At 38.8% G+C, this 56161-nt stretch overlaps 1 protein-coding gene across 1 annotated transcript; it reads right to left on the bottom strand.

Annotated features, from left to right (window-relative positions):
- Window positions 1-768: 768 nt before the first annotated feature.
- Window positions 769-29120, bottom strand: ATIC (5-aminoimidazole-4-carboxamide ribonucleotide formyltransferase/IMP cyclohydrolase). Its single transcript, XM_043577738.1, has 16 exons — window positions 28834-29120; window positions 28404-28530; window positions 25064-25140; window positions 24087-24153; window positions 20086-20174; window positions 19379-19530; window positions 18895-19051; window positions 14011-14136; window positions 12963-13070; window positions 12020-12105; window positions 10314-10403; window positions 9169-9297; window positions 4580-4672; window positions 3193-3375; window positions 1295-1450; window positions 769-1000 (listed from the first exon to the last, which is right to left on the bottom strand). Exons 1-16 carry the CDS (start codon window positions 28850-28852, stop codon window positions 881-883), a joined length of 1779 nt encoding a protein of 592 aa, XP_043433673.1. The 5' UTR covers window positions 28853-29120; the 3' UTR covers window positions 769-880.
- Between the last annotated feature and the right edge of the window lie 27041 nt (window positions 29121-56161).

Raw genomic sequence — 56161 nt, 5'->3', positions numbered from 1 at the left:
GCATGACTAGAAGGATGACCTTAAAAAACACAAAAGTTTCAGAACTTTCAATTTAGGGAGGAGGTAGATTAAAGACATAGAAAAAGAAGACCCCCTCCATTACGATGAAAAATCACAAAAGGTTTTAGTTGGCCACAGGTATCATATATATCAGCAGTCAGGGCCACCTGTGCAGGGCACATAAGGGCACCATTCTGTGATGTGGGGAGGCACTGCCACCCCACTGTGCTCTACTTTCAGTAGTAAGCCTGTACATGGAATGCTGGGTCAACTTTTGAACAGCAAACATTATGTTTCTACAGACCTCTAGAAGGGACACGAAGGGCTTGCTGATACTGCAGGTAACTTTTTATTTAACACGAAGGGAAGAGTATGGACTAGTATTACTCGTATATGTGGCCAATAGAAGACTTATTTATCCCCTTCTAAGGTTCTAGGCCCCACACTGCAAGGTGCTGTTTTTGTAGAAAGTGGAAAACCAAGCTTTTTAGAACTGTGGCTAAAAAAAAAGGCTGCATGAGTGAAATCCCTTATGAGGAAAGCAGTGAGGCTGCAGGCTGCTCATGTTATCTAACGCCAGTGTCTGCTCGGCTTCTCTGGCTTACTTGATGGTTTTTAATGTTTGGTGCAGGCAATGTTTGGGGAGGAGCTGAGTTCCAGGAGGCAGGGATATACCTGTATTTCTTACACACAAATATTTGTGGGTAATGTTTGTCACGCTAGAGAGCCTGTAACTTCAAGAAATTAAATACAACCAAAAGCTGTGGATCCAAGATAACTAAGACTTAATGTTTTATTTTTAAAAAAAGGCACCTGTCAAAAGGTCACATGCGATTTTTCACCTACACATGAGCAAACCATAAAATACTGTGCAACGAAATCAGTGATGAAAGAGCCGAAGATTCGTATGAGCGAGAATTATTCCCAGTTCATCACAAGCCTCTATCACAACTCTGTCGGCAGCAGAACCAGAAGGAGCAGCGATGTATGCCACGCCGCTCTGCGGGGAGAAGAGACATTGACTTTCAAGACACAAGTTCAGGTGAAGACACGCAAGAACCAACATCCTCCTCTACAAAGCATAAGCTAACAAGGGTTCACAATACAGACTGATTCGCTCGGCCAAAAGAGCAAAAGAACATCAAATGGAAAAGTAAAATACTTAAATATTACTGATCACACTGCCATAACTTGGCTATAAAACTCACAGAACTTAAACACCAAAAGCAGGGTTTCTGAAGTGGTTTTACATCATAATCAATTCTGTGCAAATGCACATCATTTCCACACTTACCCTTTTAGCTCTGTCTACGTTATCTCTGAAAGGAAAGAAGGCATCAGAGCTGATAGAAACTTCATTAAGTTTGTCAACCCATTCTTTCTTCTCTGCTTCAGTTAGCAGTTCAGGGACTTCCTCAAACAATGCCTTCCACTTTACCAAATCTTCATCCTATGAGAAGGGGGTGGAGAGGGGAAAGAAAGATTTTGGATACAATCTTTAATACTATCTGATGCAAATCAGAATGCCAGAAAGCACTTGGGCATTTGTCCCAGGATTTAATTATAAATAATGGCTCATTCCAATTTACATCTCCAGAATTTTTTTTGATGCTTTTAACATTTCATTAAGAAAAGTAATTCTAAGTGTACCAAATAAAGACTATACCATTTACTTTCAAAATCAGTTAATTCTAAATATATTTTGTTTCTTAATCTCTGCCTAAATTAAATCTACTATTTTATATCCCTGTATCAAAACAAGCAAACAGATGATGATGGATGTTCTAGAAGTATATTTACACAGCCTCAAGTCTACAGTCAGTCATACAGAGGAAATCAAGGTATGATTCACAGTATTCACATTTTTAAAAAGGTGCTTCCATTTTGGATGATTTGTTGGCTAAAACAACATACTTTTAACTCTTGTTCACATACATATAAAGATCCTTCCAGAACTACGAGCAAGATTTCACTAGTAATATTAAACAGGATAATACCAATATTAGAGTAAAAAAAGAAAGGCTTATGTTTTAAGTACTTTATGATTTTAAGGCACACTTATGTGACACTTATGATGTCATGGATTCCTGTCCCTGAACTTGTGGACAACGTAATGTGGTTAACTCACCTCCTCAGGAGACTATCGAGTATCCGATTACCAGACTTCTCTTTTGCTTTCCACATAGGATTTATCAACATTTGCTATGTCCAGATATAGGTTTAAATTCTAGATTTTTAGCAGGCTACTTGATAGTTGCAATTTTACTTATTTATTTATTTTTAACGTTTATTTATTTTTGACACAGTGCAAGGGGGGGATGTGCAAAGGGAAGGGGACATAGGATCCAAAGTGGGCTCTGCACTGGCAGTCTGACAGTGGCGAGCCCAATGTGGTGCTCGAACTCACGAACGGTGAGATCATGGTCTGCTCAACTGAGCTACCCACATACACCAACAGTTGTTATTTTAATGCACCCGTATGCTTTCTTCAAAATAGAAGACATTAAATATGTAATATAACAAAAATTGAGTTGTTAATGACTCTGGTAGAAAGTGTAGGGGAAAGGGGCACCTGGGTGGCTCAGTCCGTTAAGTGTCTGACCTCGGCCTGGGTCATTATCTCACGGTTTATGAGTTTAAGACCCACTTCAGCCTCTGTGCTGACAGCTCAGAGCCTGGAGCCTGCTTCCGATTCTGTGTCTCCCTCTCTCTCTGTCCCTCCCCCACGCACTCACGCTGTTTCTCTCTCTCTCTCAAAAACAAACATTAAAAAAAAGAAAAAAAAGAAAAGAAAGTGTAGGGGGAGAAGACACTGGTTACCCGCTATCAGGTAAGTTGTATTTCATGTTGAATACACACCTATCATGAAGAAGCATCATGCTTGGTTGGCACTGTGAAAGAAGCCTCAGGATAGGTGAAAAATAGTCCCTGCCATCAAAAGTTCAAAACCAACAGGGAAAGTACAAAGTTATAAAACTAAACCAATGGTTATAATTTTAAAAGACAAGGAAAGTCTGTGGTATCAGAAAGGGATTAACTATGAACAAAAAAATTAAAGACAGCAGACAATGGAGAATTGGTAAAAAGTTTAGAATTACAATTTTAGACAATGTAAAATTTTAAGAAAAATACCTGTTACAGAAAAGAGTGAGCACACCAGTATACTCCACTCACAAACCCAGTGACTTTTACCTCGCCAATGGTTCCAGTAACATACTGATCAATGGCATTGGAGATTTCTGCTCTCTTCACTCCAGTTTTAAACTTCATTGAAAGCACTTGTGGATGATGTCTAAGCCACCAGTAGTTCGCCTTATCCCCTGCAAGGCGTGTGCAGTGTATTCGAGACTGCTGTCCTGCTCCAATGCCAATAACCTGAAGAACATGAACATTAAGATGAATCTCTCTTTCAATATTTTTTTCAAACAGGTCTTTTGTGCACATTTCCTAAAATCTATCAATTCTGTGAAAAAAACAGTAGGCCAAAATACAAATAATTCTTAAGTTATTAAGGGTGAGAGTAGATGTCAGTAACTACTGTTAACACATTTTACCTCTTCGGTGACATTTGAAGTATGGCTATTAATACTCTGTAAGTTTCTAGAACTCCTGGACATCAGTAGTGAGGCACAGTCTTACTGGAACTTATTAGAACCTGACTCCAAGAACACCAGTAACCACAATCCCCCAAGTTTTCGTTAACAGAGACAAGCAGTCTTTTAACAGTTGACAATCACTAAAATTCTGAATTTCAAAGTCTTCCAGGTCACATGCTAATGAATATCCACACTTTCCCTCCCCCACTTATGGGACAAATAATTTAACAGGTGCCAAGAAGAGCTCAAGACACCGTGAGAAGGGCTCCCAACGCCGAGGAAGCTATGGCGAAAGCAGAACCAGTTCAGTCCAGAGTTAGAAGAGACCCCCAGGAGGAGCTGGCTCAGTGCTGCATTCTACGGCTCAGCCCACTAGGAAACAAGTGAAATATCTCGCTTGACGTCTATAAGAAACATTCAACACCTTGCTCGTGGTAGTGGTCATTCATCAAACTACATAATGTGGGCAAACTGCTCAAAATTCGACACTTAAAAAGAGTAAATTTTATTGTACGTAAATTATGTCTCAGTAAACCTGATTTTAAAAGATCACATTAACTTGCAGTCTACAGATTCTTGGTAAAATAACCTTAGAAATAACGCAAAAATATCCAACAAGATACAAAAATATGGAGTAATAGGTAGCAGTACTATTCTTGACTCTCTCTTCACTGGAAATATCACAGCCATCAGGAGGAGGGGAGTGAATAAACTAGTTTTATAGCGGCTATTACAGTCCCACTAACCCAAATGTGCCAACTCAGTCTGGGCAAGAAGTAATATGACCAATTTTAATGTCATTCTGAAGATACTCTGTGATCATCACTAGCTCTAATGGTCTACCACATTACTGAGTAGATACCAACAAACCCAGAAAAGAAAAACCTGGCCAATTTTCCTTTCCAAGCAGTCTATCACCTGAGGGACGAGTATCATTTTGAAAAACAACAGTCTGCCCGAAGTGGGTTTGAGAGTGTGGTTACCTGACCATTCTTGGCATAGCACACGGAGTTAGACTGCGTGTACTTCACAGCAATGGTGGCTACAATGAGGTCTCTGAGCGCAGACTCTGGCAACTGAAAAGACACAGGGCGGTCAACTATGGTGGAATTTGTAGCTCCAATGGAAAACGTTAAGCATCTTACAAGTCATTTTCTTATAGACCTATGATATAGTTTAGTTGTACCTTTCAAATGATAGAATGGAATTAACTGTTCATAGAAAACACTATTGTGTTTTACTGAAAAAGATCAACATTCAACATACTTGTTGTGGAACTCAGCAGTGCCTAATGCATCACGGACTCAAACTAATGCCATTTTGCAGCAACTCCGGCTTAAGTGTGTTTACATATCATGCTGTGAAGTACCATATCCATTCCTAAACCGACAAATAATACTTTCTCTACCACAGTGCCAAGGAACATATATGGAAACATGATAAAGTTTATGTTGAGAAAGAACATGGAGAATAATTTTCACAGATATCACAAACAACTGTGATGTCTACACAGAGCCACGGCTGTTGAGGAAAAATCAAATTATGATCATTTTCTGCTTTGTCTAGAATATTCTAAGTAGAAACTATTCAAAAATACTTGTGAACTACCAGTCCTAACAGAATAAAGCAATTGCTACAGCCAGAAATGTCACTATGTTTAAAATTTTTTTTAATGTTTGTTTATTTTTGACAGAGAGAGAGACAGACAGAGCATGAGCGGGGAGGGGGGCGCAGAGAGAGAGGAAGACACAGAATCTAAAACAGGCTCCAGGCTCCGAGCTGTCAGCACAGAGTCCGATGCGGGGCTCAAACCCACGGACAGTGAGATCATGACCCAAGCCAAAGTCGATGCTCAACTGACTGAGCCACCCAGGCGCCCCTGTCACTATATTTAATGTAAAGAGCAAATACAAACTGAAAAGAAGGATTATCTATGTGGACAAAGACTATAAGCAGCAGCTAACTGATCAATTAGCTAAGGGAAAAATCAGACTTCATCAAAATTAAAATCAGACTTCAAAATTAAAACTTCTGTTCTGCGAACTATATTAAGAGGATAAAAAGACAAAGTACAGGGGCGCCTGGGTGGCTCAGTCGGTTGGGCATTGAACTTTGGCTCAGGTCATGATCTCATGGTTCATAGGCTCAGGCCCCACGTCAGGCTCTGTGCTGACAGCTCAGAGCCTGGAACCTGCTTCGGATTCTGTGTCTCCCTCTACCTCTCCCTCTGCCCCTTCCCCACTCATGCTGTCTCTCTCAGAAATGAATAAACGTTAAAAAAAAAAAAAAAGTTAAAAAAAAACAGCACAAAGTACAGACAGGGAGAAAATATTTGCAAACCACATAACCAAAAAAGGACTACTATTTAAGTAAGTAAAGACCTCTCAAAACTCCGTGACAAAAACAATCTAATTAGAAGATGAGCAAAAGACACGAAGAAACATTTCACTAAAAAGGATACACAGATGGCAAAATAAATATGAAAAAACACCCATCATTAGCCATTAGAAAATGCTAATTAAAATCACAAGATACTGCTACACACCTAAAAAGGGCGACAACACTAAAAGCTAGTGAGGATGCAGAGAACTGGGTCACTCACATGTTGCTGGTGTAAAACACAAAATCACACAGGCTCTTTGGAACAGTTTGGCAATTAAAAAAACTAAATATGCAACTATGATACTACCCAGCAGCCACTGATGATACTCCTGGGCCTTTTATAACAGAGGAATGAGAACTTATGTTCACAGAAAAACTCACTCATAAATGTGCAATGAATGAAAATTATAAAAGGGGGAACAGATTAGATGTTATCCAAGGTTAAGGAGGGGGTGGAGGCAGGAAGGAAGGGAGTGTGATTGTAAGAGAGCAATATAAGGGATCCTTGTGGTCGTGGAAGCATTCTTTCTGTGCCTTAACTGTATCAATATCATTACCATGGTTGTGATATTGTACTGCAGTATTACAAGGCATTATATTACCATCAGGGGAAATGGGGCAAAGGGTACATGGGAATTCTTAACAGTGCCTGTAATCTATAATTCTCATTTTTATTTCAAAATTAAAAGCTCAATTAAAAGAATTTCTTAAGAATTTCTTATTCTAAGATAGTATTAACGTAGTATATCCTTTCCTGTCTGTATCTGTTTGAGTCGCCAACTATACATTTTATTCCTTTGGTTCTAAGAAAGATTAATAACATAAACCAGCTTTCCTACAGGTCTGCCCTGAAACGTAATCCTGGTATTCTGAGACAGGATCAAAAAATATGAGACAAGACATCTCAAGGGGGAGATGGTATGGGGATGGGAGTGAAGGAATCCAGTCATATATACATGGCATAAATAGTTAAAACAAATTAAAGCATTATTTAAGAAAAATGGAAGAGGAAATAATTCAACCATGTTCACTAATTTTTAATGCACAATCAATCCTTATGCTTCTCCCACTGTTCTACACCTCCAAGGATTTTGAGGCTGAAAAGTTAACGAAACACTGCTTTCAAAGGAGAGGGCAATACAAAGAAAGATAAAACCATCACTCTTATGCTTCACTTTCCAAATTTCTATTTAAAAATACATACGAAATAAGTAGAGAAGAATTTAGATAAAAGAGGCATTAAAACCATACTTCATTACGTGTAAAAAACATCTAAGTTAGTACAGTCAGAGGTACAAAATCTATCAAATACTGTTAAATTATTCATCTGTCCAATACCTACAAACCTATAAGGAAAACTTACAAAAGTAAGAGTCTCAATAGGCAGGCAGGGTTGTCAATAGAGGTACGATGGAATCTAGGTCAATACTGCTTCAGTATTTTAAAAAGACACATTAACCAGTCAGGTTAATAAAGTAAGAAGAAAAAGAGCCTCATATTACTATGTTATAATGTGAGCTGCCTACAGTCACAATGGTACAAAACCATGCTTCCATCTGGAAATCCCAGTACTTAATAGCCTTGACCAAAGGAGTAGATTGCAAAGGACTGAAAGCTATTTCTATATGAAATGCCTACCATGTTCCTTTACTTCAGGGCACCACTGATTTTTAAAAATAAAAATGGAAGAATAAAACAACAAAAATCATGTCTCAATCACCATATACTTATTAACAGATCAAATTATTCCAATAAAGGCTCGGAGGTTTACTTTCAGCAACTCTACTTAAAGCCTCAGGAGTCAGAGCTGGGAACAATTGCACCTCCTCATTTCTATTTCTGTTACAATGAATGACTTGTTACGAGACTAAACCTTTTCTAGGAACAAACACGCTCAACAGTGAGGTAGTAAAACAGCAAGTACTGAGAAGCAAAGATCCCAGAGATAAAGGAAGTAGGAAGAAACGAGTGTAGCTGTCTATGCTTTTTGCTTCAAGCATTTTCTAAGTTGAAAGGCAGTAAGCTAAAAGGTAAAGGAACTGAGCCCAAATTTTGGCAGTGTTACAGGAATAAGTGGCAAAAATGGAGTTTAGTACACCAGGGAAAAGTGATACTAGCAGACCCTTGATGCTTTCAGCAGAGCAGGGGTGAACCATAAACAGACTGCTCCTCACAAAGATTTAAGCCCAAATTCAAGTCAGCTTAATTCCTGCCAGGATAAAGATGGTCGGACTCCATATGATCTGCCCACCAAAAGGAGAAGTCAGCTCTTTCTGGAGGGAAGAAAAAAACACCATCCAGACCTTCAAAATAGCTCTATAGTTTTCTCACATTCAATGCCCAATCATTCAATCAAAAATACCAGACATACCAGCAGGTAAGACCACAAAACAGTGTAGTTACACATCTTAAGTACTTGGGCGGGGCGGGGGGGGGGGGGGGTAGGGGGCAAGTAGAGCTGTTAGAACCAGCAAAAATATCCTTCAAAATCGAATGTCCAATTAAGAGATTTCAGAAAAGAAATACCAGCTCATCCATTTCCATATTGTGCAACCTTGGACAAATTTCTTAACTGTACCTGACGTCACAATTTTGTGATCTTTACAATAGAGATGATCGGGTAGTCACCCTTCCCCAACCCCCACATAGAGTGCTATGCCTATTAAATGATAGGGTATATATAAATACTAGAAAAAAAATCACCACTATCATCCTAGGAATGTATCCTTCCTAACAGATGACAAACAGCACAAGAACAAAAACTTGACTATGTGAACACACTGATCACAGCACTGAAAATGGAAACAATCTAAGTATCTATCCTAGTACATCTATACATGGATCGCCATGTGGCCTTTTAGATGAAGATGTGGATCTACACTTACTGATATAGAAAGCATATTTGCAGCTTAGTGCATGGTAAAAAGGCAAGTTATGGAACAGAATCATAAAAGATACGATGCCATTTACGTAGAAATGAAGATAAATATCTCTATGTACATACACACATTAGCTTCTAATATCATAATTTATTCTTTTTTTAAGCTCTCAAACTTACTTGATAACTTAAAAATGAGCTAGACATTTGCACATCAACCATTTTTAAATATGAGTCTTTAAAAATGCATAAGCTTATAAATATTAAAAATACTCACTGAGTAGCATACAGTTCAGATATTTTCAAACTTACATCTTTATTCTTGGTCACAACATTGCTAAACAATGACTTGTCAATGACACCATTATTTCTCTTCTGACTTAAACGAAGACCAAAGAGAGTTCGAACTTCGTTTTCATCTGGACTATAAGACGGGTCCATCTAAAATACAAATTTAGAGTCAAAACCAACACATCTACAACCTTTAACATTTTTCATTTAACTTTACAAAAAAATCATTATAAGCAAGCTTATATTCGTTTTTTCTAATTTAAGCATGTGTAAGATCCTTTCACTATGGGTATAATAGAATGGCCAGGCATCAATATCGATCTTAGACTATGGGCTAATTTCCCTAATACCTAAGAGTGTGTAAAAATCAGTAAGGAAAAATCTCATCAATTAGAAAAATAGGCAAAGAATATAGTCAGATAATTTATAAAAAGGAATAAAAAATACTTTAAATATGAAAAGATGTTCACCACACACATAATGGGAAATTAAAGCTGCAATGAGATGCCATTTTTATCTCCTATTGATAAGAAGAAAAAGTTAAAGAACACAATGCTGGCAAAGCTATTAGGAAATCCCATTAAGACATAAAATTTGATGGGACAACCTCAAAGAGGAGCAGGACCTATCACAGACTGTGACCGGGTCCTAATTCACTGCAGAGCGTGTGTGGTGGCTAATGACTGGGTGACTGGCTACATAAGCTACACCCATACTGGGCAAACTTCAAAGATGGTCAGACTGTATGCATTTGTGTCAGGAGGAAAAAACAACAACAAAAAGAAAAAGAAATGCAAATATTTCCTAAAAAGTACCAACTATTTCAGAAAAGACAAGCAAGAAATTTAAAATATTACTTTTAAAGAGGTAACAGAGTGGCAAAAAGGAAGGATGGGGAGGCCTTTCATCAAATGATATTTAAATTTAACACCTTTTGAATAACTTTTTTTTTTAATTAGAATTTAAAACTAAGACTAAAGAAGCTACCCTCATCTTAAACCAAAAAATTAATAGTAAGAAAAAAAACCCTGTAGGATTAAGAATTAAAGAAATTTCAGTAAAGGGTAAATTCAAAGGTTGTCATCATAAAGAAAAGATTAAATATGGGGGAAAAGAAACATAAGAGAAGAAAACAAATTACTATTTCAAACATGAATTAAACTAACCTGAAGAACACAGTAGCTCCCGTTTTTCTTTTTAGAGAGTATTTTCAAAGCTTCATCTTCATATCCTGGGGCGACGATACCATCAGATACCTATAAATATATTAAACATTAATTTTTTTAAAGTTTTTATTTTGAGAGAGGGAGAGGGAGAGGTGGGGCGGGGGGGGGGGGGTGGCAGAGAGAGAGAGACAGAGAGGGAGAAAGAAATCCCAAGCAGGCTCCATGCTCAGCCCGGAGCCTAACACAGGGCTTGATGCTGGGTTGAGCCAAAATCCAGAGTTGTACCCTTAACCGACTGAGCCACCCAGGCGACCTTTAAACATTAATTTCTATTTTCAAAAATTAGGGAACATTTCCTAAGCAATCTAAACACAATTATCTGTCTTAATGCAGCAGCATTTTCTGGTTTCTTCTCCAGCAGATAATGCTAGTACCTATACCTGGAAAAGATAAGCCTATATTAGAACACAGAGTTCTACGGCTGACCTTATCTCACTTGCTCTCCTTTCAGGGTTTCGGGCTGTTTCAGTTTTAACTAAGAACAAACAAAGGAGTCACAGTAATACATGTACCTTAAGAAGAAGAACAATTTCTCACTATCCTGTTCATGAAGTGTTATGCACTAGAAAGAGCCTGCTCTAGTGCCCTCTCCAGTGCCCTCTCCGCCAGTACTAGCAAAATGACCTTCGGCAAAGCAAGTTCCACAAGAGCAGGGCATGGGGATCAGATTACATCTTTGCTAATAACCTTAGGCAAGGCAAGTACCTCAACAGCAAGACAAAGGGACCATATTTAACATCTTTGAAAGATAGCGAAGTCATACTACAAAGCCTTTTGCTAGAACATAAAACACAGCAGGTCAGCTCCACTGTGGATGGGGATGGTAGAGGGATGGTAATGGTCATGGGGAGAATCCCCAAAGCAACTAAATGTTGTCAACCTCATGTAGCCTTCATTTCTACCTATTTGTTTTCCCTCCAAGCTATCTTCTTTTTCTTTCAGTCTGTCTCCTTGCCCCAAAACCCACCTTTCCAGAAGGCTTGTTTGGTATTCAACTAATGGGGGTTAGTTTTTCAGAGTAGTTTATAATCTTCCCCTATACAACATCTTTCATTACAGATCTACAAAGCTTTACGGTAAGGCTCATTATTACATCATCCTCTGCTTTTTAGAAACATTAACTTTGGCATTAAGATAATGACTACTAGGGGCGCCTGGGTGGCGCAGTCGGTTAAGCGTCCGACTTCAGCCAGGTCACGATCTCGCGGTCCGGGAGTTCGAGCCCCGCATCAGGCTCTGGGCTGATGACTCAGAGCCTGGAGCCTGTTTCCTATTCTGTGTCTCCCTCTCTCTCTGCCCCTCCCCCGTTCATGCTCTGTCTCTCTCTGTCCCAAAAATAAATAAACATTGAAAAAAAAAAAATTTAAAAAAAAGATAATGACTACTAGAGAATGTAAAAAAACCTAAATATATAAATTAAAACTTTATCATAATAGCAAAATATTCATTTGAAACACTCACTAAATCTCAAAATTACAATTCAGTCAAGGATTCACGTTCTACATAAAATATGAACATTCTAAATGATAAACTTAATTTAGAAATGGTGTAAATAAATATGAGAAGTTATAGTTTCAATGAAAACTATGACCAAATAGAGCTTTACTCAGTTATGCCTGGATCAAGATACAGGAAAGTCCACTAACCTCTCTGGAGATAATTTTGGCAGTAGGGACATCACAAATATCAGATAATGCGATAAAGTCACCAAATGAAGACATCCTATCAGCCCCTATAAAAATAAAAATGAAGTGTTACAAATGGTCTCTGCATAGAAAAAGATGTTTAAAAAACCCCAATGTGATCATATAAAATCCATTTCTCTAAATTTAACTCTATTATTTATATAAGATCTAAATAACAGATTAATAAGCCACTTAACTGAAATGATCATAACAAAGTATTCTTTAATTTTAACTTCTAAGGCAGCATTTGGCAAACTTTTTCTGTGGAAGGCCTGATAGCAAATACTTTTTAAGCTTTGCAGGCACACTGTCTCTGTCACACCTACTCAGCGGTGCCATTGTAGAAATCAGTCCCATCAACGAAGGGACTTGGCCCTGCTTCAATCAAACTGTATTGACAAAAGTAGGTGGCAGGCTGGGTTTATTTCGCCCATGAGCCACAGTCTGCAACCCTGTTGTAGAAGGTGAACAGTGCTGTGAAGTTTCTCAATGATCTTCCATAAATGTTACAGTAATATTCACAGGTTATTAATCTCATGAATTAGATACTTCTGAAATACATAAAAAATAATTCTAACCAAATATAGTGTAGTTAAAACAACCATATAGTTTTAGTCATATATTAAACAATGTACTCAACAGCCTAATGTGAAATCAGATGCACCAAATTCTAATTATGTTTCCATTTATTACATTAAAATAGGAGCACACACTTTTATAAACAAATTTATTCTAAGGCACTCATAAAGTCATTCCTAAGTATTAATAAAAAACAAAAACAAAAACAAAGACAACTTGGAATCTTTTACTGAAAGAAAAGATATTACTACTTTATTCTACTTAGGATAAAACATTCTTTTCTCTTTTTCAAACAAAGAAATAAAAACCCTTTTACTGTTCCGACCTCTTGCTCTTGCATACGCAGTTGATATGGGTGTAAGTGTTTCATACAGATCATAGACCATGCAGACTCTGGCCTCATCTTCACTTAGTGGAATTCCAACAGCAGCACCTGGTATGGAAAACCATAAAATAAACCCCCACACGTTACTACTTAACCATCTCCTAAATCAAAACAATATATATACATATATACATATACATATATATATATATATTTTTTTTTTTTTTTTAAAGTAGACTTCGTGCTTAGCGCAGAACCCATTGCGGGGCTTGACTCAAAACCGTGAGATCAAGACCTAAGCTGAGATCAAGGGGCGGACGCTTAACAGGCTGAGACACCCAGGCGCCCCAAAGCAACTCTTCTTAACTTCTGGTCTATGCAGCATAATTTCTAGTGTCCATGCCAAATTACACAAAAATCTGGCCAGATAATTAAACAACAAAAATACAGTTTCAGAGGAGGGGGAGGAGGGGGGAATCTCTTCTCTCTGCCTTTTGAAAACAACCACTGGGTCTGCCAGCACCACACATCTACGAAGTTAGTTTGCTTCATTACTGACTCCCTCCACCCGGCTTGATACCCATACCATTTATTTCTTTCCTGTTTACATCACCTTAGTATCAAATAAGCTTCAAAGAATTATGTGTTAGATTGGACTTAGCCATAGAAGTAAAAATGTATCTTATACAGTGGCTATAAAAAGTTACAGAAAAGGTGCCCCTAGAACTTCTTTGTATCAGTTCTATTTCAACCTTGTGGAAAAATATTTAGCCATATTGCATTAAACCATTTTACTTTATTTTTTATGTTTCCACTATAAAAAAGCATTTTCCTGATCCTTATCTCACAGTAATGTTACAAAATTACATACACATAAATAACATCTATGTGTTAATTTACTACCAAATTTTGTCATGCTACCATATCAATATTGTTAACAGACTTGAAAAAAGTGGTTTGAGACTTCACATTAGAACATGTCAATTCTTTCTAAAATTAAAAAGTGAATTTTGAACAGTTCCAGAGCATTCAGAAAGCAGTGCTTTACCTGCTGGGCTGACATGTTTGAAAGAGGCAGCAGCAGGAAGGTCTAAAGCTTCTCTGAGTTCCTTCACCAGCTGCCAGGCATTCAAAGCATCACACAAGTTTATAAATCCAGGGGCTCCATTTAGAACTACATATGGAAACATACACAACATGTTACCAAGCAGGATCAATCAAGTCAGATATACAGTGCTGAAAACATAACCTATGTCAAAGCTGCACGAGTATGTTTTCAGAGAAGTATAATTAAGAGGCAAAGACATATACACAAATATAAAAGAACCTGATGAAAACAGAGACCAAAACACTAGAGCCTTAGCCTGCCTCACTGGCCCCCTGCCCAAAAAGAACATACAATACATACTCACATATGCCATATGCTATATGCTACTGAAGAAACCAAATCTAGCCAATCTAGAAATAAACCAACAGTGATTTCAGGAATAGGAGAACAAGACCAGTGATCGTCAGGGATCCACTTTAGTACAGAACTAAGAACAGTCATGGTAATTCTAGAGGTAGTACAAAATCTAATCCGTAAACTTTGTCAATACAAAAACATTACAAACTAATGCAAGAGCTGTGGATGGAGGAAAAATGCATTGGATTTTTCCTCTTTTATACCAGCCTCAGTAGGCTCTGCCTAAAATGCAGTTAAAAAGATGATAATTTCAGGGTTTCTCATTGCCTATTTTCTTGACAATAGCAAGATAAATATTTATATATATTTATATAAATTATAAATTCAGCACATACAAAAAAATGGGAGCCATTAGTTAAAAGCCAGTTTATAACTGCATTTCCTTTGTATTATCTTGGATAATACATACTTCTAAAAATAAAACTCTGACAAATATTTACTGAGTGCCTACAACAATGTTGGGCACTGTTGTAGGTAATGGGGATAATATTATCAGTGAATAAGCTAGCCCCCCGCCCCCAATGTCTCATCCCCCAATCACTGCCTTCATAGAGATTATGGGAGAGCCAAAGAAGAAACAAAATAGGCAATAAGTAGAAAACGATAAGAGAAAATATTACATACTTATACATATGAGTTGAAAACATGTCCACACAAAAACCTGGACTTGAAAGTTTTTAGCAACTTTTCATAACTGTTAAAAATTGTCTTTCCATTTTTGATGTCCTTCAAGGGGTGAATGGATAAACTATGATACATCCTTATACCATGGGATATTGTTAAACAGTAAGAAATGAGCTCTCAAGCCACCAAAAGACACAGAGGAACTTAAACGCATACCGCTAAATGAAACAAGCTAGCGTTAAGGCTACATACTGTATGATTCCAACCTTATGACATTATGGAAACAGCAAAACTATGGACATGGTAAAAATATGAATGGCAGCAGGAGTCAGGGAGGTAGAATGGACGAAATTTTTAGTTGGTGAAACTATTCTGCATGATATTGTCAAGGCGGATATGACATTATACATGTCAAAACCCACAGAAAACACAACACAAAGAGTGAGCCCTAATGTAAAGTGGACATTAGTTAATAATAATGAATCAATACTAGTTCCTCAATTTTAACAAACATACCATACTAATACAAGATGTAAAAGGGGGAAACTGGGGAGAGGAGATGCAGAGGGAGGGAATGTCTGGGAACTAACTCTCTGTACTTTCTGAGAAATTTTTCTGTGAATCTATTAACTACTTTAAAAGATAAAATCTACCAAAAAAAAAAAAAAAAAGTTCCTAAAAAAGAGTTCCCTTGACCAGCACGAACAAAATAGCTTTTTTTTTTTTTAATTTTTTTTTTTTAACGTTTATTTATTTTTGAGATAGAGAGACAGAGCATGAATGGGGGAGGGTCAGAGAGAGGGAGACACAGAATCCGAAACAGGCACCAGGCTCTGAGCTGTCAGCACAGAGCCAGACGCAGGGCCCGAACTCACGGACCGCAAGATCATGACCTGAGCCGAAGTCGGCCGCCCAACCGACTGAGCCACCCAGGCGCTCCCAAAATAGCTTTTGAAAATGAAAAATACGGGAACTGAAAGTACATGGAAGTATCTCTTGCCTCAGGATCTAAATGGGAAACATTATAAGGAGGAAATACCTGAGAATAAAACAGGAGAATTTCTTCTAAGAAATCTAAATGTAAAAATTCATATAAAATGTCAAATTTCCAGGTATTCCTTCAATAAATACTTAGGAAACATGCCAAGCAATATTCTAAGTACTGAGGATGCAGCGATAAACAAAAAGCTATGAAAAAAGCTGAGGTTTCTGTTCTCGGGAGAAGATGATTAAATGGGAGGAGACAATTAAAACATAAACACAGTAAAACCTTGGATTGTAAGTAACTTGTTCTAAGTATCCCACAAGACGAGCAAACTTGCAAAATTAGCAAATTTCTAATACATTTTAATTTGATAAATGAGCAATGTCTTGCAATGAGTAGTATGTGACTCCAAATGTCACAGGATCACAACCAAGATAATGGTTCTTCTCTCTCTCTCTCTCTCTCTCTCTCTCTCTCACTGCAGGACTGTGGGGTGATTGTCTCCCATCCTCGGATGCTCCATCTCAGCTCGCGGTGTTTAGCAGAAATCAGGGATTTTTCAGAACATTGGAAGGTGCCCACAACTGGCACCAGTGTATTTTTTGTCACTTCAAAGCACCTCTGGACAGTCCTTTGCTTTTCCACACAACAGTCAGCTTAGGAATGCTTTGCTTCATTCCTTCATTCAGACCCTTTCCTCTGCTGCCTTATTGCCAGTTACATTCAATACAGCATATGACAAGAGTTTATTAATACCGTACTGTAGTCAACATCGGTGTGAGCATATGCAATGGCCCCTATGCAGAAAAAGGTTGAAAAGAAAGGCGGTAAGAAGATGATTATAGTGGAAGAAGAAAATCATCGAAAAGTACCAATGAGGTTATGTGAGTGGCCAAAATTGCAAGACTTTATAAGTCTAAGTCTGTGTCTCGTCTGCAGAGGAGAAGAAAAACGCAGAGGAATCCCTCACTTGCAATGAGATTAGGGAGATATGTAAAATGTGGGAAACAGTGCAAAATTTTGTAGAAAAGCACCACCCAAATAAAGCCACAGCAGTGTGAGCGATGAATCTGCTTAAGGACAATGCAGTGTCAACTTTCCATGAAATCCTCAAAAGGAGGCAAAACCAAGTGTCATTACATAGGTGCCTTGTTCAAGTTGCATAAAAAGAAGATGCCACTGAGCCAATAGACAGCAGTGATTCCCTTAGTGATAGTCAAAGTCATCCTACACAATAACCCTCCTCTCTCATCTCCTTCACATGAGCAATGAAGGTTTTCAAAGTAAGTACAGGTTAATTTATTTTTCTTCGTATTTTGTATTTTCTTTATTGTAATCATTTTTATATGAGTATTTTCCAGTTGGGGAAGAAATTGTCTCAGTTTCTATTATTTCTCATGGGGAAATTCACTTTGATATACAAGTGCTTTGGATTACAAACATGTTTCCAGAATGAATTATGCTCGCAAACCAAGGTTTTACTGTATATGCAACCAAGTAGTGTTATGAGAAAAGTGTGATGGGCAGCTACTTCAGTCTGGGTGATCAGAGAAAACTCTGAGGAGGTGACTTTAAGGTGATTATCTGAATGGCAAAAAAGACCTCAAAGACCGGAGCAAAGGCCGCAGACACTGTGCCTGTGGACCAAATGGAAACAAGGCGCTGAGGAGCTTGGGGTTGGGGAAGGCTGCCACGGAAGAGCAGTCAGATAACAGGGTTTGTTACCTGCACAGGCATTCAAGTGGGAAGGAAAGTCAATGTATGGTCTCAAATTGGGTGTAACATCACCTGATTTACATGGTTAAGATTATTCTGCCATGAGTAGAAAAGACAAAGCAGAGAGAATTAGATTGTTGCAGTCTGGAGACTTTTGGGGTGACTGAGGGGGCTGGCACAGTGTTAGAAGAGATTCCAAATGTATCTGAAGTAGGGTAAAAATAGGACTGGATCCAGTGAATGGGAAGAAGGGGAAGGAAAGGAGTATTTGAAATTCTCCTCAAATCTCCCACCCTGCTCCCTGCTCCTCTCTCTCTGCTGGTAACAAGGGAAAGGAGAAGCAGACAGGAGTACCCGCATCTTCCTGCCACCCCATGTACCAACAAGCGTGCTCTCGCCCTGCCTTCCCAGTGTACGAAGAGAGCTGTCCTTGTGGTCACCCGAGGCCAGCACTCCTACCCAAGGGCTTCACACACACAACTCTCTCCCCTGCCCTCTGCACGCATGCAACCCGCCCCGCCCCGTTCCCGACCAGACAGCAGCACGTGTTCTAATGCCCACCTCAAGAATAAAACAGGACAAAAAAGTGAAAAGCCTCTTTTAATTCTACAAACCCACGGAAGTCCTAACTGATTTTCCTGTTCAAAGAACTATCTTTATTATTGTTATCTCCTAACCTCACATTCCTATCTCGGCCAACTTCAACTGGGCTTCCAGAACCATCATTCCAAGGAAATTGCTTCATGAAATTTTTCCGGGATCAAACAGTCACTTTCCTGTTCTTAGCAGCACTCCAAACCAGCTGGAGCCCTGCGGGTCTTCTAGCCTTGTGTTCGTCAGCTGGTCCCTCCACATCTCGACCTCTTCTAGGAAATCCATCCATCCTGTCCCACATCTTCAAAATCATCTATATGCCAAGGACATTTCAAACTCCATCTCCAACCTGACCTCTCTCCAGAACCCATGACTGTCTCAACAGATTTTGTTCATGAGAACACCTAGCACCTCAGACTTCCAGTGGCTTTGAAAGGCATGATGTAATTTCATTTACCTTTTCAATGCGAACCACATCAGATATAATACAGAGAAAGACACACACACCCACACACAGCAAACTATGCCACCTAACACACAGCCTTTACCTGTGATGGGAAGCTTGGGCTTCAGCGTGTATAACTGGGCAGGAGTTTGGTGAGGATTCATTCCATACCTCAAGGGCATCTGAGATATTCCTTTACTATACTGTTTCCTGAAGTAATCTGAAATCGCTTCATCATATTGTGCTGTATGAGTGAAAGCCTACAAAAAGGGTAAGTTTTGTGAAATACCAGCAGCATTTACCAAAGTTGGGGCGAGAGGGTTTCAGGTAGCACAGAGCAAACCACACTCCTTCCCACACACGTCTGTGCAAGAAAGACACCCACTATCACTAAAGAACACAACAAATCATTCTCTATCCAAGTGTCTTTCAACTTTTTGACATTATACCTCTGAAATGCTTGGTTCTCTTCACTTATAGGAAAAGGATTTCAGCTCCAAGCAGAGGCCTGATGAGTGACATGGTCTTTAAAAACTGAACACCATTTGGTTTGGCAAACACTTTGCTCGATAAAAGTGCATCCCCACCTTCAAGGCTAACTGGCGTCTAGTCTCCAAGGAGGTGTCTTTACTGTCGGAGTTCTGCATCTCTGTGCAAACGGCCACATAGTCCTCAGGTTCACATACTACTGTTACTCGAGCGTGGTTTTTGGCTGCTGCTCTCAGGAGGGTTACTCCACCTTAGAAGAACAAGACAATTTGTATTTCCAGGACTTTAACCTCCTTTAAATAAAGTCACTGTATACGTATTTCTACCTTAACTTTTGCCTTAAAAAAATAAGGAAAATGTACCCCAGAGGTATTTCTATATAAAGAAAGAGCTTAGAAAATATAGATGAATTATGGTCATCCCGGAACACAATCTGGGAGCAGTAACTATTTTCTGCTCTCTCAACTTTTTGATTTTCAGTGAACATCAAAACAAAATATCTTTTAAAATGTAAACAGCCAGTGAGCCTGGGTGGCTCAGTCAGTTGAGCATCCGATTCTTGATTTTGGCTCAGGTCATGATCCCAGAGACACGCGATCGAGCCCCACGTTGGGCTCCACAAGCACGGAGCATGTTTAAGATTCTCTTTCCGCCCCCCGACCCCCAGACCCGCCTCTCCCTCTCTAAAAAATAATAAATAAAAAAAGCAAAAAGTAAAAATAAATAAATGTAAATAGTCCAAAAATAAATAAATAAGATATAATAATCCTCCCGTCAGTCTTCAAATATGTTTTTTCTAACTTACCAATATCAATCTGCTCAACAGCCTGTTCAACAGTTACATCTGGAGAAGCCACTGTCTTCACAAAGGGATACAGATTACAGACGACAACCCTAAGCCAAAAAAAAGGATTTAGCTGCCATTAGAAACACAAACTTTATGGGGTTTACATGTAAGTCAGTCAGCAGCTTTAACAAGACCAAAGAGTCTAAAGATGTAAAATATAAGCCTGGCATTTTAGAATTCTAAAAAGTATGTTGAGACATCAGGAGCTCCCACTGTTGCAGAACATAGGTAAATATAAGTGGCTTTGGTCAGCAGGTACTCTCAAAACATATTTCCCCTAAATCATTTTGCAACGTTGCTGTCCAGGTACACTTAGCTCCTATGATATGATCCAGTCATTAAAAAATTTGGTTAAATTTTAACAGAAATGCAAAATACAAGGCTGTAGATAACATCCTCATTTTGGAATACAATCACTATTACCTTCGACATTCAATTTTAGACTCTATTTCCAACGGGTTAGGTATAATGATGAAAAAGGATAGACTACTCTAAGGGTGAAGTATTTGTTTTGTCTTCAGAGAGATCATATACAACGACAGCAACAGTAAGGCCAAAAGAATAATTTAAGATACAAAACTAATCTAAAATTAACCAGTGGAGTAGAGTTCTGTGCCTGGGCCTGCAACGTGAGGGGCTCTGTGGGCAGGTTCACACCCAGTGAAATAAGCACAACTGGTAAAAACTGGTAAAAACTGATAAAAACAAAAAATTCCTCAACAAAAACCTAGCAAACTGAATCCAACAAAACACAGAAAGAAGCACACATGGCAGCAAGTATGGTTTACCCCAGGAACGTAAGGTTGGTTTGCTATCTAAAAACCAGTTAAGGGGCGCCTGGGTGGCGCAGTCGGTTAAGCGTCCGACGTCAGCCAGGTCACGATCTCGCGGTCCGTGAGTTCGAGCCCCGCGTCAGGCTCTGGGCTGATGGCTCAGAGCCTGGAGCCTGTTTCCGATTCTGTGTCTCCCTCTCTCTCTGCCCCTCCCCCGTTCATGCTCTGTCTCTCTCTGTCCCAAAAATAAATAAACGTTGAAAAAAAAAAATTAAAAAAAAAAATAAAAACCAGTTAATGTAATAGCCCATGTCAATAAGACAAAGGACAAAAACCCACCTACCTCAACAGATGCACAAAAAGTATTCTGAACATCCACTCATGATAAAAACACTCAACAAATAGAAAAGAACTTGTTCAACATGATAAAAGGTAGTTAAGAAAAACCCTAAAACCCATAGCTAACATCATATTTAAAGGCAAAAGGCTGAATGCTTTCTCCTAAGATCAAGAACAACACAAGGATGTCCACTCTCACCACCACTATTCAAAATCGTATTAGAGGTTCTAGTCAGGTCAATTAACAAAGAAAATTAAATAAAAAGCATCAAGATTGGAAAGGAAGAGGTAAAGGTATCTCTATTAGCAGATGACACTATCTTGTATATAGAAAATCAAGGTATTTCACACACATACACACAAAAACTATTATCTCTGAATTCAGCAAGGCTGTAGGACATACAATTAACTGAACTACACACACATCAGCAATGAATAACTTGAAAGTGAAACTAAGAAAACAATTTTACTAACAGTACAATCAAAAACAAAAACAAAAACTATTTAAGAATAAATTTAACAAAGGCATAAGATGTGTGTGCTAAAGAGTACAAAACATTGTTGAAAAAATTAAAGAATCTAAACAAATGAAAAGCCACCCCAGTTTATCCCTCAATATTCAGATGGCAACATCTCCCAAATTGATATACGGATTCAATACAATCCTTATGAAACTCGAACTCCGGTTTTTGCAGAAATGGGCAAGCTGACCCCAAAATTCGTGTGGAAATGCAAGAAACCCTGAATGTCCAAAATGATCTTGAAAAAGACCAACAAAGTTGGAGGACTCATACTTCTCAATTTCAAAACTTGCCACAAAGATAAAACTAATGATGTGGTGCTGGCTTAATGACAGAGATACAGGCCAAGTGTCCAAGACCATTCAATGGGGTTCTGAAAGAAGTCTTTTCAACAAACGATGCTGGGACAATTGGACAGCCACATACAGAAGAATGAAGTTGGACCTCTAACTCACACCCATACGTAAAAAATAACTTAAAAAAAAATCAAAGACCTAAGCATAAGAGCTAAAACTGAAAACTCTTACATCTTTATTATCTTGGATTATGCCACCGCTTTTTAAATATAACACCAAAAGCACAGACAACAAAAGAAAAAGTAAAGTGGACATCAAAATTTAAAGCTTTTGTGATAGTCAAAGGACACCATTACAGAAAGGAAAAAACAATCCGCCTAATAGGATAAAATGAACTCTTACAGCTTAATACTAAAGTTATTAAAAACAATTAAAAATGGGCAAAGGATTGCAACAGGCTATACAAAATGGCTAATGAGCAAATGAAAAGATGTTGAACATCACTAAGAAAGGCCAGTAATAATCACAATGAGATGCCACATTATACCCACCAGAACCACTAGAATCAAAAGGCTAGCTAACAGATGTTGGTGGGGATGTGCAGAAACATCCTATACTACTACAGGGAATGTAAAATGATCAGCACCTTGAAAAACAGTATAGCAGCTTCTAGAAAGGTTAAACACAGTTACCAGATGACCAAGGAATTCCACTCCTGGGTATATAACCAAAAGAAGTAAAAACACACGTCCATACAAAAACTTGTACGTGAATGCTCATGACTGCCTCATTCCTAATATACAAAATGTGAAAAGAATCCAAATGCCCATCAACTGATAAAACAATAAATAAAATAGGACATATCTATACAATAGGTTATTTTTTAGTAATAAAAAAAATGAAGTATTAAGACATACTAGAACATGGATGAGCCTTGAAAACATGCTAAGAAATCCAAGGACCCCACATTATCTGGTTCTATTGGTATGATATACCTCTACAGATAAATTCAGACAGAGAAAACAGATTTATGGTTACATAGGGTTAGAAATTTGGGGGGAAATGAAGAATGAATGCTAATGGGTATGGGGGTTTGGGGGTGAGGGGGATGATGAATATGTTCTAATTTTAACTGTGGTGATGGCTGTACAACTCTGAATCTACTAAATAACACTAAATTGTATTTTTTTTTTAATTTTCTTAACATTTTATTTTTGAGAGAGACAGAGACAGTGTGAGCAGGGGAGGGGCAGAGAGAGAGGGAGACAAAGAATCTGAAGCAGGCTCCAGGCTCTGAGCTGTCAGCACATAGCCCGATGCGGGGCTCGAACTCACAAATCGTGAGATCATGACCTAAGCTGAAGTCAGACGCCCAACCGACGGAGCCACCCAGGCGCCCCTAAATTGTGTTTTAAATTGGGAAATTATATGGTATAGAAATTTTATCTGAGTAAAGTTATATACGTCGAAAAGAAACAGTGCATATTTTTATGCAAATAAGTACACTGTTAATATGTATCAAAATGTAGGTCATAATTTCTTTTAAAAAAAGTTCTTTTTGTTGTTTTCTTTTTGTTTTAGTTTAAAATTTTCTTTTTTTTTTGAACGTTTATTTATTTTTGGGACAGAGAGAGACAGAGCATGAATGGGCGAGGGGCAGAGAGAGAGGGAGACACAGAATCGGAAACAGGCTCCAGGCTCTGAGCCATCAGCCCAGAGCCTGACGCGGGGCTCGAACTCACGGACCGCGAGATCGTGACCTGGCTGAAGTAGGACGCTTAACCGACTGCGCCACCCCGGCGCCCCTTTGTTTTAGTTTAAACATGAATTTTGGTAATATAAACTTGGCAGAACTAAAAATGCTCACGTATGTACAATGTCACATAGAAGGTATTCAATAAACGTTTACAGTGAGTGAACAGAAAACTAAACCTAATGTTAACCTTAGTCTTAAAAGGGGGGCACCATGTTTGTCATGCTTACAGTCTTTGATTCTCAACGTATTAAAATTTCAACTCCAGAATTTTTACCTGATAAGATCGAAATCAAGTCTAGCCATGTCAGCATTATCTTCTGGGATATTACGAGCCAAGATTCCTAATTTAACAAAGTTAAAGTATTAAGTTAAAAAAAAAAAACACATTATAATAAAGTACTTCTTTCCAATATAGTCCCATCAATCAAGTTAAACCCTCTAATACTGCCTAATAAAGAAAACAAAATAGTGAAAGATTAGTGGGCATATTTAAAAAGCTTTGTTATAAGTTCCTCATTTTCCCTTTTCTTAAGATTTCTCATTTTTAAGTCATCTCTATACCCAACATGGGGCTTGAACTCACAACCCTGAGATCAAGAGCTGCATGCTATACCAAGTGAGTCAGCCAGGCACACCGATTATTCCCCCTTTTCTTAAGCAACAAAGTGTAAAAGGAATTTTCACATAACCATTGCCAGTTCCATTAATCTATGTGCTCCCAAAAGTAAGTGGCTTGTCTGGTGATCCTCCTTAGCCTAAGGATTTTATTCTGCCAAATTTTACTATAACTGTAATTAGCAATATACCTATCTCTTACCGTTTTTGGTTAATATGTAACTCTTGGTCTCAGATGAATAAACAAAACTAAAGCACTTTGAAAAAGAATTATTTTGATAGTCAGTTACACTGTGATACTTTATCCTAAGTGTGGAGTGTAATAAGTCTTTTCACACAAGAAACTGAAACATTTTCATTAACTACAGAAGGAAATAACACTTTTAGTTATCAGGACTAAAAGCAAGCAGAGGAAAACGATGTGAATCCATCGCATAATAAAGCATTCTAGATTCTAAACAGGGTCTAACGTAGTATGAACTTTAGCAGCAAATGTGACAAAGCCAATACAGACTCACAGGTAATTTTTGGGGGGGCTTATGACCTGCCTTTTTCCTCATTTATTCTATAAAGTAGTCAACCAAAATATTCCTGAAGACCACTGATTGTTTTGAATTGAAGGTACCAACCACTTACCAGCATGGACTGCAGGATGCAAGGTTTTCACACGCCCCCCTAACATTTCAGGAAATCCCGTCAGCTCGGAGACATCTCTGAAAATAGATGAACAGAATATTGCTGTTTCCGCTGAACTGTCATTTTTCCATTTTATGCTATTCCAAAGCATCTTTCAACATTATGTACACAGTTCTCATTTGGGGGGGATTTTTCAGGGCCTTAATTTTCAGAATTCAGAAACTGAATTGTAAGCCATGCGTTCAACTGAAAACTAATTTAGCAGTATATACAAAAAAGCACTAACAATCCCCTAAATATCTCAGAAGCAGACTAAAGTAAAAACAAGAATTCAGTTTTAAGAATAAACAAGCATAAAGATGACATATCAAATGAGTGGGAAAATAAAACATTGTGTTTTAGTAAAGTGATATTCGTAATTGGAATAATCCGAGTTTACTCCACATAAAAATAAATTCCCAATGAATCAAAGGTCTGATTATTAAAAAAAAAAAGTTTATTTATTTATTTTGAGAGAGCGTGCACATACAAGCGAGGTGGGCAGAGAGAGAGGGAAAGAGAGAATCCCAAACAGGTTCAGAGCCTGACGTGGGGGTCGATCCCATGAACTGTGAGATCGTGACCTGAACCGAAATCAAGAATCAGACACTGAACTGACTGAGCCACCAGGGTACCCCCAAAGGTTTGAGCATTTAAAAAAATCACAGAACTACTAAAATTAAATGCGTAAGGCGTGCATTCAAAGCATTAAACAAAGAATTAATAGATCTATGTAAAATGTTAAAAATTTCACACAGAAAAAAAAGCTGGAAAAAACAATCTCAAACTTTGACAAAGGCCAAATGCAAAACAATGTTTAAATATCGATTCATTATCACCAAACTGACATGAACTCCCCTATTCCCCAGCCTGATTTACAAGCAAATTTTAATGACATGAAGAATGCTGACAATATGTTAGGTGAACAAAATCAAGAAGCAAAACTATCTTCTGTACGAGCTATGAAATTAAACAGATGTTTATAAAAACACTGGAAGCATATCAACTGTTAAACAGGATTATAAACTATTTATTACCTTCATTATAATTTTCTACATTTTTCAAATTTTCTACAACCAACATACACTGCCTTTATAATAAAAAAACAATAAATATTTTAAAGCAGCAAATTCCTGGGCACCTGCATGGTTCAGTTGGTTGAGCATCAGACTTCAGCTTAGGTCATGATCTTGTGGGTTTGTGAGTTCGAGCCCCACATCATTCTCACTGCTGCAGGTGCACAGTCTGCTTCAGATCCTGTCTCCCTCTCTCTGCCCCTCCCCGCCCCTTTCAAAAATAAACATTAAAAAAAAAACTAAAGCAGCAAATTCCAATAGGATACAGAATTTCCTGGGTACAGTCTCCCATGAGGGGCCATCTGCAGATGACTGGTGTTTGACTAATGACTCACACAGTTCCAACATACACTAAAAACTGGTGACATGTTGTCCAATTCAAAATTCCCTTTCCTGGCATTCGGGAAATAAAATCCAGTTTCTCCAACTGAGGATGATTGCTAAGAACAGAGAAGGCAGATCTATTCTTAGAATGAAAAACCACGTGGGGTCATTAAAAAGCCTGTTGCTCCTTTGTATTCCAGAATTTGCATGCAGCAGCTGCAGTCTTCAAAGAGTCTCAGTATGCCCACTGCTGTAGAGTCACCAATTAAAATCTCATCAGTTTACCTCAACCTCCAGGTTAACTTCCTGGGATAAAATCTTGGCTCTGCCTTTTACTAGCTGTGTTAACTGTTACGAACTCGGGCAAGTTACCTAACTTCTTTGTGCCTCAGTTTCCTTATTTATTAAATGGGGATAATACTACCTACACTGAAAAGTTGTTAGGATTACGTGACAGTGTGTGTGTGTGTGTGTGTGTGTGTGTGTGTGTGTATAATATGAAGTGTGAACAGTCTCACACTCTAATGGGAGAGAAATACATTTACATTCCCAATTTGTAAGAAATACATAGTTATAATGGAGGTAAGCGAGGAGTAGAGGCAGAGATCAAACAAGACTCCACAGCTGCCAAGTATTTAAACTGAAGAATGGATATGCAACATGAAGACTCGTTACCTTTTTCTACTTTTGATTATGTCTGAAATGGTCCCATGATACAAAGTTTGGTGGAGAAAAATAGGCTACAGAAGAGGAGCTTGCTTAATTTGAAAGGTCCAACTACACCAGCATCCATCATGCTCCAAAAGAAAGAACAGCCGAGATACTGGATTCTCACCCTGCTGCTCTTCAGAAAAGGCTGGCCTGTCTTTCACGATTCTTACAGGGTTCTTATGAGAACATCAGAGAGATGATGCAAAAAGACTTTGGAAAATAGAAAGCATTTATTTAATAATGAAAATAAAGCATTCTCGCCATCTGAACTTGTCAAATTTAGGAAAGCTGGCTACAGAAGGCAGGATTACACAATGAAAAAGGTAGTAATCCAGGGGCGCCTGGGTGGCTCAGTCAGTTGAGCATCTGACTCTCGGTTTGGGCTTGGGTCATGATCTCACGGTTTCACAAGTTGGAGCCCCACGTTGGGCTCTGTGCTGGCACTGTGGAGCCTGCTTGGAACTCTCCCTTTCCCTCTCTCTCTGCCCCTTCCCCACTTGCAGTCTCTGTCTCTCTCAAAATAAATTAACTTAAAGGAAAAAAAAGTCACTGCCATTTATTAGAGCTGTCCTACAGCCTCATTCATTTTCTACCCCTCAGTAGTTACCTCCTCACTCTCCCACCAGAATGCCAGCTCCTTGGGGTCAGGAATGGCAGCTGATTTATATTTTACCCATTCCTTCTTCCCATCACTTAGCCAGGTAAGGAACAGCTTGTGAAGAAGGGAATGAATGAAAGACCCGCGCCTTCATATCATTAAGAGGTGGTAAGGGGACACAGGAAGACTTGAATCTTAACAATGTCAACAGTTTCACTACAGAGCCAGTCCAAACATATCACGTGAATCGCGTGAATCAGGTAATCTGGGTTTTTCTTTAATAACAAATAGCCCGCCTAAATTAATTTTCTATAGGAAGGGGCTAAGAAAGAGGGCTCTGAAATGGGGTCTCCTGGGGCTTCAACCCTTAACTCCTCACGGTGCTCTGTAAACTTGAGCACAAGTTACTAAATCTGAGCCTCACTTTCCTCTTCTGCAAAGTGTGTAAGTAGTGTGCCAACCTCCCAACACTGCTGGAAGGAGTAAATGACTTCTTTCAGTCTCTGTGCCCGGAGTGCATTCCTTTCTGGTCAACGTGATCACACTCCGTTCCTCGGATTGGACTTACCTTAAAAACTAAGCTGTGCCTTACCTGACTGCCAGACCTGCATCCCTGAGAGCTTTTGCAGTCCCTCCAGAAGCGATCAAATTCAAACCAACAGAAGTTAGGTTTCTGGCAAATTCCACGAGGCCCGTTTTGTCAGAGACACTAAATAAGGCTGAAACAGAAGACATCTCCCCTCACTACTCGCAGTACATTACACGAAGCCCTTCCAGGCCTTGGGGAGTGGGGGGATCGGCTGGGAGGACGGTCACGAAACTCAAGGCCATCACGGCGGCCCACACTGGCCGGGCCTAACCCGGAGCCTCCCCCGGGTCAGACACCTGCCAGCCGCGCTACCGCGAACGGACCACAAGCCTGCAGTCACTGCGCGCAGCCCGGCGCCGCCATTGTGGGCTGAGGACGCCGCGGGGAAGGGACGCGGAGGGCGTGGCTCCGCGAGGGCGCGCGAGGGGCTCACCGAGCTGGCCGGGTGCCATGGCTGCGGGCTGCGGGGTCCCGGACGAGCGAGGGCAGCTGCGGGCACGCCACGTGCGGAGGGGCGCCGAGTGCCCAGAACGCGCGCGATCAGGCAAGAGAGGCGCGCCGGGCGGTCACCTGACCTGCCACGTGACCCAGCCGCCCTTCCGGGCGCCCCCGCCCTGTCAATTTCAGGCTTGAAATTGGAGCCTCGGGGTTGAAAGGGAAGGCGCAGCCAGGTTGGCGCTGGCCTTCCTAGGCCCGGAACTTGAAGGGATCACCGTGGCAATCTCACGTTCTAAGCGTGACTTGTCCCTTTCCGCAAAAGTGAGGCGGCACAGGACCTCAGGAGCAAATGCCAACAGCCTGTCCCCAGACGCTGGAACGCGGCCAGCAGTGTCAAAAGCACTGGGACAGAAAACGAGCAACACAAGGAATAATACCTACAGCGGCGAAGGTAGAAAGCATCTTAGCAATCACCTACTCCGTTTTAATAGATCTAAAAAAATAAATAAAATGAAGACCTGATGGTTAAAGATTAAGCGATTGACACCACGGTTCACGTAATAGAGGCAAAACAGTGAAATGGACACTTGTTTAAGTTTTTGATTCTACATTTTGAAATAGTCTGAGATCTGCTTAAAGGTGGTGACTGGCTTGCATCAGTAAATAATACTTGACTTAGCCTGGATGAAAGGAATGATAACGGTTAAGGGGGAAGGGAGGACATCTTTCTTAATTCATTAAAAATAGGAAAAGCAACACTGCACACTCGTTTCATTTGGAAAATAACACCTTTGCAACAACATAAATTCATATTGCTGTTTACAGAGATTTTTTTAAGTGTTCCTTCTTAGGATTATATTATAAAATAGTACTGCTTATCTTTTATTCTTAGTCTAGGGCTCACAGATGCAGAAAAGAGAGTATTTTCTTATTACCTATATGCTATTTATTTGTGTTTTTTTCTGGTACCCTCTGTGATTCTTCCAAGCTTTTTTACTCACCCAAATGAGTATCGGCCAGAATCAAGAGCTCTGAATATGTGAACTTCTTGCTCTGAATATCTCACATTTCTGAAAGAAATATTAAGATTATCACAGTGTCTTCAGATTGTGTTTGCCAACTTTGAATTTAAAGAGACAAGGTTCAGGGGCGCCTGGGTGGCTCAGCCGGTTGGGCATCAGACTTCAGCTCAGGTCACAGTCTCACAGTTTGTGAGTTTGAGCCCTCCATCGGGCTGTGTGCTGGCAGCCTGGAGCCTGCTTCTGATTCTGTGTGTGTGTGTCTCTCTCTGCCCCTCCCCTGTTCACTCTCTGTCTCTCTCTCTCTTTCTCTCTCAAAAATACATAAACATTTTAAAAAAATTAAAAAAAGAGACAAGGTTCATAGCTAATAATAAAGGAAATCTCACTGCTCAGTCACCATTAGGTTTTCATAGGAAATAGAAAGCAGAGAGAGGAGAAAATAATGCTGAAATTAGTGATAAGAGAAAAGTAAATAGTATTTAGGCATTGGATATTTTTCCTACTTGTGAATTTCAAATATTTAATTTAATAAATATGTATTGAGCCCTTTCTGCCTGAGTGGCAGATGAATATTACCTAATCACTATCCTTAAGGGGCTCATGATGGAATGAAGGTATAGATACATAGTTAGGTACAATGAGAATATGTTAATATAAAGAGAAAACATGGGATTAAACTGATTTTTGTAGTGGTCTTTTGGAATGTTGTCCTAGGTACTAAAAGAGAATGGACCGTGGGTTCCAGACCAAGACACAGCTTTTTCATTTAAAGATGTTTACTAAAATGAATTCTGACGAATACTTCCGTGGTCTTCAAGTTCAGACTTGATAATCACCTCATATGTAAATGGCAAGATGAGTAAATGAATTTTTGGCTAGCTTTGTGATCCTGGCCACATGACTCCAACTTTAGGACCATAGTTAACCTGTTATGTAATATGGATATAATATTTGTTCTGCAGTCTACTTCAGATCGTAAGAAGCAAATTAATCTGTTGAAAGTACAAACTGTAGGGTTCCTGGGAGGCTCAGTCGGTTGAGCTGATTTTGGGTCAGGTCATGATCTCATGGTTCATGAGTTTGGGCCCTGTGTTGGGCTATGCACTGGCAGTACAGAGTCTGCTTGGGATTCTCTCTCTCTCTCTCTCTCTCTCTGCCCCTCCTCTGCTTACGTGCATGCCCTCTCTTTCAAAATAAATAAATAAAAAGTAAGCACAAACTGCAAAATGACTGATGTAGGTAAGAAAGAACTTGTAATTTCTTTTTTTGTTCCATTCACCTGATGCAGGTGAATAAATGTGTATCTCTTTGGGCTTCAGAATACAGCCTCCTCAAAGATGCTAGTCACAAGCAAGCCAGTGTATTAGAAATGGGAGATGTTGAATTCCTCTATCACTAGCATTACTGTTTAAGACAGAAAAGACATGCATGCACTATAATAGTTACATTTTCATTTCTTCTCTTACTTGACACCCGTCCAGAAGGAAGCTTGAAGACCCAGGGATCATCTTTATATACGGTAGTTCCCCCTTACCTGTGGTTGCGCTTTCTGCAGTTTGTTATCCGAGGCCAACTGCTGCGGGGAAGCAGATGAGCCTCCTTATGACGAATCAGCAGAAGATCAATAGTACGCTAGCTCTACTTCACAGTTGCTACGTCATCATCATCGCGTCACGTAGGCATTTTATCATCTCGCATCATCATAAGTGTGAGTACAGAATAGTCAAATATCTTGAAAGAGCAAAATTTATATAATTATTACTACAGTATATTGTCATAGTTATTCTATTTTATTATTAGTTGTTAATCTCTCGTGACTAATTTATAAATTAAACTCTATCATTGTTACGTAAAGGAAAAAACATACTGTGTATAGGGTTCAGTACCCTCCGTGGTTTCAGGCATCCACCAGGGGTTTTGGAACAGTAGGGGGGACTACTGTATCTAAAAATATCTAATATATTTATAAGTGATTTCGGTTCCTCAAGTGTGCTTCAATCTGTTTTGCCTATATGCTATTTGTTTCTTGTGTAAACGTAACACTTTCTCTAAAAAGCCTCTATCGCGTTTTTAAACCTGGAATTTCCTCTGGCCTCTAAAGATTAGTAAAGCTGCTCCATTTTGAGCTAACTTATTCCAAGCAAGAGTTTACCCACTCGTGTGGATGTAGTTTGCCGTGTGAAGCGATTCCCAGGAGTTTGGGTAATAGGATTAAGTATTGTCTACAAAATCCCTCTCTGATCTAGAGGTTAAACTCTCTTATGACATATTAAGAAATCTGAACATTTTCCTTGAAGGGTGTGGGAACTGTTTGGAATTGTAAAAGATGGCAATGATACAAAGAGTGAATTGAATATCCGGAAGCAGGGAAACCAGATAAGAAGGTTTTGCATTAACAAACTCCCAACCAAAGACTTGAAAGCATGGAAAAGGAGAGATGTGTATGAGACAAAATCAGGTAAAACCCGCAGCACATGAAGGTTAATTGCATAAAGGAAATATAAAATGGAAGGAAATAAGGGAGACGTCATTGTTTCTAGCTTGATCATCTGAGTAGCAGTGAAGCAAATAATCAACATAAAAAAAAGAAAGTTTTGGGGCGCCTGGGTGGCGCAGTCGGTTAAGAGTCCGACTTCAGCCAGGTCACGATCTCGCGGTCCGTGAGTTCGAGCCCCGCGTCGGGCTCTGGGCTGATGGCTCAGAGCCTGGAGCCAGTTTCCGATTCTGTGTCTCCCTCTCTCTCTGCCCCTCCCCCGTTCATGCTCTGTCTCTCTCTGTCCCAAAAATAAATAAAAAAAAAAAAACGTTGGAAAAAAAAAAAAGTTTTGCCAGTGTCTGTTTGAGGTCAATGTGAGAGGTTGGGTAAATAAATTTGAGTTTCTAAATGTTGATTTTAAAGTATAAATAGTGAGGGACATCAAAATGAAAATATACACTAAGTTTTTAGAACTACAAATGCAGGGCTGTCTCGGTGGCTCAGTCAGTTGAGTGTATGACTTTGGTTCAGGTTGTGGTCTCTTGGTTTGTGAGTTTGAGCCCCACATTAGGTTCACTGCTATCAGCCTGTTAGTGTAGAGCCCACTAACTCTGTCCCCCTCACTCTGCCCCTCCTCTGCTTGTGCTCTCCCCAAAATATTTTTAAAAATTTAGAACTACAAATGCAAATCAGGAATAGATGTGAAGCTAAAGATAAATAAATTTGGAAAGTTAATGACACTGAAGTAGTAGTTTAAGCCTGAAAGAAGACACATTAGACCCAATGAATAGATGAGGTCAGAAGGCCAAAAAAAGGAAATTTGTTCAAGCAAGCATTCAATACCCTAGGAGTACATGTGGATTTTAATTGTTTGGTCTTCATATAATTAATCTAGTAGCCAATAGTATAATTAAAAAAATTTGATATGGCAAGTGTTCATCTGATGAATATTTACCAAGGATACTATTTACTTACTCTCGGATTCACTCAAAAAATATTGACTGAGAGGCTCCTGGGTGGCTCAGTAAGTTAAGCCTCTGACTCATGATTTCAGCTCAGATCATGACCTCACGAATTGTGAGGTTGAGCTGCATCTTGGCTCTGTGCTGACAGCATGGAGCCTGCTTGGCATTACCTCTCTCCTTTTTCTCTCTGCCCCTCCACCCCCCAAATAAATACATCAATTAAAAAATTTTTTTAAAAATTTAACGTTTTACTTTTTTTTTTTTTTTAATTTTTTTTTCAACGTTTTTTATTTATTTTTGGGACAGAGAGAGACAGAGCATGAATGGGCGAGGGGCAGAGAGAGAGGGAGACACAGAATCGGAAACAGGCTCCAGGCTCCGAGCCATCAGCCCAGAGCCTGACGCAGGGCTCGAACTCACCGACCGCGAGATCGTGACCTGGCTGAAGTCGGACGCTCAACCGACTGCGCCACCCAGGCGCCCCTTAACGTTTTACTTTTGAGAGCGAGAGAGAGAGCGAGAGCCAGAGAGAGCAGGGGAGGGGCAGTGAGAGAAAGAGGGAGACACAGAATCTGAAGCAGGCTCCAGGCTCCGAGATGTCAGCAGAGAGCCCGATGTGGGGCTCAAACTCAGGAACCCTGGGATCATGACCTGAGCCGAAGTCAGACACTTAACAGACTGAGCTATCTTTTTACTGTTTTTAATGCGACTACTAGAAAATACTGTAAAGATATGTGGTTCCCATTATATTTTTACTGGACAGCATTAATCTAGACAGAATCCAAGAATTCTCATATCATTTGCCAACTGAGATGAGGCACAGAGTTCTTTGAAAAGCTTTATATTTGACTGATGGGGTTATTACTGAGGATGACGAGATTAAAGATTACATGCAATGCTTGGCTAGGTAAAACCTAACGCCAAGATCTCTGGTGGGCTGCAGTTAAACTTGGGAGGGGCCTGGATCTCTTGGAATGCTGGAGGAGGAGGAAGAGGACTGCTTTGTTACTACCCTGGAGGCCCTCCCAGGTGTTTCTGCAGTCCTTGGGGAACTCTGTTATCTATACATTGCATACAAAGTTTAATGAAACGGTAGGATACATAGACCCCTGCTGTATATCTCTGATTTAGTCTTCTGTGATTGTTCACCTTTAAGTCATGCAACCTTTGTTTTTGCCCACCTGAAATGTTATAAGCCCTCTGTACACAACAAGCCAAGTGAGATTTGTGATTGGCCTGACACTGCAATAAATGAGAGTAAAAGTGAGGCAGAGTCTTTGTGAAAGCTGATCCCCATGCCTTCTGCTCTCCTTCTTAGCACTCTCTTTCTTAGCAAAGTGTGGAGTAATCTTTCAACAGTCAGCACAGGGTTTGCTGGCCGTTTCCAGCATTTGACACTTTGCAAATGCCATTTATATAGCAAGATTCAAATATAAATTTCAAATTTTAGAAATTATCTAAAATGAGGAAAGTATGGGGCTTCTGAGTGGCTTAGTCAAAGGTCTGACGTCCGCTTGGGTCATGGTCTCGCAGTTCGTGGGTTCGAGTCCCGAGACTCTGTGTCTCCCTCTCTGCCCCTCCCCCACTCATGTTCTGTCTCTCTCCCTCTAAAAATAAATAAACATTAAAAAAATAGGGGCGCCTGGGTGGCGCAGTCGGTTGAGCGTCCGACTTCAGCCAGGTCACGATCTCGCGGTCCGTGAGTTCGAGCCCCGCGTCGGGCTCTGGGCTGATGGCTCAGAGCCTGGAGCCTGTTTCCGATTCTGTGTCTCCCTCTCTCTCTGCCCCTCCCCCGTTCATGCTCTGTCTCTCTCTGTCCCAAAAATAAATAAACGTTGAAAAAAAATTTTTTTTTAAATAATAAAATAATGTGGAAAGTGGTACATTTGGTTTTGCCAGAATTGTTAAGATTTCCAGACACTTAGGATTGATTATATAGAATCTAGTTTATATATATTCAGGATTGGGTACTAGATCCTACAGATGTATTTTTCATATCTTCTTCCTGTCTCTGAGATACTAAATAATATATGGGGACAAATAAATGCATATTGTACTATTTCAATTCTCTCTATCAGAAATTGGAAAAATGTCAGTTTCTCTATCTAACTCTGAACCCTGGATTTGGGGTTCTATCATAGGGTATGTTTCTATCAGCAGGAAAAGCTAAATTAAAACTTGATTTAAAGCATATAATTATCATTAGAAAAAATAGAAATAGCACATAGTCTGATATAGACTCCTTATGTTCCTACATAAGACTCTGAGGAAGTGGATGAACCTTGCCCTTTCCCTCATGCTGAAGAGTAATCACTATGTAGAAGTGTTGTTTTATTTAAGGGTTGCTTGCCAATATGTCAGTTTTTAAATTTAGAAAAAAAAATAGTTGAATGTATACATAGATTTTAAAGTGTACATTGTGACTGAATACATAGGAAAGTAAATTTCTGTATTTTAAGGTTTTCGTAAAAGTCTTGTCTGCACTAATTTTTTAAGGGAATAATTTGTATGGATTTATATTAGTCTTGTGTAACTTCTTTCAGCAAAATATATTATACTGATTTCTAGCAACATATTCTATATATACCTATTGCAAATGTATAGCTATAGCAATGTTTATGTGCTCTTATAAATACATAGTTAATAATCGTATATTACTATGTGCTGCATACTGCTCTCTATACTTCATGTAGATAAATTCATTTAACCAGCTGTATTTTCTCAGAATTTATTCATAAAAATAAAATCTTAATATTACATCGTATTTTTAGAACTTAAAACCAATATCCTTAGTGTTTGAAGAGAAAAGGTCAGTTTGCAAGGTTAAAATAAAATCTTCAACCTAACATCTGGGAAGGTTCCATATAAAAATCCAATAGCAAAAGAAAAATATTTTGGATTACTAGGAATAATAAGAGCATAATAAGATACTTAGATGCCTTTCTTGCAGCAAAAAAACCCATGCAATCCTTCAAGAATAGAAAAAAGACTCCATATGTGCAATTATAGACAGAACACAATTGTCATCTGTCATATGTCTTCTTTCCCACAAGAATCTCGTTTAGGATTAAGATTAAATATCAGACCCCAAGACCACGTACTACATCAATTTATTGTTGAACCTGGATATCAAAAGAACTTCCAAGCGAAAGAATTATTTCACAATAGTGTCAGTATATTTTATTATCACTTTTTTTGGTCATCAAATGTAAAGAGATGTCAACTATAAATTCATATGATTTTTAAGTTTAAGTTTTGTGAAACCCATTATAATCTGTTTGGATTCTTTGATATCAAGTATTCAATATGCATTTAAGAATGTGTCTCCTTTATTTGTTTTTTGAGAGGACCATTGTATTCAACATGTGTATAATGGTGGAGAGTACAGGGCAAAGAGTAGGTCTTTTAAATAATGTAATAAAAAATGAGCATGATTTTTGCTGTTAGGAAAAACTTTTAACTGGTTCTGGTCAAGAGTGAAAAGAAGCTAGAAAAGCTATATTTAAATAAAATTATTAGTTTTTAATTTTAAGGATAATGCAAACTAGAGAGGGGCCAGGGGACCTACAGTAACACAACATAAGTGTGTAATCACCAAAAATTCATGCTTGCTAAGATGTTAAGGGCAAGGAGATGGGAATGGATAAAAGGAGGCCATTTAGGTCATTTAAGCTTAACAAGGGCAGAGAAATGGAGATGTTCAAGAAAGTGCAGTCACAGAATACATAAACGATTTCCTGCTTAGAGTATTCTCTACATATTCATGTAATGACCTCATGCAGTTCTACACACAATATTCAGCATATCAAAAGAAAAGCATTTCCTCAGAGAGTAATGAAAGCGGAGAGGATTTATTTCTAGAACCTTGCTCCCAGGAGAACACACCACCGCCAGGGGGCAGTGGAGGTTGCTCCTTGGGTCATCAGCACCATCTCAGAATTTCGCATAAAAATAACCACTACATTTGCATGGTGCTTTCCGGGTAATGAGCGCTCTTATCACTCATTTCTATTATAATACAATCGAGGATATTCTTCTATTCTTACCCATTTTTCAGATGTAGAAAGGAAAGGCCTGTGGAAGCTCAAGGTCACAGTGCCAGGAAGTCATACAGTTGAAACTGCCTTTTCCCACCCCAAAGTCTGTGCTGAGACTAATAGGCTATAGAGAGCATGTGATAAAAGGCACCCCCTTTGGGAGCATAAATTCCAGCCTAGACAGGGGCAGCCACTGAATGTTTCAACTCTAAGGTACACCATGGATTTTATATTGGGTATTTTGTTGCTAAGTAGGAAGAGAGGCATAACACTCCATGTTAATTTTTTCAAATGTTTATTTATTTTTGAGAGTGGGGGGAGGGGCAGAGAGAGAGGGAGACAGAGGATCCAAAGCAGGCTCTGCGCTGACAGCAGAGAGCCCTAGGCGGGGCTCAAGCTCAAGAACTATGAGGCCATGACCAGAGCTGAAGTCAAATGCTTAACTAACTAAGCCACCCAGGCACCCCCACATTAAGTTGCATTTTAACTTCAGAGGATTAAAAAAAAAAAAAAAGAAAGTATGTTGTAAACTTAAGAAAGTAATATATATATAAATATATGTATGTAAATATATATGTATATAATTCAAGTTTATTTATGTGTGCATATTTATATTTATGTGTGTGTGTGTATGTCTGTGTTGATAACCTTTTAAAGAAAATGGTATAGTGGAGCTGTACTCTTTTCATTCCCTGGTTTGTCTTTCTCATTCTCCCTCTTCTTGTTTCATACTAAAGTGTATTCAGGGTCACTTCTCATTTGAAATTTCAAAGTGATGATTCCTGATTCATTAACAAAGCTAGGAAGGGATCTTATGGTGTCCTTCCCTTCTCAAAAGCACTTATTCTTTTAAAATTTTTAGATGTTTATTTATTTTTGAGAGAGACAGAGACAGAGACACTGAGAGGGGGAAGGCAGAGAGAGAGGGAGACACAGAATCTGAAGCAAACTCTAGGCTCTGAGCTGTCAGCACAGAGCCTGACGCAGGGCTTGGACTCAAGAGCTGTGAGATCATGACCTGAGGCAAAGCCAAGAGTGGATGGTTAACTGACTGAGCCACCGACTGAGCCACCCAGGTGCTCCAAAAGCACTTATTCCTTTAAAAAAGGCAGTGTGCAATTTCAGGTCAGGTAATAATGGTGGTCGGTGGCAAAAGAGAAGATATTTTGCTGGAGGTGAACCTTGCAGCACCGTTCAGTTACACTATGGGGGTGGATGCATTCTTCATCCTTATTTTGTATCCTTATTGAAGACTACCCCTTTATTGCTTTACATGTATTTCTGCCTGCCCATAATGACCAGACAGTTTTTAGCGTGCAGGAAATATGATTGTTCTGACATTCAGGGTTTCTAAAAGAGCTGAGAAACCATGGGCTAATACTGAAATTAAGGAATTAGCTTAGATCATTTGAAAAGCTTATGCTTTCAATAAACATTCTTAGAACAGCTACTGTGTGTCTTATACTAGACTGGCACTGGGAACATTAAGATTAAGAAATAATGTTCAGGCAAAAAAAAACAAAAAGAAAAACCAACAAACTTTTCAATGCCACATGGTAAGATCAAGGCAGTGCCAGTGTTAATTGCAGAATGGGTGCTGGTAGCTGGATAGAAAATCCTTTCTCCCAGCTTTCTTAATTAAGGAAATAATAGTGAAACACTGTTTAAGAAATACTGCATTATCAATTCTCTTGATGAGACATAGTTATCGTGCAGAAAAACATGGGAATTGGTAAAACTGGGTTTGTATAGTCAGCCTCCAGAATAGTCCCCAACGACGCTCACCTCTGGTCTTCTCATCTTTGTGAGTCCCACCCCACCCTGAAGCAGGTTTGGTCTGTATGACGGATAACATACTACAGAAGCGATGGGACAGCTTCCATCTGGGACTGTCTCCCTCTTCCTCTCTCTTGGATCACTTCCTCGGGTGAGGTTAGCAGCCATGCTGTGAGCAACCTTATGGAGAGGCCCAAGTGGTGAGGAGCGGAAGTGGGTTCTCCTTTTTCATTTGCAGTCAGGCCTTCCGAGGACCACAGCCATGGCTGACAGTTTGACTACAGTGTTGTGAGAGATGCTGAGCCAGAACCACCTGGCTAAGCCAGTGCTGGGTTTCAGACTCACAGGAACCATCATGTTAAAAACACTTGTTGTTTTGGGGTGCCTGGGTGGCTCAGTCAGTTAAGCGTCCAACTGCAGCTCACGTCTTGATCTTGCAGTTTGTGAGTTTGAGCCCCGCATCGGGCTCTGTGCTGTTAGCTCAGAGCCTGGAACCTGCTTCAGATTCTGTGTTTCCCTCTTTCTCTGCCTCTCCTCTGCTCACTCTCTGTCTCTCAGTAATAAATAAACGTTAAAAATAAAAAAATTAAAAAAAAAAAACACTTGTTGTGTTAAGCTGCCAAATTTTGGAGTAATTTGTTACACAGTGTTCAACTAAGTTTCTAGGCCCAACATGGAGTCGCTCCATATCAGCAAGCCAAAACTTAGATAACTTTTGTGTCCCTAGACAGATATCATTTGACTAAAACACAGTATTAACCAGTCAGCCGATCCACAAAAGCCAACTCTGGATTCTATACTTACTTCCTTTTTCCTTCTCACACCAAATAAGGTTGACTCTGTGGCCTCAGCCAATCAAATGCTTTCTATTTGTGTTTTCCTTGTTCCTTATTCTTCTATAAAAGCTTTCTGCCTTCACCTCTGTTTTACAGTCCTCCAAAAGGAGACTGCTTTATGAAGTGTTAAATAAAGTTTGCATCACCTAAATTGTCTTCCTTAATCATTTTTTAAACAGCTTTTTGTGACAAAGAATGAGATCCAGAGCTGACTGCTACTGGCCTATGGGATGAGGCAAGGTTCCTGCTGAACCCTTTGAGTTGTTCCCTGTTCCTGTGTTCCTTACAGAAGGGCCATGGGTAAGTCACTCTCAGATTTGAGCTCTGCTCTGGGAGTATATATATACATATATATATGGGAATATATATATATACACACATATACATATATGTATGTAAATTCCCAGAAGATCCTAGAAAGGTTCTTTGGTACTTATATTGGGAATCTGCAACGGGTGGCAGCCATTAGGGAACTCACAAAGCCTGGAGGTAAGTCCACACCGTAAAACTTCTTGGTGGCTTGGGAATATAAGACAAATTTGGGCCATTTTGACCATGAAAATCAAAATTTAACAGAAAAATATTCATTCTCAGCACCTTTTTTTTTTTATTCCCCCCAAGAGTATCTCCTATAGTCTTTATATCTTAATGACATCTATATCCAACCACTTGCTTAGGTCAAACATTTTGAAGTCACCCTGAGCTTCTACACCACAGCCAATCTGTTGGTAAATGCCATCAACTCTAATCTTCAAAATGTGTGCAGAATGTGACCACTCTCTACTGCCACCATGTACTTGTCATCTCCCTCCTGATTATTGCAACCGTCTTCTAAATGTTTTTCTCATGTCTACCCCTCTGCAGTCTATTCTCAACAGGGTAGCCAGACAGAGAAATCCTTTGAAAAACATACACAATCATGATTCAACTGTGCTCTAACTTCAGTGGCCTCCCTTCTTACTCCAAGGAAAAGGCAAAGTGCTTAGAGTGACCCACAGACACTGTGCATCCGGGCCCTTACTCCCCTGCCCTCTTCCACTCCAACCCATCTTGTTCCACTGCAGCCACGGTGGAGTCTCCACGCTTCTTCAACACTCCAGGCATGAGTCCACCTTCGAGGCTCATCCTCTTACCAACGTTACATTTCTTCCCATGGTCAGCCCTCCAGGGAAGCCATCCCTTACATTCATTCCATATACTGTGTATATATTTATTGAGCCCTTACTCTGTGATACATAATGCTCTAGAGCCTTGGAATACAGTAGTTAATTAAATGGACAAAAATTCCTGCCTCACAGTATAAGGGGGGGGCAAATAATAAGCAACATGTAATACAGACATAAATTTGGCCTTAAGTCTTATAGAGCAAAGCAGAACGCACGTGAGAAGATCAAAGTGATACAGAGCCATGTCACTAAGAGGCTGACATTTAAGGAAAGCTTGAGGGAGAAAAAAATAGAGTGACTACAGTATGTGCAAATCCCCTTCACATCCTCCTATACTTTCTCCCCTTTCCTTGTGCAGCCTCCTGTCTATATAGCCTTATCACCATCTAACACACCGTAAACTTTACATATAAATAAGAAGGTAATTTTATTAACTTATTGGATGTTCCATAATGAAATAATGTAATAAAATTAGCCTCTGAGAAGCCTCTGGAAAGGAGCCTTTCCCATTTGAATGCATGTAAAAACATTGCTTGAAAAAATATGATCTCTTTAATAGAGAATAGACTCACAAAAACGAAGTACCAGTTTTTCAGGGAACCTGCTGCTTTTGATATAGAATCCTGTTGGACTTGGTGTAGGAAATCAATCAATAAAAATAGCTGGTAGGTGGTAAGAACATATCACGATATTAGAAAAAGGGTATATTCTCTCCCTCCCTCCCTCTCTCTCTTTGCTTTTGTCATATGGAGCAGAAAAACCAATTTCTTCCTTATGTAAAGAGACCAATGGAGACTGACTCCTTAGATACTGAGAGGGAGTGCATTTTCCTAAAGCCACTGAAAGCCTATGGCTAAGGAAGAAAGGCTTCAGGGGGTTTTAACACTCTTAGAATTGGGTTGATGACAGGGAATCCACAATCCCTCGATAAGCCAAATAAGTCAGAGTGAGTTAAATATAAGCCGAAGGTAGGTTAGTATCAGGTGAGGCTCCAATTTATAAAGATTGGCTTAGAGCAAAATCAATTTTTCAATACAAGAGAAGCCCTAACTATTAATATTGTTGAATGGATTGCTAAAATTAAAGCATTCTATGAAATTTTATGGTAAACATTCTTCCTGGTTTTCATTAGTTAAAAAAAAAAAAAGTCATTGGTTGTAGTCACTTCCAGGCTTGACATGTTTCTGTAGCCCACACACTATGATAAAGAATGCTATTAACCTGTGAAATCTGTGGTGTATAGTTGAGGTTATTTTGGGGTTGATGGATTTGTGCTGCTTCATTCACATTCTTATAAATGTTAGATCCCTCTTGTGACTAATGATACAGCATGAGTTTGCAAGACCAGCTTGATGGTTTGGGGATCAGATCTGAGGCCCTGGCCTCATTAGCACAGTAACTAACGAGCTGAGCTAATTGGTCACACACCAAAGTAACTTACAAAATGATTATTTATGGAACACCAAAGATAAGGTCTTCAAGTATATTTGTGGCAAGCACAGCATTTTGGTTTCTTTTTATGATTTAAAAATAAGAGTAGTAATAAACAGAATAGTGCATCATACTTCCAGGCATAAGGTTTACAATTCTGAACAATTTCCTAAAGGAATTTTTTGACCATAATTCTCCTTTTTTAATAAACATAAAATCATCATGCTCCATCTGAAAATTATTGCCATCATCTATATGTTCCCACCAGCCAAAATCAATTTTGAAGCTTTATTTATTTACTGTCATCAAATATAAGATATATTGTTTGCTTTTACAAACTCCAAATGTACTTCTTGAAATGTCTGATATGTCCTTTCTTGCTCTTCCCCTTTCTGTCCATTCCATCTCTAACAACCAGGCTCAAAAAGGAAAGTATGTGTCTTTTGATAGGATTTTCTACAAATGTATGCAGGTGTTAATATTTCAAAATATAAAATATAATTTGTATACAGATAGATAGTATGGATCAAACTGTTATTTAATGACTAGGTTAACAAAACGAGTGCAAACAAGAATATGAGATTGTTATATACAAGTAAAAAATACAAGTAAAGAAGAGTTCTGGCATTCAGTTGCTAAATTACGTGCAAATCTAATGGCCAACATGGCAGTAGACAATAACTTTCAGGGTTAGCTTCTCTTTAGGACAGATGTCATTTGCAATTGATTGGTTTCTACAAGTGAAACACCTAACTGCACAGACACTAAACCCTAAGCAGTAGTGAACAGTAAGTCAAAGGAAGTTGTATTCTCTAGTTATATAGTCTAGTTAGGTGGTCTTATTTACATGATATTAAAAGATAACAGCATTATCTTTTCTACAAATTTCTGGTAACTTAATGTGAACATGTGATACAAAAGAATAAGTGATAAGGTGGTGGGGTTTTGTGGGAGAGCTTTGTGTAGTGATTGTGTAATTGTGTAGTATCCCACACTCCCTTTCTCTATTCATAGATTCCCAAGATCACCTTTCTTAGGAAATTTTATCTTACACCAACTTCTGAATAGTCCCATGGACGGTTGCCTTTCTTGACTTTCTGATCTTCCCTATCCCATGCCATTCTGCTTTGGGACTGATCACTACCCTTTTTTGACGTTAACAATGCCTACGTTTTCTGGAAAATAGGCCACCCTCGATTGGATGCAGAGGGATAGATGGACAACCTGCTACACCTCCTTCTATTCTCCACCCTTTAACCCTTTAGCTCCATACCTCAGTGGGCTGAACAGATATATCTGACTCACTTATCATGTTAGGAGTAAAGAGAATTACTACACAAAAATTTTTAAGCAGTATGCTGCATGTCATTATTCTCAGTGCCCGAGGGAAAAGCTCCCAAAGACTAGAACCTTTGTAGAGGTTTTCCTTTGTGGACACAACTCAGATTCCTTCTTTCCTTGATCTCCTACCCTCAATTCCATATTTCTCAGCACTTGCTTTCTTATTCATACATACACTGTATGAACCTCCAGTTTCCCTTTTGGGAAACTCACTTCTCCATTCACAGGGATGTGTCTGATCTTCCTCTACCATTTAATCTTTAGAAATAATAATGCAGATCATGTTTCTAAATATCTGAGTTATTTAAGCTAGAATGTCATCCCTGGTGGCTTCACCATGATAGACTAAAGTGGGCACTAATTGAACTCAAATGACTTTCTTCATTCTTTCTTTCCCATCCCTCCTCCAATGTTCAACACAGATATACTCTCTCATTGGAAGTTTTCAATTACCAAGTTTAATACATACACAGACACACATATTTCTGAGGGATAGAGGTACTTCTCAGAGAGGAAGAGAAACCTTTACCTAAGCATAACAATTTGCCACTGCTCACACATATATATATTTATAACACTTTATCTACATTTATTGCCCTGAGGTACCCTTTAACAAAGTTTCCTCAAAACTATGCCTTTTTCAAGTAACTCTAGAGGAATTTGCCTTTGCTCCGATACTTTTAATACAGAAAGAACTGGATAAACTGAAATGACTGCATTCCTGGGAGCAAAATGGAGCATCTCTGTTTCACTTATCTTAAGCAGAAGGAAGAGCCATAAGAGGACTTCTTTACCTCGTGCCCAAGTATCATTTCCTGTCTTCCCAGGAATCAGCAGGGGTGTTCTTTCAGTTAGACTTACTCAGTTTGGCAAGAACATGACAGAAAGTTCTAAAGCATTTTTTATGGGCTGCATTGTGTTTCCTCAAAATACGGGTTTAAGTCCTAACACCCAGTACTTGTGAATGTGACTGTATTTTGAAATGGGGTCTTTGTAGATGTAATCAAGTTAAGGTTAAGTCATACTGAATTAGGGAGGGCCCTAATCCAATATGAATAGTGTCCTTATAATGAGATGAAGGAGGGATCTTCTCCTGGAGACTTTGCAGAGATCATGGCCCTGCCAACACCTTGATTTTGAATTTCTATCCTTTCAGAACAATGGGGGAATACATTTATGTTGTTTTAAGCCTCTCAATTTGTGGTACTTAATTACAACAGAAGTAGCAAACTGATAATATAACTATAATCGTCATCATCATAGATACTGTTAAAGATATCTACTATGTGGCATTCACTATGTCATTTGCTTGACTGATTTGCATGCTAGATGACAGTGTAGATTCTTGAGTCAGAGTTCCTGAGTTCAAATTCTGGCTCACACTAACTAGCTGTGTGACATAGGACAAGTTATACAACTGTTACCTAGTTTTTCTCTTATTTTCTCAAATCATTAAAATAGCCTTGAAAAATAGATATTAATATCTCCATGTAACAGTAGAGCCTTCTGAGGCATTGAGAAATTTACCTATAAATTTGACTATAAACCTGTGAAAATGCAGTCAGTAAGTGAGCTATCAGATGTATTTCAATTATACTTTTTAACTTCTTATTTTTAAATAATTTCAAATTCATAGTATGATAGGGAAAAATAGAATAAAAGAGGCTGAAAGGAAAAGGTTAGAACCTTGGGTGGGGAAAAAACACATGCTTTGGAACAATGCTCAGAACCTTGGCCTCTAGCAAACTCCTTCAGGCAGAAGGTTCCTCTTAAGAATGTAACAGACACCACCTAACCTTCCCCCCCTCAGGTTTCCCTCAGGAAATCGACAAAAGATCTGACTAAAAATAAGTAGACTGTAAAACAGTTGACCCACAAAGAAACTGGTATGGCCATAGACCACCCCTCATATAGTGGAAACAAGCCAATCAAAAAGGAATGACTAGGCATTTAGAGTTACCTAGCTAGTAAGGGTAGAACCTGAGGAGAAACAAGGGAGAAGGAAAGGGGGCCAACCAAACCCTATAAAACAGTCCTTTGCCTATAGTCCACAGGTATTCACTTTCCCATGCCCCCTCTCTGCAAAGAGAGATTTCATACTATCCTTACTTTTTAATCTTACACTTTAATAAAGTTTTACCTGCTGCTCCTTTTATTCTGAGCACCTTTTCATTCTTCAAAGCGGCAAGACAATGAAACCTGGGTATTGAGGTAAAATATCCTACAACAATAGAAAAATTATAAGAATAATACAAAGAATTCTCACATCCTTTTACCTAGACTCCCCAATTGTTAACTTTTTTTTTATCACATTTTTCTCATCACTGGGTTTCTCTCTCTGTCTCTTTTGTGTGTGTGTGTGTGTGTGTGTGTGATATAAAATATATATTATTTCTTTCCAAAGCCACTGAGGTTTAGACATGTGTCCTTTTCTTCCTTGATACTTAAATATGTGGTTCCTAAAAAAAAATATGTAGTTCCTAAAAACAAGAGCCCTCTCCCATCTAATGAAAGTACAACCATGAAAATGAGGAAATTAAGACTGATACTTAGCATGTTGTATATTTATTATATGAAATGAATTTAATCTAAGAATAACATACATACAAAAAAGTACACAAATCACAGACACACAGCACATACACACCTTAATGAACTTCCACCTGGTTAGCACACCCAGATAAGTACCTGGCAGATCAGGAAATAGATCATTATCAGCCCCCAAAATCTTCCTACCCTGTGTCCCTTCCCAGTTACTTCTTCCTCTTCTACCTCCTCCTCCTCAAAGGTAACCATTATCCTGACTTCTATAAATATAGATTAGTTTTGACTGGTTTTGAACTTTATATGAAAGGAATTACATAACTATGAACTATGTTCTTTTTTTTTTCCTGCTTTAAAAGACTGACTTCCTTCACTCAGTATTAATATATGAGGTTCATTCTTGTTGTTGAGTATCTCTGTAATTTGTTTATTTCTTAATGCTGTCTAATATTTCATTGTCTGAATATATCTCAGTTTATCCATTCTACTGCTATGGGACATGTGGATTGTTCTCAGTGTTGGACCAGATGTGCCCACATGTATACAATTCTGTTGGAGTTACTAGGAGTACAATGGTTAGGTCATAGGGCATGGATAAGTTCAGTTTTAGTACATACTGTACTGCCAAATAGTTCACCAAAGTGATTGTACATTCTTCAGTAGTCAGTGAGAATTCCAGTTGCTTCATATCCTTACCAACACTTGGTATTACTTTTCTTTTTTAATTCTAGCCTTTGTGGTGGATGTATGGTTGTATCTATTGTGGTTTTAATTTGAATTATTCTGATGACAAGTGAGATTGAATATTTTTTCATGTACTTACAGACTATAGTACTTGAATATACTACCTACCTGACCCCAGAGTTAATTTTCTTTTAAGTTGTTATTCTATATATTTTTTATACATCATGAAGGAAAGTTTTACTTGGTCAATGTGAATTAAATGAATACTGTAGTAATAATAATCCTGTAAGAGCACCATCGTCAGTTGTTGTATTATCTATATATTATTGCACATATACCAAATTACTTTAAAACTTGCTATCTTAAAACAATAAATAAGCATTTATTATTATTATTATTATTCTGTAGGTCAAGTATTTTGGGGCACACAAACTAGGTTAGTTAAGTGGTTCGAGCTCGGGGTGTCAGGAATCACAGGGTTACAGTCAAGATGTCAGCTTGAGCATCTCAACAAGGACTGGAGGTCTTGCTTCAAAGGTGGCTCACTCCTAAGGCTGGAAAGTTGATGCTGGCTAGAAGCAGGAGACCTCAGCTCCTCACAACATGGCTGTCTCCATAAGGCTGCTTAAGTGTCCTTACAACATGGTGGTTGGCTTCCACCAGAGTGAGTGATCCAAGAGATAGGATGGTGCGTACAATGTATTTGATGACCTAGGCTGTGAAGTCACACTTGTCATTTCCAAGGTACTCTTTTGGCTACACAGGGGACCCATATTCAGTGTGACTACACAAGGGTCATCTTAGAGGTTGGCTGCCACAGTTACTCTTTAAACTCAGTTACCCAAGGTTTTTTGTTTGTTTGTTTGTTTGCTTGTTTGTTTTTTAAATGTAGATGGAGAAAAAAATTACTTAATACATGTGTATTGACATGACAAAAGCAATAAATTGATTTTTAGGGTAGCTAACTTCTAATTCTTATTAAGTGTTTCACAGATTTGTAAGAGTAAATAGGTTTGGATATCTTTAAGTTCCTTTTACTCCTTTCTGTTCCTCTTTCTCATATTTGATGAGGTTATGGAGTAAACAGATTTGGTGTGTATGAAAGTATTTTGCAGTGAAGTCAGCATCTGTATAGAAGATCGACAATCAGCAACTACTTCTCTTGGTTAGCTGTGGGATAAGGGATGAACAAAAAGAAAGAAGGGGAGATTCAGACAGACGGAAAGCCTGGGCAGGTCAGAGTTACTGCATATTAAAGATTTTATTTCTTCTAAGATAAGCACAAAATATTGTATATCTCCTGTCTGTCTGTCTGTCTACCTACCCACCTCCCCATCTATTTCTAACATCTTTTACTGAGTGGGCCAGTCATCTTTTTATGTTTAACACTTATCTGAGAAATGAGTGAATAATTACAAGTAAAGTAGGCATTAACAAAATGTTTTTGTTACTCCAGCATTTAAATCCATTAACTTTTCCACGTTGTCTTGCTGTTTGCTAACAGTAAGTAATCTAACGTATTATGACAAAGTCTAGTCACTGTTCAACAGTTTCTCTTGATTGTACTCAAAGCTATACTTTAAAAAATTTTTTTTAATTAAAAAATTTTTTTAATGTTTATTTTTGAGAGAGAGACAGAGCATGAGCACGGGAGGGGCAGATAGAGAGGGAGACATACAGTCTGAAGCAGGCTCCAGGCTCTGAGCTGTCAGCCCAGAGCCAGACATGACACTCGAACTCACGAAGTGCGAGATCATGACCTGAGCCGAAGTGGGATGCTTAACTGACTGAGCCATCCAGGCGTCCCTAATTTTTTTTTTTTAATTTTTTTATGTTTATTTAATTTTGAGAGAGAGAGAGAGAGAGCATGAGTGAGGGACAAACAGAGAGGGAGGGAGACACAATCTGAAGCAGCCTCTCCTCTGTCAGCTCAAAGCCCAATGTGGCGCTCGAACTCAGGAACTGTGAGATCATAAGATCATGACCCAAGCCAAAGCCAAGAAAGAGTTGGATGCTCAACTGACTGAGCCACCCAGGAAACCCTTTAAAGTACTTCTTCTTTTTTTTTTTTAAATGTTTATTCACCTTTTGAGAGACAGAGAGTGAGCAGAAGAGGGGCAGAGAGAGAGAGAGAAACACACGATCTGAAGCAGGCTCCAGGCTTCTAGGCCGTCAGCACAGAACCTGTCATGGGGCTCGAACTTACGAGCTATTAGATCATGACCTAAGCCTAAGTTGGATGCCCAACTGACTGAGCCACCCAGGCGCCCCTAAAGTACTTTTTTTTTTCTTTTCTTTTTTTTTTTTTTTTTTTATGGAATTAGCCTTTTGGTTCTGAACTAAAGTACTTTTTATTTATTTTTTTTTTTTTTAATTTTTTTTTCAACGTTTTTATTTATTTTTGGGACAGAGAGAGACAGAGCATGAACGGGGGAGGGGCAGAGAGAGAGGGAGACACAGAATCGGAAACAGGCTCCAGGCTCCGAGCCATCAGCCCAGAGCCCGACGCGGGGCTCGAACTCACGGACCGCGAGATCGTGACCTGGTTGAAGTCGGACACTTAACTGACTGCGCCACCCAGGCGCCCCCTAAAGTACTTTTTAAAATATATTCTCCTATTTCTAATCTTCTGGGAATATGTCTAAGTTAAATAAAAAAATAGACCAAAGCTGTCTGACCTAAGATGTTTATCCTAGTATCAAAATAATTAACATTTAATGAGAAAATACAGACATGGTGCTTAGCTCTTTTATATGTTTACTGTAGCAACCCTATAAAGTAGCTGGTATTATTACCCTAATTTTTATGAATGAGAAAATTACAGTTTAGAGAGATTAAGAACTTGACTGAGGTCACATAGCTAATAAGTGGTGGAGCCAGCCAGGAATTGAACCAAATCATTGATTCTGAAAACATCTTCTTAACCTGTTTAAAAAGTTACATGTTCCACAATAGAAGGATGCTTATGTGCATTATAACTTCAATATAATATTATACAGTTATTGGAGATTATGTGCCCAAATAATTTTTATTGGGTTTTAAAAATACATATAGTTTAATAGTAAACAAGAGAATAAGATACACATTTACATGATACTCACATTATAATCTCAGCTATAGAGAAAATTAAACATGTATGAGTATCTACAGGAAAAAGAAAAGGGAAGTAGTATATACAGACATTAATGATGTTTATCTTTAAATGTGGTAAGACTATGGATGCTTTTTAATTTTTTTATTATGCCTTTTTTTTTCATTTTCTGTTTTGATGTTTCTTCATTTTTGAGAGACAGAGAGAGAGAGACAGAGTGCAAGTGGGGGTGCGGTAGAGAGAGAGAGATACAGAATCTGAAGCAGACTCCAGGCTCTGAGCTGCCAGCACAGAGCCCTACGCAGGGCTCGGACTCATGAACTGTGAGATCATGACCTGAGCTGAAGTCAAACACTTAACTGAGGTGCCCCTTATTATGCATTTCTATAATGAACTAGCATTACTCTTATAATCAGGAAAAAAGTAATAAAAACCTTTAATACCATATAAAAGAGAGGAAATATAAAGACTTGGTTTGAATGATTAAAGGAATAAGGCTGTTTAATAACTGCTGTATCTGTTAAAAGGTACAGACCATTCAATTAGATCTGTTTCTGATGTGTAGGACTATCAGATGTTCACACGCAATGTAATGTTCTCCTGCTTGCTGTATTCCCTTTTTCTTTCCGCCTTATGTTGGCGATAAAGCAGAAAGTGTGTGTTTCTCATTGGGAAGTTGGCATTTGAACGAGACCGCTGCTTTTCTCAGCTTAAAGAAGATAAAAGGAGTTATCAAGTAATGTTTTCTTTCACCTAAGGATGTTGGTCCCACTCCAACAATTGGAATTGATTGAACTCCAGTGCTTGCAAATTTAAAAGCCTAACACAGGGATCTGCTCACTCTGAATTTTACAAATCAATGGATAAACTCAAAACAAAAACCCATTACAGAGCACCTTAATGTTTATCTGTTTGGTAAGATAAACATTTGTAAACGAGCATTTTCAACTGTGAGCTTCAAGAATAGCACTATGAGATCTATATTGGATATTAAAAATTTGCATAGAACTATAAAGGTAGGACAAACCCAAAGGAGAAAATTGCTTTTTGAAAAATCAAGTCTTCAGATCCATATTTTCAATTAAATTATGTTTCATTCATCTAGACTAGAGTCATTTCTCTTGACTTTTAATAACATTTTTATTATTGCCTATGTAATGTAGCATCACATGAAACAAGTGTGTGCCATTGGTACTCGATTAAGAGTATTGCTTCATGGAAGCCTGTAAAGCATTGAACCAGGCAAAAGAAATTATATTAAATAGGTTTATATTTGATGAGCATAATGATTGCTAATTAGTTTTCCATTTAGCTCTGATCTTGTCAAATCCAAATCTTGACATTAATTTTCGACTTCAACAGGGTGCCTGGGTGGCTCAGTTGGTTGAGCATCCAGCTTTGGCTCAGGTCATGATCTCATGGTTCGTGAGTTGGAGCCCCACGTTGGGCTCTGTGCTGACAGCTCAGAGCCTGGAGCCTGCTTCGGATTCTGTGTCTCCTCTCTTTGCCCCTCCCTCATGCGCTGTCTCTCTCTCTCTCTCTCTGTCTCTCAAAAATTAACATTAAAAAAATTAGTTTAAATTTGGACTTCAGTGCTTTGCTTACTGAGATCAACCAAACTGGAGGAAAAGATTCAAAAAAAACCATAGATCTGTATGGAATCCATACTTTTGCATAAAAAGATTAATTCTTCAACTTCAGTCCATAGACTTAAGGGCCTTAACATCGAGATCAGAGCTTTTACACGTTGTCTTTGATGATGCACCAGGTTCCCTCCTCCCAATTTGTCACAGACTAATAGTTTGATAAAATACAATAAAACTGAAGTACTAGAATAGTGGAAGCATGAAAATAAAGACATACAAAACAGAAACACATTTTTTATTAGTAGTTTCAACAGGTATACATTGTCAAATATTTCTAAAAGTTTAAAATCCTTACTCTTAATTTCTCTACTTCTCTTCCCATGAACCAACAACACACCATTCTTGGACCTGCAGCAGGTATACAGACCACAGTTCAGTGTGGCAGTGGGTTTTGCCGTTCATCTCCAAGCCCCATGCTGTTTTTTGGCGCAGGCTGGAAATCTAATAGGGACTTCAGATTAGGGACTTCTTTAACCCAGAGAATTTGATGAGGCTAACTTTGTCATCCTCACCTCCACCTTCCCTTGAGGAAGTCTACAGACTATAATTATACCTGTGTGGTACCCAAATCCATCATTTGTAGTGTCCTGATGTTCTCCTTGGATTTATAAACACTGAGGCATTTGTTCCCAAGGTTCAGCTAGCTGTGGTTTCACTAGGATTCAAATTTAGGTTTGCTTGCATTCAGAGACCACCTAATCTAATCTAGCCTTCCACCTAAAATAAAATGTTATACTCTGGGAGATTTGGTGCTGGGCACTTTTTTCTAAGGACAATTCTAGAAGTCCAGTGTATGGTCCATGTTGCCATAGATCATTAACATGGTCAAGGTCCCGATGCCACATTGATCCTCAACCTTTATGTGGCTATTAACAATCTACTTGGTATGCATAGCATTATGAGTAACTTTATAGCCACTCAGTGTATTCCAATTAGGAGTTATTTCCCCCCACATTACTCCATTTATTCCTAACTAGGAATTAACTCTCAAATTAACTACAGCATGTTCATTTACCTCTGAAAATGAAATGTGTGAGTTGTTGAATGTCAAGCTCTGCCTCATGAGAAGGAAACTCTAGAGTGAATTCTCATTCAGCGCGGGTAAGATAGGATTATTTGCCTTTTTTGACAAATTATTTGGTGGTGAAATATGCTGATCATATTCTAGTGCTGAATATTTACCTATTAGACTGATGATATTCGTCACCAGTTTATCTGTAGGAATATTTTAAAGACAGATTGGGTTTAGAGTAAATCATTTAGGATGGATGGAACTTGCTTTAGGAAGTAGCTTAAATGTAAACAAGGTTAAAAAAAAAAGCTCAAAATATGCAAATATTCAGAGATACAATTTAGGTGCTTCAGAAATGCCATGTATTAGTGGAAGCCACATTGATGGGTCCATGTCTTAGGATGGTTGTAGGCACCTGAGTGGCTCAGTTGGTTGAGCAGCAACTCTTGATTTTGGCTCAGGTTATGATCCCAGTGTCATGGGATTGAGCCCTGTGTTGGGCTCCATGCTGAGCAGGGAGCCTGCTTGACATTTTCTCTCTCCCTCTGCCCCTGCTTGTGTGCTCTCATAAATAAATAAATAAGTAAACAAGGAAATAAATAAGGTCGTTGCACAAGATATCTTCATTTTGCCTTAATCCTTACTTTTCCCATTCCATTCCAAACTATTTCAAGAGCATATGTTGGTCATTTCTGAGTTGATATTGGGCCAGGACTCACTCAAGAGCACCAAATTCCAAAACAGCCACTTGTGCACACCTACTTCTTCTGGATTCACCATGCAAGATGCGTGCACTAAGGATGAGGCCAGGCCTATGAATACTGTTTATTACTATATGGGTTTGGTGCCAATACCCTGTGTGGAATTCCTAAGCCTGAAAGATTGTGCTGGACTACACAGGGCTAAAACCATCAACTATGTGTCTTTCATCAAAGACCTAACTAAAAGGAATTCCTCCGGATCTTCTTATTCTAGTGACAGAAAGAAAGAAAGAAAAAGAAAGAAAGAAAGAAAGAAAGAAAGAAAGAAAGAAAGAAAGAAAGAAAGAAAAGAAAAAGAAAGAAAGGGGTGGGTGGGATGATATTCTCCCCGTAAGATCTAGAGTGAAGTGGGCTAATGCTCTACTCCAGGCCAAGCATTCCTTTTGCAAAATGGAAAGTATGGTGAGGGGGAGGCAGCAGAAGGAGTTAATTTGTGTATGGAAAACAGTGCCTCTTCTCTTCAGCAGCTGGTGGGGAAGTCATTTTAATGAGACAAGTCAGAAAGGATAGCATCTCTAAGAAACCAAATGAAGCTGGAGGACATTGACAGAGAAGTGGAAAGTTTTGTTTCCTTACCGTGCTTCCTTACCATGACACTGAACGTTCTTCCCTCTGCCTCAACACCATGGCCAGCAAAGGTCCTCAGAAACTAACATTGCTTCTCCTTAACAGTGGAGGGCAGGGAAGACTGCACCCTTGATCTGACCCCAGAGGCCAATGATGTGTATTGTCCAACAGATGGTTAATGCTGTGGTCATGATTTACCACCCCAGGCATGTCTAGGGTCTGCCAGCTGTATCAATGGAGAGGTGAACCAGAAGATAATGCCTCTTCCCTACCAGTCTTCCATATTGCTTGTGCTGCTTCATTCCTCCCACATTCCATTTAAATTAAGGGAGGCACAAGCCCCTGCTGCTTTGCATTGTGAGGAGCTGTATCTGATGCAGCCTCTGAATGGGCTTGCTATGCGGCAGATCAGCTAGGAGCATGAATCAATTAAGAGGCTATTAGGTTCAGCCTCTCAGGCCATGGCACAGTCAGCTTCACACTGTCTTCATTATATATGAAATCCCCAAAGAGAATAATCCCTTATCTAAACTTTCATTATATTTTATAGTAGAATGAATATGGATCGATAATAACTTTTGTTCTAATGTAACATTAGTTTCAGAAGAATTTCACTCTTTTCCTCTTTCTCTATCAAGAAATCAAATTATAACCATAAAAATAAAAGCTTTTCTACTTTAGGACTCTGTGAACAGTGGTTCTCTTTATAATATTAATATTTTAGCTTATATTTTAAAATAAGCTTTAAAATATTATAAAATAAGATTTTATACAACGTAGAATTAAATTTGCTTTTCAGAACATGAACTTACATTTGGATGTTTTTGAAAATTAACCTTTTTTACATAAAAGCTGTAGGGGAGGAAAACTTTTTTCTAGGTTCTTTGGCCTAATAATTAGATTGATACAGACAAGTTAACAGCAGAAAGACAATTTAATTTTGTGTGTATGGGAGCTCATAGAAATAGAGATTCAAAGGACTGACCAAAGCAAGCAGCTTTTGTACCTTTTATTCAAATACACAATTATTTGTGAATTATTTTCACCAAGGGGTTTGGGCTTGGTGTAGCAAATTAATGAATAATTAGCAAGGTTTGTTTATACACCGTTGGCCAGGAATTGCCTACCTCTGGTGAGAAGCATGCCTCCTACCTACCAGGTGCAAGGAGGGTACTCTTCACATGGGGAATTTATTTCCTGCTTTCAGAGGGACAGAAGACATTTCTTGCATGAGATATTTCTTAAGTAATTTTAATTTTAGTAGTCAGTATCTTAAAGTGGCACATTTTTAAAAAAAATTTTTTTTTCAATGTTTATTTATTTTTGGGACAGAGAGAGACAGAGCATGAACGGGGGAGGGGCAGAGAGAGAGGGAGACACAGAATCAGAAACAGGCTCCAGGCTCTGAGCCATCAGCCCAGAGCCTGACGCGGGGCTCGAACTCACGGACCGCGAGATCGTGACCTGGCTGAAGTCGGACGCTCAACCGACTGCGCCACCCAGGCGCCCCTAAAAGTGGCACATTTTGAGGTGGCCTGTCCTGAATCCCATCGCTATGAAATTAGGTCATATATTATTAATACATAATAATTATATATTATTTTTAATTTAAGTTTTTAAAACTGGGAAGTCCATCAAATATATGGGCAAGAATGGAAAATAAAATTATAGGAATTCATTCTTTATATATCTACTACGAAGCTTTAGTAAAATAGTATTATGCCATTTATACCTGAATACCTTCTGAAGAAATCCAGATGTAACTGTGGCCATCTTTAATTCCCCCCCTCCCATTACCCTACCTTGCTATGAGACATAATCACTATTATGAAATCAATGTGCATCATTCCTGTGGTTTGTATATTTTTATTCTGTATACATAGAAACTATATAGTCTTAGTTTACATCCTGTCATACTGTGCATATCTTTCTCCAACTTGATTTTCAAATTCAACATTTCAGATAGAA

Source organism: Prionailurus bengalensis, chromosome C1 (genome assembly GCF_016509475.1).
Source record: "Prionailurus bengalensis isolate Pbe53 chromosome C1, Fcat_Pben_1.1_paternal_pri, whole genome shotgun sequence".
Lineage (NCBI taxonomy): Eukaryota > Metazoa > Chordata > Mammalia > Carnivora > Felidae > Prionailurus > Prionailurus bengalensis.
This window is presented reverse-complemented; position numbering and strand designations above follow the sequence as displayed.

What these genes read in the sequence shown, in the direction of transcription:
- ATIC (XM_043577738.1), bottom strand. An exon ending in TGTTGAGCAGATTGATATTG is followed by an intron (nt 19,531 to 20,085) that starts GTAAGTTAGAAA and finishes TGTTCTTCTAAG; the next exon opens with GTGGAGTAACCCTCCTGAGA. An exon ending in TGCGTATGCAAGAGCAAGAG is followed by an intron (nt 12,106 to 12,962) that starts GTCGGAACAGTA and finishes TTATTTTTATAG; the next exon opens with GGGCTGATAGGATGTCTTCA.